Consider the following 63,919-nt stretch of genomic DNA (forward strand, 5'->3'; position numbering starts at 1 on the left):
CCTTAACTCCCAAACTTCAATTGAAAAAGGAGGATAAGATAGGAGATATTGGGGATATAAGAACTGGGATGTGTGTACCTGCATATGAGATACACCTAGAGAAAAAGACTTGCAGATAACTCCCAGTTTTGATTTGGAAAAAAAATGTTACAAATTAGAAGTTAACTGGTGGGCATAAGCATACCTTTTGTCTACAAATCATTAACATTTGACGCTTTCATTGATGCGCTCTCACAAACATATGTGCATGTATATACTACACAAATGTAGGTATTTGGTATAGCATTTTAAATAAAATTGCTGCCATACCACTTCATAGCTAAATATTTCAGTATGCTTCTCCTAAGAACAAGTGCATTCTTTAAACCACTTGTAAAGTCCTAACACCATTATCACATATAATAAAACTAAAATTTTGACATTACAAAATACCATTAGCCAATCCTGAGGCCACATTAAATTTCTCATTAAATTGTCTACAAGGTATCCTAGTTATTTGTGTTGACAAGATTCAATCACGAATCATGGATTTCATTTGTCTTTTTGTGTCTCCTTTAATCTAGATTCTGGAACAGTGCCCTTGGCTTTTTTTCTCAATGCTACTAATATTTCCAAAGAGTCCAGATCTGTTGCTTTGTATACAATGTGGATTTTTTGGGTGATTTCTTCATGATTGCATTCAGATTATACAGAAGTAATGTTTTTGATGCTTCATTACATCACAACAGGAGGTCCATATGTCAGTACCCATTGCCCTGTTAATTATGATGCTAAATTTGATGATTTAGCTCAGGGAGATGCCTGCTGGAATTCTTCATTGTAAAGATACATTTTTTCATTGAAAAAAAAACATATTAGCAATGATATTTTGAGACTGTGTCCCATCAAACTGTCACCAATGGTTTTAAAATTTATTGGTTTAATTGCTGGCTTGACAAAGAACAGCCCCAAGAATCATGTACAAGAATACATGATTCTTGGGGCTGGGAAGGTGGCTCAGTGGTAGAGCGCTCACCTTGCATGCATGAGGCCCTGGGGTTCGATTCCTCAGCACCACATAAGCAAAAAGAAAAAAAGCCGAAAGTGGTGCTGTGACTCAAATGGTAGAGCGCTAGCCTTGAGCTGCCCAGGCGCAGAGTTCAGGCCCCACCACCGGACCCCCCCCAAAAAAAGAATACATGATTCTTGTACTAACAACATCCACATAAGATATAATAATAACAATATAATAATAATGATGATGATCTTTATTGAGTGAACTAGGCCAGGCACTTTATATAAATTAAATCTTTATACCTATTTAATAATTTTTCTGATGGAGAAACTGAGGCTTACACAGGTGAAGGTCACACAGCTATTAAGAGTGAGAACTAGCTGGGTATGGTGGTGTATTCCTATAACTGCAGTACTCAGGTGGAGGCAGGAAGATAGTTTGAGGCCAGGCTGGGCTACATAGCAATTTCAAGGCCAGCCAGAGATGCATAGTGACACCTAGTCTAATAAAATCAGTGGATGGAGATGTAGCTCAATGTCAGAGTGTTTGCCTAATATGGGCAATGCTTTGTGTTCAGTCCCAAGGACCACCAAGTTTTTTAAAAAATTCTAAAAGGAATGAGATGTGGATTAAAATCCGGTTCCAATTATCCGGTTCCAATTTACTGAGTCCATGCTTTTAAAGACTGTAGTATTCTCCTTAACAAGCAGTAATCCAACCTGACTTCAGAATTTTCTTCCCATTTGCTTCCTAAGAATTGTAAGTCCACAACATTCCTGAGAGTAAATAAGCAGCAAGGGTGGACTTCCAAAGGCATAGGGAAAATGATGCAACAGAGAAATCAATTGATATTCTTGTCGCCTTGCAGCAAATGAGTAACTGAACTGGGCTGCTGATGGAGAGACCTTTAACTCTTGCTCATGAATCTGATTTAAAAGGCAGGTGAGAGCTAGTGTGATTTCTGATGAGTGCTTGCTGAATCCAGAGTGGGTTCAGATTGGATTAATATCAACTCTCTTTGGCAGGGAAAATACAGTTTTTGGTAATAAACAGCTTTGCCGAGTTTGGTGGAAAAATACCAAAGTCACCTAATAGCCCCTTCTGTGCTTTGCATACTTGATTGATGGCCCTTTGATTCATAGCTCACTGTCCAGCCCATCACAGGAAAAAAAAAATCTTCTCTCTAACAATCTAACTAGCTCAAGAAGACCTCTCACCTTCATCCTACATTTCCATTCCCACTAAATGGGGGGGAGGGAAAACCTTTAAATGTGTTCCAATTTTGTGTAGCCCACAGTTTTCAGCATAGCGTGCATATTCTCCGATAATAATGCTCAGTGAAATGCTGCAAATGTTGCAGTGAGGTGAAAATTTAAAACAACAACAACAAAACCACAAAACCTAAATACCCCAATATACTCCTCTGCCCAAAGTCATTTGTAATTTGGGGTTGTATTTAACGTTTAGTTTCAGGTTTCTCATTTCTTAGTGACTGAGGTGTCAGGAAAACATCTGCATCTGTGCAATGTTTCATTTATGGCTGAAAACAGACACACACACACACACACACACACACACACACACATATAGAGTATCATCTCAATTTTACCATATGTGCTGTTGAATGCAGTACATGTACATATAAAGTATCATCCAAATTTAGTTTAAATCCTGATTTAAATAAAACAGCATCCAGATAAGTTGATGTTAGGCGAAATGAACCCCAAGATAAGGACTCAAGTGGTTTTTCTTTCTTGCTATTGTTTCTAGCATATTTATAAGGTAATTTTTTGTTGCTTTGTATGTCCCTCCCCCATGGTATAACCCCTGTTTTCACTGTATAATTTGGGAAGGGGAAGGGAAAAAAACAAATTGTTTAAAAAGGGATATAGCTGGACCCATTGCAACAATGAAATGTACAAGATGCTATGTCGAAAAACGAACTTTACAACTTTGGCGGGAAGGGGAGGCGGGGGAGGACAGGAGGGATGGGAGGGCAGGGATGGTAAGGGGAAACAAAGGAGGAGGCAACAATGCTTAATAAGAAATGTACTCATTACCTTGCTCATGTAATTGTAACCCTTCTGTACGGTATTTTCACAATAAAAAATCTATTAATACAAAAAACAGCATCATAGACACACAAGATTTCAAGATTGGAAGAGTACTAAGAGGTCATCTAGAAGAGTCCTCCACTTACTTCTCACCCTTGGCAGTGGATTCTTAGAGCATCCTTGTATTGTGATACCAAAATTGGAGCAGCTCCAGGGACATTTTACTTATTAACTTTCAGTGGCAGCTGATCTCTCTGACCAGCTCTGCTTAACAAGATTTACATAAAATAAAAAATAAAATCCATCTCCCCTACACCTTCTTGCTTTCCTCTAGAGTCACTCAGAACAAGGATTATTCTTTTCTGCATACTTCCATTATCCTAAGAAAAATGAAAACTTCTAGCATCTCAGTTCCTAGGACTCTGCAATGGCTCATCTCCTTTTGTGACTGCTCCATTTTGATAGCATTTGTTTTTAAGGTTTATTCTCCCAGTGGGTGCTACCTCTTCTATATTGTACTATTATTCCCTGCCTACCAAGCAAGCAAAGGCTTCTAGAAGGCTAAACCCCTAGGAGCCCATTGCAGTACCATCACTCTGCTTTCCAAAAGCCATTTGAAGCATCAGGTAAGTAAACAGCTTGAAAGGTGCATTGGGTTTCTGAGAGGCATCAGTCTAGGTAAGCGACAAATATGCTCTAACTTAATAATCTGTTCATCACACACAGTAAGAGACACCTGGACTTATTCAAAGACACTGTGGGTGGTGCAGAGGATGAATAAGCATGATTCACTGCCACTCTGGCACCCGGGGCACGAAGAATAATAAAATCCAAAGAATTGTAGCCGCCTGAGTAGTAAATTAAGAGATCCTGAGCTCAGCTAGGCTCTAGACATCAATGTTACCATGGCAATAAAGGGCCCCAGCGTTCAGTAGCTATTACAGAGAAGGTATCTAATAGGCTAGTCTATGTCACAGCCAAAGCCCAAGGGGCTAGCAAAGAAGACCAATTAGCATATCCATTCATTATGGTCCTCTGCACACTTCTTCTCTTAATTCCAATTAGTTGTTTGTTTGAACCAATGTCTCTTGCCTGCATTATACTCATTAGTGCCTTTTAGCCACTGAAAATAGGCTTGAATTTCCACAAGGACCTCACAATTTCCCAGACCTTCATTTTTCTCCTTGGGGGCCTAGGCTTACATAGTCACAAGCCCATGGCCTGCCATCCCTCGAAATGAAAGCATCTCTTACGGTACAACTGTACTCCACAGATGGAAACTCTGCTCAGGAATGTGATGTGCTAAGGGATTTTCCTGGAACCCAGTGAAATAGGGATCTGGGGCCATAATCTGGACCATTCAGGTCAAGGAAACCCTCTGGCCGTAGCCAGTGAGCTTGCTGGCTACGCCTGCTGGCCATTATTCAGAGGCTAGCTGTTCGGGAGGGGGAACTTTGGGCACTGGGGACCAGACTGGTATCATAAAAGTCAGGCAGTAGCAGTTCCAGCTTGAAGGACTGCCCTTCCAGGTCTAGCCTATTCTGGGAAACTGTCTCTGATCCTTGTAATTTCAAATGAGTTCTCCTTCCTCTATGCACTTTAAAATGGACATACATTATGGGCAACCTCAAGACTAGCATGGCCTAGAACTTCCTTACCCAATGACTTCAGAGTCCACAAGTTCTAAAGGAGTGCTCAACAATTTCTGTGTGATCCCAGAGACAACTCTTAAGCTTCATTGCACTGACCTCCCAGAGTCTCCCTGTGGATCTAGCCAATCCCTGAGTAGAGAACGCTCACAACTGCTCTGTGATGGTTCTGGGACTTCTGACCCCTCACCTCGCCCCACATTTGTAGAAACTACTCACAAGAATAGATATCATGAACTAAACAACCGCATAATGAAGTTTCTCTGAAAGGTGCTAACAGCTTTCTTCCACTGGGAACAGAAGAACAGGAACAGTCCATAAGATTGTTTGTGTTCCCAGTTGCCATTGTCAATTTGGATATAAAGTTGTATTAGAGCAGGCAACCAGGACAAAGAACTTATAAAACAGCTACTAATACTTGTATCCAAGGAATGAGCATGTCATTTTAGACACCTGGATACTTTTTCAAAAATCTGTTGTCATATTTAATGTCTTTTTTCCCCTCCTTCTCTTGCCTTTGTGGGTAAAGTTCCATTTGCGGCCCTACTGGCTAATTCTGGTTCCATTCTGCTGTATTACAAAGCATTTTTCTTTTTTCAAAATCACAAGGAATGGTCTCTCTATAACCCCTGCTTTCACTGTATTTGATGTCGGTATAATTTGTGGAGGGGAAGGGGAAAAACAAATCGTTTAAATAGGGATACAGGTGGACCCATTGCAACAATGAGATGTACAAGTCGTTATGTCAAAAACGAACTTTACAACTTTGGGGGGGCAGGGGAAGGATGGGAAGGGGAAACAAAGGAGGAGCCTAGAATGCTTGATAAGAAATGTACTCATTATCTTGCCCATGTAATTGTAACCCCTCTGTACAGTATTTTCACACACAAAAAAAGTTGAGTGTCAACTCATAGAGATTTTGATTTGTTACATTCTATAGGATTTGGTTATTTTACCTCATCTAAAAGCTGACGTTACAGAAGGCAGTCTGGATTTAAATAGGGATTCAGGTGGACCCATTGCAACAATGAGATGTACAAGTCATTATGTTGAAAAACGAACTTTACAACTTTGGATTGTAATTGAAATGCATTACAAATATATTACGTATATATCAAATCACCAATTACCCAGAATACCAGAGAATAAGAGAGTCTGAAGAATGGGTTATTTTGTCACCTGAGCTTATATCACACCAAATCGTCTTTTGTCCTCTAACTCTTGATTTTGAAATTTCAATGAAATCACTGTACTCTCTTTGCCTTCACAAGACCAGTTAATTTATACTTTGGTTCTAAGGTTCCCATGGGCTTCAGAATTCTCACATCAGCATTAGTAATAAGAAAAAGTACTGGGGTGGTCCTGGACATATAACTGAAGGAAAGTAAATCAGTAACTATAGATAGAGGCACTTGCATGGCTATGTTCATTGTGGCATTATTCATAATAAGCAAGCTATGGAAATAGCTCAGATATGATACAACTGATGAATGGATAAACGAAATGTAGCATATATACATAATGGAGTATTTATTCAGTAATAAACAAGAATGAAATTATATTATTTACAGAAAATGAGACAGAAGATCAAATAAGCCAAACTTAGAAACACAAATATTATTTTTTCTCATACGTGGAATACATATACATATGTATGTATGTATGAAAATACCATAAAAAATTCATGAAAAATTTTGAAAAAGTGGACAGGGGATAAGAAAAAGTAATAGAGGGGTGAATATGATCAAAATATATTGTATGCATACATAGAAATATCAAAATTAACCATCATTGTAAAGCAATAGTCACTAATAAAAATACTGGAGTGGAGAAGGTATAAGATATAGAATTCAACATCTGCCCAGACCTGATTATCCCCCAGAATATATATTGCTTTTATTAAAATCCAAAGTAAGCCAAGTTTTCTGTCCTCTTGGTCTGCCTGTCTGTCTGTCTGTCTGTCTCTCTCTCTCTCTCTCTCTGTGTTTCTTTTCAAAGGAGGGTTGAAGGAGAGGCTCTGTTTAGTAACAATATAGCAAATGACATCCTTATTTAAAATGAACCCAATTGAAAGCATTTTCATCAGAATAGCCCAGAATTGGAGTTATGATTAAATCAATTTAAGTGATTATGCTGGTTTTCTTAGTTATTAATGTGCTCAGAATGTGAGTTTGTACAATTTAGCCACCTGAGTCCATTGGGAGAGCAATTTGTAAAGGAGAGATTACAAAGACCATCTAGGCCTTTTAGCCACCCTGGCTGCAGTGATGTGGGCAAAAAGAGACCAAAAATGCTATACAATGTTCTTAGCTGTTTCTATTAATTTTTCTTTTGCTTGTTCCCACTTTGGCTTCAGAAGTTATATATGTCTGGGAAACTGACACTGCAAAGTTCTGGCATGTTCCCTGCCCTGATGCTAAGGGATAAATATAGAGCTCAACCACTACAGAAATTTGGCCAGGATTCCAAGGGGTGTGTATGAGGGGCAGTGACTGATGGGGCCACTCTGATGTGTAGGCTATAAAAATGCTTCTTTATGCCCAGGACCCTCTTTGAAGCAGGGGGCGTTAAAATAGGAGTCTTGCCTGTAAAATCACAAGGTATAATCCACATTTTGAAGGAGCTCATGGGTTGACACAATAAGGAATATTGTAGGTGGCTTAGAGTGTGTGGAGGGGAAGGGGGTGGAGAGAGCAAAGGGAATCTTCCCTGACACCCTAGATCCTTTTGCATGAGATCAGCCTTATGAAAAAAGCAAGTTATTCTTGGACATCTCCCCTCACCCCAACTCCCACCCACGCCCCACCCCCTGCACACACTGATATCCAACTCTCAATTGAGAAGAATATGACTTAAGATTTCCATTGGGCCCATCATATCTCTGGTGCTGGAGAAGGGCAAGGGGTGGAAAGACTCATGAAGTGAGGGGGGGGGGGGTGAGTCGCTCATCCTCGTGACCCAGAATATCTCCCCCTCCCTGTAATGATGATCTTGCTTTTCCATAAGGGCTTTCCTTTGATTCAGGGAAAGAGCCAACCAATGAGAGAGGGGCATGTTAGATTATTTTGGGGAAGGGCTTGTGCCAACAAAATTCACTTTTACCAGGCGCCAAGTGTCCCCAGCAACCAGTGTCTCCTGTACCAGCAGAAGCTCCAGAACTCTCACCCACTTGCCTGCCTCTGCGGCGTATCTGCCCACTGAACAGCCATGAGAAGGCAACTCCGATCCAGAAGGGCTCCAGTCTTTCCTTACGGTTATGGCTACAGACTTGTGAGTCCCAGGGAGCAGAATATTTTATTGTCCTCTTTTTCATGTGGTGGGTTGGGGGTTGTGTAGGCCTTGGATTATGGCCTCCTCTTCTCGAGAAGAGAAGAAACATAAAAGTTTGGAGACTCTCAGGGTTTCAAGGAAGAGTAGTGATTCCCAGAACCCTAGGGCACCCCAGAATGCTGGATGGAAGGAGGCATCCAGTTTTCCTATGGAACAAAGATAAGGGAAAGGAAAGAGATCAGAGAATAAGGGTCTTCGGAAGTTTTTTCTTGGGAATCTGAAATTTGAACACACATTTTGGAGTCTGGAAGTAGATGTTTCATTGTAAGAATTTTAACCAAAAAAAGAAGGGAAAGGGAAGAGGAAATGAAAGGCACTGCCTACCCAGCTGTCTCAGTCCCTTTGGGTGGTAGCTTCTTAGAACCCAGCTGCTCTTTTTCTAAAGCAGAAATGCCAACTGTAGCTAAAATCATAGACTCCTTGATGGAAACTAGGAAGGTGCTTAGATATCATCTTACCAGAACTCCTCATTATCAAAGGAAATATTGGGGCTCAAGGCCTCAGAGTGACTTGCAACTTAGTGGTGGCACCAATTTGAGAATGCATCTCTCCTCATTAATAACCTTGTGTTCTTTCCGCTGTATTCAAAATATACAACTCGCTAGGCCCCTATACACCACTCATTTACCTCCTTGCCTGACTCCTCATCTGGCCTAATACACACACAGATGCACACACATATTCACATACACAGACATGAGCATGCGTGTGCACACACACACAATCACCTTTGGTATCACAATTTATCTCAAGGATGCATTACAAACTTATTTGACCCAAAAGTTTCTTCACATATATTTTGCTATAAATCACTAATATATAATATAACAATACATTGGAGGGGAGTATTCTGACATGTTCCACAGAAATCATTATAATCTGAATGCTAGGAACAAGTAAAGAAGAATCCATTTTTCTTTGGATGTGACCACTTATATATCCAGGGAATTAAGTGAAGACTACCAAAGAGCCAGCAGAAGAAAACACAAATTTGTTAAACCCCATGTCAATAGAGGGCTTCCCTTGGCATTCTTGCAACAATTTGTAAGGTCTTGATCTCTCCCAAATCGCTTATAGCTGTGTAGTCAAAGCCTGCGGGGACGGCGTAACTATTCCTTATTTGACTGAGTATATATGCAGTGTCACTGAAAGTGTTGTGTCTAATATGCTATTTGTCACGAAGTTTGGAGTTTAGGTATACTGAAGGATCTGGATTGTATAATACTTGAGATTTAAAAAGAAATTAATGAAATTGTATACTTAATATTTTCCTATGAAATTAAGCAGCCATTCAGATGTTTACAAAGTGTTTTTCAATTCAGGGTGAAAATTTATCCTTTCGGCATACTGTTTGTTTATATATTTATATATTTACACTGCTCAAAATGGAGCCACCTTCTGTCCTTCAGACTTCCCTTTTAGGGAAACATAATGGCCTTAACACACACCGACCACTATATCCCAGCATAGTCTCAACACACTATCAAATAAGGCTAATACTAGATTAGGAAATGGACATTCTCATCACTAAATTGGTTTCCTACTGGATTTTTTAAAAAAAATAGTCACATGAAAATACATTTTACAGATAATTTAATTAATAAGAAACTTTTGAAGAAGGCATCTCTTGAACGATGTGACAATCCCTGGAAGCAGAAAAGAGAGGGGAGAAAAAGATATTTGAGGTTCCTGAAGTAAAACTCAGGTGGTAGGAGTCTGTGGAAGGATATTAGCTGTGAAAAGATTAATTCTCCCTGGGAAGGTAAGGCTTTAATGACAAGTCACTTTTAATAGGATTATCATGAGAGCTCATTTCTACAAATAAGATCAGACTGAGGCTATGGGCCTCTGCTTCCTCCATAGAACAGAGGTACAAGGCAGGAAGAGGCAATAAGGAGAGAAAAAAGTTGCTCAGAAAATACACAGAATATGAATTCTTCCAGTACAAAATAGTACATTTTAAGTTCTCTGATACTCTGGTAAAAATAGGGGCCATAATGACTTCCCAATCTGGTGCACATGACTACTGAGGTCAGAGTATTTACTCAGAGTTCCTGTATCCTGATTTTTAAGTCAGGCAGGTATCATTGACATTTCCTTAGTACTGACTGAGTATTTAGCTGTGGGCTTCAACCTGTGGTTGGCCAACAAGAGGTTAGAAAATATAGACTCTCCCACTGGGTGTTCAAAATCTAAATTAAGAGATCTAATTTGTATATAGCTTCACCTGTAAGTGAAAGATATCTAAGAACATGTACTGATACATTCAACATTGGCTGACATACAAGGTTTATTTTTCCTAAGCTTATACTATGCACTTATATCAGAGTCAGAAATTCTTGATTTTAAGTACCCACACTCTCTCAGGAACCCAGAATCCAAGACATTATTATGCTTCATATGTCTTCTGAGCTACCTCTAGGCACTTGTGCTCAATGTGATGGAAAAGGAACATAATTGTCCAGAGTATCAAGAGACATATGTTCTGAGGACTGTCTGCTTTGTCTTGAATTTTCTGCATAGCTTTGGTCTGATCTTGTCTTTTCTCTCAGACTCAGAAAATCAAGTCTTAGAACTCCCTGTAAGTTCTGACATGGCATATGATATAGAGCTGCACATTTGAACAACTTAGATAGCAATTTAAAAATACCTATACTCAAGAGCTAGATAGTTCTGAGTAGACCAAATGCTGAGATTAGAGCCTTGTCATTCTGTAACACTTACACTGAATCTGAACAATGCAATGTGTTGAGCTCCACGAAAAGCAACATTTTAATCTGGGTGTCCTCTAAGTGGCCTTTGAAGAACCAGGCAGGAAGGGGGCAGTACAGAGCCCCTGACCTCTAGCATTCGACATACCCAACCCCAACAGGTGCACAGGTTCTAACACTCTTCAGACTTGGACAGCAGAGGGAAGGGAGGGTGAACTCATTTTCTGTTGCTGCAGTGAACCTTGGCAGGCTCCCAAAGAATTTGTGCCTGATAGACATTTCAAACATCACTTGGTGAAGTCATTAGGTCTTTTTCCTTCCCTCCCTTCCTTCCTTCCTTCCTTCCTTCCTTCCTTCCTTCCTTCCTTCCTTCCTTCCTTCCTTCCTTCCTTCCTTCCTTCCTTCCTTCCTACCTCCTCTCTCTGTCCCTCCTCCCTCTGTCTCTCTCTGTCTTTCTGTCTTTGTCTCTCTCTTTCCTTTATTTTTGCTTCTTATAACCAACCATCATTCATTGACAGCATCAGGTACTGGTCTCAGACTAAAATAAAGAAAAGAAAAGAAAAAAAATCAATCAACCAACCAACTAGTATAGCTGAGTTTTACTATGTGCCCAGAGTTTTGTTTATTTGTTGGTTTGACTAGAAATCAGAGGAGACTAACAAAGTATCAGTTGAGGTTCCAGCTCTCAAGTGGTCCATCTATCTAGCTTAAGGCAGCAAGTGGCAAATAAACCTCCATTTCGTGATTCTGTTGAGATGGCAATCATACGTTTTGAAGAGAAGTACAGCAGTTCGCTTCTCCTGTTAATGTCTGTCCCAGTCTATTTTTAGGCACAACTTGGGATGGTAAGGTTGAACAGCTGAAAGTGTTAGTATAAAGATGACTTGGACTAGGAATATGCCATCATAGATATAAGTGTCTAAGACTAGTCCATCGTCCACGATGAGCTCAGCTCTACCCTGACAGGTCAAAGTTAAGCGGGAGGTCAAGGCCCTGGGACAGCATATCAATATGAGATGTCCTAGGGGAAGAGCTCAAAAGCCTGATGCTGAAAATAAAACATGCACCTCTGTGCAAAGAATATGGATTCAATATCGGTCATAGAAAGGATTTTTTTTTCACAAGAACAGAAAGAGAATCTACTCTTGTCACAGTGAGTATGTTTATGGGGAAGTGGAAATTTGAAGTGTCTCCAAATATTGAGTTGTTTCCACTTACTTTTGACTGGTTGGATGTGCCATTGGAAATTTTTTTTTTCAGAAAGACTGTGTTTTGTCACTGTTCCAGAATGATCAGGATGAAGTGAATCAGAACTACTTAGCAGATGAAGAGGAGGAAGCAGAAGAAGAGGCTCGGGTGGTGATGGCACTTGAATTGGAGGAAGAAGAAGATGAGGAGGAGAAAGAAGAGGAGGAAGAGGAAGAAAAGGAGCAAAAAGAGGAAGAAGGGGGTCAGGGTCAGACAACAGGCAATACCTGGTGGCAGAAAGTGCAGATCTTGAATGAATACTTATGGGATCCAGAGAGAAGGATGTCTCTGTCCCAAACAGGTCAGAGTTGGAGTAAGTCCCATTAACCCCAATGCCTCAGTCTGGTGTCCTTTGCATTTGGGCTGGTATCCAAGTCTCCTTTGCTATATACTGGATGGGTCTGTTTATAAACTTCTCTAAATATTTAACACAAGGACACTGATGCCTAGGAAAATGCCTGGGTTGTAGACAGTTCCATCAGAACAAATTCTAACTATATTAACAAATTCAGTTGTATAATTAAAATCAACTGGGCTCAGTACAAAATACAGCGAGGCAGTGAAAATGAACTGAAAAAAATGATTTTTTAAAAGTCCCAGTTCTGTCATTTTCTACCCATATAATGATGCCCTCATCATTTACCCTCACTTAGCCTCAGTTTCCCCACCTGTCCAATGAATATCCCTGCCTTGCCTCTCTCACAGGGTTAGCATGGGCCTCCCATAAAGCATTAAAAATGTAAGATAGGACATACCCTGCTGAACACTATTTCCAGCGTTTGTGACTGAAACTCTTGCGAAGTGTTTAAAGTCAGAAAGCATGATATATACAGGGCAACTGGGTTTAAAGAGATGATTATTGAGTTTAAGCTTCCTTAATGCTCAGTTGATGGGAATGGGGGAGGGAGAAAGTATACACACATGCGCACTCACACTGCACTGGTCTTGGGGTTTGAACTCAGTGTTTGGCTTCTGTCCATGAGCTTTTTTTACTTGAGGCTAGCACTCTACCACTTTGAGCCACAGCATGACCTCTGGTTTTCTGGTGGTTAATTGAAGATAAGAGTCTCATGGACTTTTCTTGTTTGGGCTGGCTTTAAACTGCACTCATAAGATCTCAGCCTCCTGAGTAGCTAGAATTACAGGCCTGAGCCACCAGTACCTAAATTGATGGTGAAATTATATGCCTTTACTTCATTTTCTTTGGACCACATCCTTTACCATTTTCACTTCATAAGTTTCTATTCCGTTCCCAGTTTCCTACGTACTTTTTAAATGATTCCTGCTAAGTCTCAGGAGGTTTTACTTGAAGCAAAATTCCCACTTGGCACATTCTACACAGCCCCCAAAAATGAGCAGCTGCTGATTTGTAACTCAGTTAATCCACCGAAGAAAATATTAGAGATACAATGGATGAAGTAAGTTTCCTAGTGCCAAAATCTAGGTTGCTGAATTTGGTGGCCATGGCTGAGAATTCTCTCCTTCACAGTTAATGTTGCTAGTTTACCTCAGTTAGAGTCAAACAGCCAGACTTACTTCCTAGAATCAGGAATAGCAGGTGTACGGCTTTAAACAACCGGTCACCCATCACCCTCCTCAGCTCCCAGCCTCACCCTAGCCCATCCCTCAAACCCTTAACTGGAACAAATGTACCATTTAAGGGACATTCTGACATTCTCAAAGCTGTAGACAAATGCTGGACATTCACTGGAGCTCCAAAAAGGGCACAGCTGTTTGTTGCTTGCCTAAAGAGGACTGGAAAATTATACCTTGTGAAAAGAGAGAGAGATTCTGAGAAGAAAAACCATGCATTAACCCCTAAACTGCTACCCTTAGAAACTTTCCCAGATATACTCATATAAATTGCTCTAGTGGATGGCAATCCATAAGCCAATAGAAGGGGACAAGAAAAGAAGTTTCAATACCTGACGAATATATGTCAGGAGAGAGGCCATATGACTATGGTAGGGTGTGGCCAGACTACTTGTTAGCAGGTCTAAAAGCCCAGAAATTCAGGCTTCTTCTGTTGGACTATCATTAGGAAAAGAGCAAGTGATAGTATGAATGCTTAGGCCATTAAAACAATAGCTTATTGCCCTGCTTCCTCACAGTAAGATGACCATTTGAACATTTAATCACCCTGTTCCAACCTGGACATCAACAAGTCCAACCTATCTACTCAGCCTATTAATATGCACTTGGATTTTAATTTGGTTCCCAGGCAACCCCTTATTCTTAGGAACTATATGTTATTTTATTAGATATTGACAAGAACTATATAAGGTAGTAATTTTTATTATCCCCATTTTGCAGATGCAGAAACTGAGGCTTAGAGAGCATAATAAATTTATCTAAAGTCACAAAGTAACTAAGTGACAGTACTAGGTTTCAAATACCAGAGTTCTTTCTCTTGCTATAAAACTTCATCTCAGTAACTGGATGAGCAGTTTTGATAGAGTGAAGAGTTGGTAGCCATGAGTACTTAGTGGTCTACCAAGACTGGGTGTGGGGGGGTGTTCAGGGAGAACCCTAGATGAACTACACAAGGACTCCTAGTAAAATTTGAACATCTGGAGCAGGAAGGATTGAAAGGATTAATGAGTCCAGATAGTGACCATTCTTGGTTTTGCTGAGGGGGGCCGGGAAGGTGAAAGTAGTTAAGCTAACCCACACTCCAGGGCATCACTTCCTAGGTGAGCCTTAGTGACATTCTCCAATGTAGAGCATCCTGGCCATCCATCCTAAAGGAAAAAAATATTGCCAAGGGAAAATATCTGTGTTCCATTGCTTTCCCTCCATGTATGAAACTAAGTCTTTAGGTTCACTGGGATGTCTCCAACAGTTAATCTGTTTCCAGGATGCGGGTGGTATTATAGAAATGGAGGAGGCCCAGGGACATATCCCATTAGGATAGTCATTGGGCAATAGCTAAAAATCACAGATTCTTCTGTAGAGACTCCAACTGAGTCAACATGTTTATGTTCCAGTTCAACTTTGGTTCATCTTATAAAGGTTCAGTTCCATTTCCAATTGGATAGTAAGAGTTCTCTGTCTCTGTCTCTCTCTGTCTTCCTTTCTCTGTCTCTGTCTCTCTCTCAATTTAACTTGGTTCATGGTCCAATTTAAGAATTTATACTTGAATTCAGTTTGGAGTACAGCAAAGTTATGTGGCTTGTTCCAGTTTCTAGCATGATTCAGTTCAAATGTGTACTTCCAACACCATGTCACTGCTATGAGCAAAGCCAAATATTGTTGCCTGAGAGGTCCCCAAGGAGAACTTGGAAAGAACTTTTAGGCAACAATGTCATGCTCATTCACCTTACTCTCTGCTGTTTAGTCTCAAGGCAAGCCTAGTCCTAGTACATCCCACAGAAGAGCATTTCAAACTATGGTTCTGATCCTATAATAATAATAATAATAATGTTAATAAAAACAATAATGACCAGTATCATTTACAGATCACTTAATGTCTGCATGACTCTATGCTATGGTGTTCATATGCATTATTTAATGTAATAAATAAATACTATCATTGTCCTCCTTTCCTTAATGAAAACATTGAGGCCAGAGTGGGGCATAGTATGTCCAAGATTCAACAGCTAGGAAGTGGTATTGTAAGTGTTAAGCTTATTCTCATTTATCTGCAAGGAATCCAGGATGCAGAGAGATTCTTTAAATTGCCCAAGGTCACAGACAGCAAGTGTCAGTGATTAAGTACCATTTCCTCTTCTCTTCTTTGAGCCTGCACCAGTGTTCTCTTTGAAAAGCTGAGCCACTTAAACCTTGCTAAAGATGAATACAATTTGAAATGAGTAGAGTAAAACCTCACTATACTTTGATTGGAGGCAAGTACAGTGGAAATTAATCAAAAGCTTGAATTACAGACTATATGAAAAGAAATGCTGTTTTCATCACTTGTAAATACATATAATCATTAGAACCAAGCTGCTATAACACTTTAGGGCACCTGCCTTAATAAATGGTGAAGAATGATTTGAACTTAGAACATCAACTGTTGCCCAGAAGACTTATCAAGCAATGTGTTCTATGTAATGCTCTAATCTACACTCCCCTGCAATCTTGCTCCTGGTTATCATGTAGTTAAGTAAGCCCTTCTATTGGAGAAGCTACAAAAGTAAACTGAAATCAGACCATAACATGATCCTCACCAATACCAGATTGGTGACATTTCAATAATCAAAGATATGCTGAATTTGTGGAAAGTTTTAAAAAGCTAGCAGGATGTTGGTGGTTTATATCTACAATCCTAGCCATTCTCGAGGCTGAGATCAGAGAATCATGGTTCCAAGCCAGTCCGGGAAAAAAAAGTCTGTGAGACTCTACTCTCCAATTAATGACCCCCAAAAAAGCCTGAAGTGGAGGTACAATTCAAGTGACAGAGCACTAGCTTTGAGCAAAAAAGCTCAGAGACAGCACTCTGGACCAAAATTCAAACCCCAGGACAGGCACACATGCACACCCATCCACCCAAACAAATCCATCTCATATCTGACTTGGTTCTAGGTCATGAGTTCAGTGGAGAGCCAAAACATGTTGGCAAGCACTGACCACTGTCATCTTTGGTTGCTCTGCAGGAATGATTTTAGTCATTTACTTCTTCTTCTATGCCTCCCTGGCTGCTGTGATCACTGTCTGCATGTACATGCTCTTTCTGACCATCAGTCCTTACATGCCGACCTTCACGGAGAGGATGAAGCCTGGTGAGTGTGCCCAAATGCCCTGTGTTGTCAGAACTCTCTGGACAGAAATCTGCTTGCACAGCATGTTCAGCTTCAATTAAATTTGGTTCTTCCCGGTAATGACTTGAGAAATTCAATTATTAAGAGTAAAAGTAAAATGGTACTTGGCAAATTATGGTCCTTTTCATTTTGATTGCCTGGGGGGAAATGGTTTCATAGGAATCAATACAAAAAAATGATCCAAGAATGGGTTAATATATCCAAGACTTGTTTTCATTGCCAGGAGTTATGATCAGACCCTTCGCTCATAGCCTTAATTTCAACTTCAACGTTTCTGAACCTGACACTTGGCAGCATTATGTGATTAGCCTAAATGGCTTTCTCCAGGGTAAGTAAGTTCCTCTGAATGGTGGAAAGCTCTTTTGAAAGGTGATGGGTGGCAGATCAAAATTTTAAAATTCACCTGGCCCAGAAATTTCAGTCTCAGCAATGCCAGCCCACTGTGGTCTTTTCTTGCTTTGAAACCTCCTCAGCATCCTTCATGTAATAAAAAAAAAAGTACTCTAGTGTGTGATTGTATGAGATGCATTGAAAGCATACCAGTTGACTCTACACAAGAAGCACTTTGAGGCACAAAGGTTGTTTTCTGTTCGCAAACACCTTTACAGCATCAAGTTAAATCCTGAGAACATCTGAGTGGCCACTATTACAAGTGATCACTTGTAAAATAATAATAATAATTCTGGAGGGATATAATGGTGAGAAAAAGAGAATGTTCTCCAAAACTGAAAAGTTTCTGCCTCTTGTATTTTATCAAGGTAAGATCATTTATTTTTTCTGGATAGGCTATCTTTAAGAGAGAAGCAAGCATCTTCATTTAATAGCTTTCTAGAAAGGAGTCAGAGGAATCATCTCTGCATAGCTTAACTTCAACAGTTTTTCTCAAGTATTTTAGATTGCTGTCCCCTTTAGTGTTACAGACATTTTCAGGGACTAAGACTTTGTGGGAAGCCTTTCCATGTGGCAAAAGCTGAGGCATTGGGTGCAGGCACTGGTGGCTCACACTTATACTCCTAGCTACTCAGGAAGTTGAGACCTGAGGATTATGGTTTTGAAGCTAGCCCAGGCTAGAAAGTCCATGAGACTTCTATCTCCAATTAACCACTAAAGTGGACCTGTGGCTCAAGTGGTGGAGCATTAGCCTTGAGGGAAAAAAAAAAAAACCAAGAACAGTGTCCAGGCCAAGTCCAAGTCCCAGAACTGGCACAAAAATAAAATAAGATAAAAAGCTGAGGCATTAGCAGCTTGGTTAAAGTTAAACCCAGAGTATACAGATTCTGTATCTTCCAGCTGTCAGAGATTCCCCTTGCTTGCTTTGGTGGCATATGCCAGTCACGTCAGCACTTGGGAGGCAGAGGTGGGAGGATCAGTTGAGTGGAAGAGTTGGAGACCAGTGTTGGAAATATAGTTAGACCTTGTATCAAAATGAAGAGGCCCCGAGCGTACACTGAATTGGGAAGAGAGTGATTGCTTATCATGTGGTAGGAAGTGTTACTCAATTAACTTTAAATGCTTTCTCATTTAACTTTAACCAAGCCTAACAGAACCCATTCTCCTCAAAAATAAGGAAACTGAGTCACAAAGAAGACACAATTTGGTCTAAATCTCCTAGCAGTGGAACCAGTGTTTGAGCTCACATATTTTGACACTCATTCATTTATTCAGGGAGCTGTAACACCAAGGCATCACCTGGGAGTTAGAAAGGTAGAATGCCAGGTCCTACCTCAGAGCTATTGAATCAGAACCTGCATTTTAGCAAAATCTGCAGGTGTTAAGTTTGAACTTTAGAGTTTGAGAAGTTCTCTTTCATCTCTGGGCAGTAGCCATCTAACCAGGAGTTTAAAACTCATTTTTAAATCAGCAATGTTCAGTGTTATTTTGAGGAAAATTGAGCTTCAGATTCCTCACCTACAGTATGAGAGAGCAAAGTTCTTCCTGTTCCATGTAGTTCCATTTTTGGCCACAGAAATATTTTAGTTTTTAGAAATATTTAGTTTTTAGTTCTTAAAAGTAGATAATAGGTTCGGCTAAATAGGAACACATAACTGAAATAGACATCCTAGAATATCAATTTCATTCCCATGAGGACTGCAATTTTGCAGTAAGGGTCATGCTCATGTCACATTATTTTTAATGGACCTACCTCAAGGGAAACAATAAGCATGTGATTGCAGCTTCTGTTTAGAAAGTTATAAAAAGAGCTGGTGCTTATTCTTTTAAAAAGATTAAAACAAAGCCTTGAATATAGCTTTGTCAAAGGAAAAATAGAGACCTAGCTATAACTGGTATTGAACTTAAAATCCAAGTTGCCTCTTAAGAATAGTAAACCCAAGTCACAATCATCCAGATGTGGCTCTAGCATTACAATTTGCGTTTTACCTCTGTTGAGTCATAGGCTCACAATCTTCCCTGAAAAACTCAACTACATCAACCATGAATACCTGTCTGGATCTATCATGAATAATTGGACTCCATCCCATGTTTTATTATTTCCAAATTGCTTGAAAAAATATTACTATATAATATATTATACTATATCATATATTAATATATTAAAATCCATTATATCTGAATAATATATTAGGATACTGTTAATATTAATTACATATTAGTGTATATTATAACATATAATACATATAATGCATTATTATTACAGTATTTTCAAGCAGTTTGGAAATAATAATTTCCAAAACTCAGTTTGATGGATCTCACAGCTCAAATATTGAAAATACAAATAGCCCCTTTCAGCTCTCTGATATAGGTTCTTTGGATACCTATTACATGCCATCCAAAATAAAATGACACTAACCCTAAGTATCTTTGGACTCAATACACAAGATCTCACCTTCTCAATGGAGACCCTGTGATTATCACTGGATTCTATATTTTCACTGAAGGTCTTACTTGCCGTACTAATATTCTGTAAAGGATGAGGATCTGGCTTATTTCCTCCTCTACTTTCTCCCCCCCTCTCCAGCCCTGCCACTTTGTTTTCTTCTTTCTCCTCATGCCTTTTTTCTTCTTTCATGTTCCTTCAGTTCCACAACGCTTCTCACTTTCTTACATCAGCTGCCTCTCATTGACCTCCAAAGTACACATTTCTAAACTAAAAAAAATTGTCAGTTGTGGGGCTTGAACTCTGGGCTTGGGTGCTGTCCTTGCATTCTTCAGCTCAAGGCGAGCACTCTACCACTTGAGCCACAGCATCATTTCTGGTTTTCTAGTGGTTTATTGTAGATAAGAGTCTCACTAACTTTCCTGCCCAGGCTGGCTTTGAATCAGGATCCTCAGATCTCAGCCTCCTGAGTAGCTAGGATTACAGGTGCGAGCCACTGGCACCCGGCCTAAATTTAAAGAGATTTAACTTAGGAACTTAGATTCCTTGTATATGTCATACCTTAAGATGATTCAATCTTCTTCCAAAATCTACCAGCCACATGCCCATTCTTCATTAAGAAGGCGAAAAGATAGCTCCTCTAAATTTATAGCTCAACGTATTTGGAAAGATGTAATGGAAAAAATAGGAAAAAAATTATAAGATGAACAAACTAACACATGGCCCAGATATAGATGTCCATAAGTTCTAAGGGAATGAGGAATAGAGTATAGGTAATCAGGTGGGCTGAGGTGACTAGCTTGGAGGCTTCCTAGAAGGCAATTGTCAATGAAACCCTTGAGCATCTGAGGCAGATGCTCTTGTTTCAGAGTGGCAAATGCATGCTGGAGCAAAGGATATTAGGATATAAGAACTACTGAAAATATGCTCTTCCCTTGTAGCACCTCCTAACATAACCTTTGTCACCTACACATGCTTTAGGCTATAATGACAGTCTTCAAGAGGAAATGAATGTAGATTGCCCACCAGGACAGTACTTTATCCAAGATGGAGATGAAGATGAGGACAAGAAGGCCTGTCAGTTTAAGCGTTCCTTCCTGAAGAACTGCTCTGGTCTGGAGGACCCCACTTTTGGATACTCTACTGGACAGCCTTGCATTCTTCTAAAGATGAACAGGGTATATTAGCTTTTATTATCCAATGATGATAAGTGGATGGGCTGGGTTAGGAGCACTGCGAACTCTGCATTTCTTTTGGGCTCTGGTCTTCACACACTACAAGTTTAGCTATTTTAACCAACAGCATCAGAAATGCAAATAATGAGGCAAAGCTCTCAATTCCTTTTTCTCCTTCAATGCTTCCTATTGCCATTCTTCTTCCCCATTCCCAAACCTGCCCCTGATGACTCTTACTAAAAATGGGATCCTGGCTGGGCATGTCTGCAACTCCAGCACCAAGGAGGAATCTTGTGCTATTTGAAACAGAGGATTGACATGGGGGAATGTGATGGGGGACAGTTCTATCATTGTCTCCTGTCATGCCTTACTCATGCTTTATCAGACACACTCCTCTTGAAACAAGAAACTCTTTACATCATTAAGGTTATCTTCATGAAATTTCCCCAATGTGTCAGTATCAGACAGAAATATAGCAGGACTGCAGGACTTGGAAGCTGTTTTGCATTTTCTGATGTGTGTAACCATTTCTGAGAGGGCAAAATAGATGAAGTTAATGCCTGAACAGGGATGACTCAAGGAGGGAAGGTTAGAAAAACCTGTTTTTTACTGTCAAATTTGTGAAGAAAAAGAAAGAAAAAAAAAAAACACACTGGTTTTCTTTTGCTAGATTGTAGGCTTTCGTCCTGAGTTTGGAGATCCAGTGAAGGTTTCCTGCAAAGTTCAGGTAAATTGCTTTTGAATAAGCACTGTTGGTATTTCTGTTTCATGTGGGAAGATTCTTTCCAAAAACTTACACATGAAAGAAATCATCCCTTTTGAAACTATACTGACTTGTAATGTCTTCAGACCTTCCTCTTTCCAGAAAGCATTCAACCCATGCATGTTTTTGTGTGTGTAGTGGAGGTGGGGTGGGGTCAGTGTGTCACAATTTATACCTATGAAAGCCAAACACTGAACTTCAGCTAGGGGGCCACAGCAGGGAACAGAGATGTGCCAAATCTTTAATTGGGATTCTGTTTACGCTTTTGCTTTTAGCTCTAATTACTTGTTTCTTTGAACTAAACAAACAGTTTTCATTAGAGTCATTAGTCCCTTATTTTCAAACTGAATTTCACATTTTGTAGCAATGACCAGTGGCATTGGGTGTTGCAATAACAAATGACTACAAGGGAAGTATAAACAGAACTGCATTAATATGCTAATTAACTGTCCTTGGAGGGGCCATTAACTCCTATCTCATCTGCACCAATTAGCAACTTGTAGCAACAAGCCCTAGATCTTGCATTTGTTTCTTAAACAAGCAGTAGTTTCTTCTTGTTCAATAACATCAACTGAACCCCCTAGCCCTGGACAGTTATCTTACCAATGTAAGAGGCAAGATAATTCCATTGCCAGTGCTAGAAATAAAGTTCAAAACTCTCATCCTCTTGTTGACAGATCATAAAGCAGTATAAAGCAACAATTATTCAAGCAATTGCCCATGTTTAGAAAGTATTTGTTGATCTTATGAGATACTAGTTACTTTGCTAGATATTAGAGAAATATGCCTGTCTCTGAAATCAGGGCAAAGAAGTACTGCAGGCACAATGAAAGGTACAACAGGATCACTGAAGAGAGGTAGATCAGTTCCATATGAGGGGTGATGATGTTGAAGATGAGCTTTGAAATGTCAATCAATATTTGCCAGGTATACAAAGTATATGTGTAAACAGTCAAACAGGTGAGGTGTGACAAACCAAAAGAATTGATTTCACAGGCCATTTGTAAAAGGTAACTTTCATTAGATACTTTTTTTAGAACAGACAAATATAAATCATAAAAGTCAACTTGATCTTTTTCTTTTTTTATGATATTGAGATTTAAACTCAAGGTCTCATACTTCCAAAATGGGCACCCTGACCACTGAGCCACATCTCCAGACATGATTTCTGCTGTTTATTTTTGGAATAGAATATGGCATCCTTCCCTGGGCTTGCGTCTGGGCTGTTCCACTTATATAACGCTAGGACAATAGGCATTGCCCATCACATCCAGCTCTTTTTTGAGAAGGGGTCTCTTGGACTTTAAAAAAAAATCCCAGACTGGGATTACAGATATGTGTCACTGATGCCCCACTCTCAACCCAATCTTAAAAATAGCATATATTTTTTCTTTTTCAGTGTTAGGATGTGACTGAGGGCCTCCCATATTAGGCAAATACTCTACCACTGAGTTTCTTCCCAACCTTGTCAATTAGACAGGTCCTGCTAATGTAAGCTATTCATTTTTCAACATACATTGAGCCTTGGGGAAAGTGAATATAAGAATCTCTGTATATTCTGTAATAATCAGTACCAGTCAAACCCACACCCACTTGTGGAAATCAAACAGATAATAGCTAGTATAAATTATTGGAAGCTTAGTCTATAACCAAAGCAACTATAGTAACAAAAGTAATCACATGACCCCAGGGAGTAACTGGCTAGCAATAATACACCATTTGTCCACATTAGCCCCTTGACCTCTGTTATTCAGAGCATGTCTAGTATACCAGCAGAATAAGCAGCCCCTTACCTGTCATGATGAGATGAGAGTAACCCTGTTGAACCAATCATCTCCATTACCTGTGTCTCTTGTGATTCTTCTCCTGACACTATCTACTGTAATTGAGAACTATAATGTTGCCAGAGACATAGGCTGTGTGTCTGTGCATCAGGACCCTGTGTATTGAATCCAAATTCTAATAGAACTGAGCCTGCAGTATCCATGTTGTAAAGCAGGATTTAATAAATATGTTGTAATTCATGCATGCCTCAGGTCCAATAAGTCCAGGTGCCAGGCCCACTGTAATTCTTTGGAGAAAGGCTAGAGTATATGAAAAGCCCTTTACAACCTTTCTGCTTGGGTTCACTGGCAGCAAGAAGAGAGCAATACTGAGCACCTTTGACCTTCTCAGCTGAGGCCTTCCATTCAATGTTCTTTGAACTGCAAAACTAAGGCAAAGTCATTCTTTGATCGTTTTTCTTTGGGCACAGGTTATGGTTTATTTCTGCTCCATTCTGCTTTTTTGGTCTTCCTGGGACAGTTGTTTGTGCGCCACAGTGTGATTTCATCTGAGGTCCAAGTTATTTTTGCTCAAAATTCAACTCACTCTGTGACTCAACATACCACATATACCTTTTGCTTACAGAGAGGTGATGAAAACGACATTCGAGCCATCAATTACTACCCAGAGTCGGCTTCTTTTGACCTCCGTTACTATCCTTACTATGGTAAACTGACTCATGTAAGTTTTATCCCTTCCTTTTTTCCTGTCACTTTAGGACCTGGGATGCCTTGGATTTATGGAAATTAGGGAGCAGCAGGCAATAAAGGATAGATTAAAGGGCTCCCTCTACAAATTTCTATCACAACTAGATACCTTTCCATATCATAAAGAACTTCATATACCTGGGCACCCATGGCTCATGCCTGTAATTCTAGCTATTCAGGAAGCTGAGATCTGAGGATCACAGTTCAAAGCCACCTCAAGCAGTAAAGACTAGGAGACCCTTATCTCCAATTAACCACCAAGTAGATTGAAGTGGAGCTGTGGGTAAAGTGATAGAGTGCTAGCCTTGAGCACTAGTGCTCAGGAACAAGGCCCAGGCCTTGAATTCAAGCCCCAAGACTGGTACATACACAGTTTGCTCTAACCTCTATAGTTTTCAAGTGGGAAAATGATGGCTCAGTAAGAGGAAGTGACTTTTCCAAGCTCATGTATCTAATTAGTGGCAAAGCTAGGAGCAGACAAATCAGTACTATTGTGCTTAATCATGCTCAAATAATCACACTTCCTTGTTTCTCCTATTTGAAGCCTTTGAGTCAAGAAGACTAATCTCCACTATAGAGACTTTACAGATACTAGTTCTGGTTTGATTCATGTCTGATATCCAGAAAATTAATCACTTTGAGTCAGAATTGGTTTTCCTCAGAGGACAATCAGACATCTGACAGTGACTTATGAGAGAAATGGTTAATTTCTCCACAGTTTCCCAAGGCAGGAAGAACTTATCAGCTGCTATGGTCATTTGTGACTTGGCAGGATAAGATTTACTCGGTTTCCTTTGTGGAGGTAATGGTATTTTGTTCATTTATAATTCATTATTCTTTCACCTACAGGTTAACTACACCTCGCCCCTGGTTGCAATGCACTTTACTGATGTAGTGAAGAACCAAGTGGTGCCTGTGCAGTGCCAGCTGAAGGGCAAAGGCATCATAAATGATGTCATCAATGATCGTTTTGTGGGTAGAGTAATCTTTACCCTGAACATAGAAACTTAACCACTTCAGAAGTCCACTCCTACCAGTTCTGTTTCTTGTTTTGTTTCTTATCCCTAGTAGCATCTGCATTCTTTTACTTCAATTAGGACACAGTCAGATGGATGTCTAAGGTAGCAGATTATCTTTCCTTGCCTTTGACATGTGTGTGAAGTGATATTGGGACCTGTTTGATTTTCTTTTTAGGTAGTCTTTCTTGATGAAAAATAGATTATATCAATTTCCTTTCCCTTCAGTTGAAACTAAGACCCATTCTTGCTGCTAAAAGTGTCTCTGCAGTATACATATAATACCGGATAAAGTCCTTGATAGCCATGGTTGGGAGACAGTCTATGATGCTTATAAATTCATCATGTTTTCTGAATTTTTTTGGTTTTGACAATGAGATTCCTTCCAACCAGAATGATAATCTCAACTTCTCTTTTTCCTTTTAAAAATTACCTGGCAAGGTCCTTCTTTAGTGATACCCATTCAGACTAATTCAGACTACATCTAAGATCACTTTACTTACAAAACTTTATATTCAGGGGACGTGAGAAACTGGCTGCTTCCCATAGAAAACTAAATATGTTTCAAACCGTAGGTTATTTTCAACTGAGACAGAAGCAGTGCTAAGTGGCTATTGTTTTGGGATAGAAATGAAGAACTTCCATGTAAGTTTTTTTTGTTCTACAATTGAGGCTCGAATTCATGGCATAGGCACATCCCGTTAGCTTTTTTGCCCAAGACTGTTACTCTACCACTTGAGCCACAGCTCCACTTCCAGCTTTTTGCTGGTTAATTGGAGATAAGAGCCTCATGGACTTTTCTGCCTGGCTTGGCTTTGAAATGTAATCCTCAGATCTCAACCTCCTGAGTAGCTACAATTGTAGGCATGAGCCATCAGTGCCCTGTTTATACAAGTTCTGACAGAGGTGTGTCCCAGTGCAAATGTGGAAAATAATTACATGTGGATGGGATTGGTGGTTGGTTCCTTGCTCCATGGTATTATGGTACCAACTAAAAAATACTCCTGCAAACAAGTTTGCCTCAGCTTCAGGCAGAGGAGAAAATATGACTGAGTTCCATTGGCCAATTCTTGAGCTATTTGCTTGACAATATGATTTATGACAGTATAATTTTTTTGAGACTCTCACAGATGGCTATGTTGACCCCCAGCTGTAGCCTTGACAATTGAAATTAGGGTTTGTCATCTAATACATGGCAAGACAGAAAACTCCTGCCAGGTCACCCTGATGCCAAGGCTCATCGGCCAGTTTTGTTTTTACTTAAAAAACAAGTGACACGAGGCAGATGTTTATTCAGGTTGTAGATCAGCCAAGTTGCTTTATCTTATCTCTGGCCATGTGACCGTTGAATTACTTCTTAGCACCTCCACCAGGGGGAAGTCTGGGACAAAGAGAAAAGGCACACATCCGTGAAAAGCGTGTCAGGGTTCAAAGCAAGCTTAAATGCCACATAGATGTTCACAGAGTCGATATCCTCTACAGTGTTTACTTTCTCCCTGACAGGGTCCTGGCAGTCTGGTGAAGAAACAAGTGGAAAAATAACTATGGTATAGTGTGATGAGAGTTATAAACCCAGTATGTGGAAAAGATATGAGAAACAAGAAAGAAAATAGCTATCTCCAACTGAGAATGAAGCCACAATCATGAAACAATCATCTTGTGTTTTGTTATAGGGGATCAGTACATGGAACAAGTATAAAGAACTCAGAAGAATGTCAGGGAGTGATAGGACACTGTGCTAGACAGGTATTCCAGGGACTGAGTTTTATTCAGTAGGTGAAGGGAAGTCTTTGAAGCATTTTAATCAGGGAAGCTCTGCAATTACATTTTCATTTTAGAAAGAGCACTTTGGCAATCATAATGTGAAGGGTGGGTTGGAGACAGAAAAGACTATGGAATGACAAAAAACCACAAGGTTTTTAGCTTGGCTAAAACCAGGGAGATGGTGGATTGTTGATGAAGATGATATAAAAAAAAGTAAGTTTGGAAAGGAAGTTGTTGAGATTAGTTTGGACAATTTCAGGGCTTGTGGTTTTTCTGGTCAGACACTGATGTGCAGAATGTAAACATGTAGAGTTGGACAGAAGAAAAGCTGAGAACAAAAGCAACATTTGGTTAAATGGACTCACTTAAGACATTCTAAGATAGTTAATGTTAGGCATTTGATCCAGTTATGTAAATTCACTATACCAATCTAGTCCCTAACATTCTATTTTTCTTTTGACTTTGTGGCAAAATCGACTGCTACTGCTCTTTGGAATCTTCCCAGATACCTTCTAAGTTTTTATCAACAGAGTAAGGGAAGGGTGATCACTTTTAATAAGTGGTAGAAGATATATAGGACAGCAGCTCTATGGAAAACATAAGAAGCAAAGAAACTATTTCTTCTCAACCCATTTCCTTAATGAGTTCAATTTTCAAAACTGTTAAAAAGAAAAAAGTATAAAATGGAAACAACAATTTAAAATCATTTTTAAATGGCCTAAAACAATACAACTCTTAAGATTTAATAGAAAAAGACAATAGAACACTAGCTCTGGAAAAGATATTAGAGAACAGTTAGAGGAAACAACCTGCATTGCATCTGACTCCAGGTCCAGGGCTCTTTCTATTCTGAGCTGCTGTTTACCAGGAAGTACCATCGTTTTAAAAATCAATGGATGATACCCTCAAACACTTTGAACATATGTCAAATGTGAGTTAAAACAGTTGACATTTCACAGGAATTCAACTATTGGTGCTATATTTTGTATATAATACATGATCTTGTTAATTACATTTACTGTTAAGCAAGGAATTATGACTCTTTCATCAGGTAGTATTTCATATTCAATGGAATCTATCATATCCATAGTTTCCAGAAAGTATTGAAGAATACTAACAAAGTTTGGGTTGTTTCTAGGACATGAAAAAGTAACTTCATTATACAGAACTGGATATTATATAGAACTGGATTCACAAATATCTTCATACTAGATTCGGATTTAGCTGTTCAATAAACTTGTAGTTGATTAATTTTGAAAGTCTTCTATACTGTGCTGTACTAGGATTTGATTTGTATACCATCTGCTGCAATTTACTTGGTTTTACTTGATTGTAAATGAGAAATATTACTTCCAAATGCTTTCATGGTTTTGTTCATGCTAGACTTTGGTTATGATTTCTCATCTTCTATACCTCTAAAATCATTATCTTAAAGTTATCTTTTTTGCACCCATTTACTGGGGGAGGTATTCATGTAGAAAATATATGTTGTCTTAGAGGCTTATTGAACATAATAAATTAAAATAAGTTTAAATTTATGGTTTCCTCTCTTTGGATCATCTCACTTATTTTTCCACAGGAATACTGGGAAGACGTGGGTAAAAAACTTATCAATTGATAACTAATTGGTTGAAGAGCTTCATTTTCTTCTCACCTCAACTTATTTTTTACTCTTGAAGGTTTCATCCACAAGAGGGTAAAACTAAAAGTTGTTTCATGTCTGGGGATTTTCTTTTTGAGTCACTATGTTCCAGTTTCTCGGAAGAGTGCTCCATCAGAGCAGTTTTGCTTTCTTCATCAAGGTTGAGTCCTAGTATAAATTGTTCTGTTTGTTTGTGCAGGAAATGGACACTTAGAGAGAAGCTTTGAGGTAGGGAATGGAGCAAAGATCTAAAGAAAAACTCTAAATATGCTTGATGAAAGCCTGCCTAAGTGACTTCAGGGCATATCTGACCACAATCTATCTCTCAGGGTAAATCTCTTGTGGCAACTGCAATTAAAGACAAACATTTCCAGTCCTTTCTTCAACTGAGATGCTAGGCTGCAGCAAAAACCATTTTTCCCTTGGAAGCTGCTCTGGCCTAGGATCTACTAGGAGGGTATAGTTTGATTTGAGAGTCTCATAATCTCAATATTTCCCTCTATTACTCACTTTTTTCTGTACTGAATTTCCCTTAAATATGTATATGTAATACAGTAATTTAATTAAATCACACAGAAGAACAATGTACACTGTTTTTATCTATGCAGAAAATAGAAGTTTTAGTATTTGTGTGTGTGTGTGTGTGTGTGTGTGCATGCACATGTGTGTTTGTGTTTGGAGCAGTGGATTGGGATATAATAAACAGAAATAAACGGTAAGGAAAAGGTATTGAAAGACTCCTTTGCATAGTTTTTTAAGTTGTAGGCTCAAAGGGAAAAAGAAAGATAAAAAATATTCAAGGATATAATAAGCTACCTGTCTTGCAGCTTTCTCTCAAGAATGTACTTCATTACAAGCTTCTGGATAATGACAGTATTAGTCAAGGATACAAAAAAAAAGAAATAAACAAGCACTAGATAATAATTGGAAGAGTGTTTATTTACAAAGTGATTACTTGTAAGAGAATGTGTGTAGGGAACCACAAATCTCACAGTTAATACCCATAGTCAATATTGAATTCTTGCTATCACTAAACTCTAAGGTTCTAGGGTCAAAAAGTACTTGACAGGACCCAGGAATGAGTTATGTATAGTTGGTTGCCTTGAGAGAAGTGGTGTTCTTCTGGAACTGTTTACTTCATCAGGTGATCTTGTAGGGAGAGAAAGAAGGGGAACGTAAGTTTTCCTCCTAGTAATTCTCCTCAGTCAAACCAAGACCAAAAGTCAGAGGACAAAGAACCCTGTTGATGTGGTTCATAAAGCTCAGAATGAACATGATATGCAGAAGGGTGCACCAGGAGGTACCTCGTTTGGCAATCAAGTAGAGGATCTGTGAGCAGACTCCTTGGAGATTTTATAACCATTCGCTGAGCTTACTTGAGTCATGGGGTCAATTTTACCTTTGAACATATTCTGCTCTGTACCTATGGGGTCAAAAGCATTAAGTTTTATCATTAGAAATTTTTTCTCTACTCATTAGCATTTCAGCATTTTGTTTTCTTTAAAATTTTCTCCCTTAAAACCTTACTGCATTGTTGGTGGGAGTGTAAACTTGTTCAACCACTTTGGAAAGCAGTATGGAGGTTCCTCAAAAGACTCCACATAGAGTTCCCCTATGACCCAGCAATCCCACTTTTGGGCATTTACCCAAATGATCACAAACAAGGTCACACTAAAGCTACCAGCACGACTATGTTTATTGCAGCATTATTTACCATAACTGAGATATGGAACCAACCCAGATGCCCCTCAGTAGATGAATGGATCAAGAAAATGTGGTATATATACACAATGGAATTCTATGCCTCCATCAGAAAGAATGACGTTGCCCCACTTGTTAGGAAATGGAAAGACTTGGAAAAAATTATATTAAGTGAAGTAAGCCAGGCCCAAAGAAACATAGGTCCCATGCTTCCCCTTATTTGCAATAACTAGTATATGTATGAGTCAAGCAGAAAAGGTCAGATAAGTTGATGTGAGTGGAATGAACCCCAAGATAAGTATTCAAATGTTTTTTTGGTTTTTTTTCCTTTCATGCAATTGTTTCTATCATATTTATAAGATGATTTCTATGTTGCTTTGTATGTCCTTCCCCCACAGTATAACCCATACTTTCACTGTATTTGATGTTGGTATAATTTGTGGAGGGAAAGGGAAAAAACAAATCATTTAACTAGGGATACATCTCATTGCAACAATGAGATGTACAAGTTGTTATGTCGAAAAACGAACTTAACAACTTTGGTGGAGGTGAGGGGAGGATCAGGTCAGGGGAGGGGAGGAGTATAAGAAGGGGAAACAACAAGGAGGCAACAATGCTTGAAGAAATGTACTCATTATCTTGCCCATGTAATTGTAACTCCTCTGTACGGTATTCTCACAATAAAAAAAAAAAGAAAAGAAAAAGAATGAGGAGAGTAGCTGAGTGCTGGTGGGCCATGCCAGTAATCCTCGATACTCAGGAGACTGAGACCTGAGGATCACAGTTCAAAGCCAGCCCAGGAAGGAAAGTCTGTGAAATTCTTTTTTTTTTTTTGGATCCGGTCGTGGGGCCTGAACTCTGGGCCTGGGCGCTGTCCCTCAGCTCTTCAACTCAAGGCTAGCGCTCTACCACTTGAGCCACAGCGCCACTTCCAGCTTTTTTCTTTTTGCTTATGAGGTGCTGAGGAATCGAACCCAGGGCCTCAGGCATGCAAAGCAAGTGCTCTACCACTGAGCCACCTTCCCAGCCCAAGTCTGTGAGATTCTTATTTACAATAAACTACTTAGAAAAAGTCAGAAGTGATGCTGTGGCTCATGGGGTAGAGCTCTAGACTTGAGCACAGGAAGACTCAGGGACAATACTCAGGCCCTGAGTTCAAGCCCCAGGACAGCCCCCCCCCCCAAATTAAACATTACTGTCAGACATGTTGGGTCACAGCTTTAATCCCAGCATTTGGGTGGCTGAGGCAGGAGGATTGAGAATTTGAGGCAAGTCTGAGCTACACAGCAAGTTCCTGATCAGCCTGGACTACATGCACAGACCTTGTCTCAAAATTAATTAATTATCAATGAAAAATAAATAAAATAACCATTAAAAGTACAGTTCATCTAGGTGCTGGCAGCTCATGCCTGTAATCCTAACTCTTCAGGAGGAAGAAATATGAGGATCATGGTTTGAAGCCAGCCCATGTAGGAAAGCCTGGGAGACTATTTTGTCCAATTAACCACTAAGAAACCCAGAAGTGTTAGAACACCAGCCTTGAGAAAAAAAGCTCAGGGGTGGTGATGAACCCTGAGTTCAAGATCCAGCACTAACACACACAAAAAAGAACAATTCATCCAATAACTAAATTGGCAAATGAACTGAACCAGCAGTTCTCAAAAGTAGTACAAATGGCCACAAATGCTGAGCATCTTTAGCCATCAGGGAAATATGAACCCACACTACATTGACATCATCTTACCTAGACAGAATGGCTATCACCAACAAAACAAAAAAACACTTGCTGCCAAGGATGTGGGGGAAAATAATCCTGATACAAGACTGGTGCGAATGTATTAGTGCAACTATTATGACAATCAGTATGGAAGTTCTACAAAAAACTATAAATAAAACTATCATTTGAGTCATCTATACTACTCGTAAGTATATACCTAGAGGAATTAAATTCAGCACACAGTAGATATATTTCCATATACATATATATTGCCATTCTATCTACCATAGGCAAGTTATAGAATCAGCCTAGATGCTCATCAACAGATGAGTAAAGAAAATATGATGTAGGGGCTGGGAAGGTGGCTCAGTGGTAGAGCGCTAGCCTTGCATGCCTGAGGCCCTGGGTTCGATTCCTCAGCACCACATAAGCAAAAAGAAAAAAGCCGGAAGTGGTGCTGTGGCTCAAGTGGTAGAGCGCTAGCCTTGAGCTGAAGAGCTGAGGGACAGCGCCCAGGCTGAGAGTTCAGGCCCCAAGACCGGATCCCAAAAAAAAAAAAGAAAAGAAAAGAAAAAGAAAATATGATGTATATAAACAAAGGAGTTTTAATATGTAAAACCCAGATTTAAAAACTGACAAGGGTGGCTGGGAAGGTAGCTCAGTAGTAGAGCACTTGCCTTGCATGCATGAGGCCCTGGGTTCGATTCCCCAGCACCACATAAGCAAAAAGGAAAAAAGCCAGAAGTGGTGCTGTGACTCAAGTGGTAGAGCGCTAGCCTTGAGCTGAAGAGCTGAGGGACAGCGCCCAGGCCCAGAGTTCAGGCCCACGACCGGACTCCCCAAAAAAAATACATAAAAAAATGGCAAGGGTTAAACAAATGCAGCAGTGGTACTCATTAGATATTATGCTGAAAATGAACTATACAACTTGTGAGTGGGGATGGGAGGGAAACTAGGAGAAAGTGAGAGAAGGGGTAACATTATCAAAAATAAATGTACTCAGAACTAGGCTCTGGTGGCATATGCCTATAATTCTAGCTACTCGGGAGGCTGAGACTTGACTGTGATTCAAAGCCAGCTGGTGAAAGAAAGTCCTTGAGATTCTCATCTCCAATTAACCAGCAGAAAACCAGAAGTAGTGCTATGGCCCTAAGTCGTAGAGTGCTAGCTTTGAACAGAAAAGCTCAGGCACAGTGCCCAGTGACTTAAACGTAAGTAAAAAAGAAAAGAAAAAAAATTTACTCAGTACTTGACTTATGTAACTGTAACCCCTGTGTACATCACCTTTATATTAACAATAAAAATCTGAAACAAATATGAAAATTATAAAAAATAAAAATAAAATAACATGAGAGTAGACTATTTGGAAAGAGGAAGGTGACAGGGAGGTATAGGTTGTATACAAGAGTAATGAGGGCATACAATTAAAGTACATATTTGTTGGTTGGTTGTGGGTTTTTTTTTTTTGCCAGTCCTGCACTCTGGGTCTGCGTGCTGTCCTTAAGCTCTCTTTGTTCAAGGATAGCACTCTCCCACTTTTGCCTTTTTCTGTGATTGATTGAAAGTAAGAGTATCATAAATTTCCTTGCCTGGAGTGGGTTTGAACCTCAATCCTAAGATCTCAGCCTCCTGAGTACCTAGGATTACAGGCGTGAGCCACCAGTGCCTGGCTTAAAGTACATGTTTTTAATCAGTGTGCATTATATGTGTATATGGCAAGATCACAGTGCAACCTCATTATTCTGTACAATTTATATATGCTGATTTAAAAGTAAAATAAAAGAAACTAAGACAGGATAAAATGTCAAGACAGAATGCAAGAACAATATATACAACATATCACATATTACTGAAAGGCTATATGAAGACTAATTTTCACTAGCTTTTTAATGAGAATGAGACTGCTGGCAACCTTTGTAATTTACACTAGAGGTTTGGAGTTGCAAACCAGAGTGCAGCAGATTGAATGACGAAAGGAGCACAATGATGTGGACATAACTTAGACTATTCTCTAATGAGAAGAGAGAAAGGATGGTGTGAACAAGGACATGGCATAGAGTAAAGGAATTTCAAGTATGAAAGGAACTTGTATGGGAAAAAAATATCTAGGAGTATATGAGATGGGGGAGATGCAGGAAAGATAGGGTTAATAAGATGTACTAAAACTGCTGAGGAGATTCAGGGGTAGTGTTCTATACCTCTAATCCCAGCACTGGCAAGGCTGAGGGAAAAGGATCAAGAGTTCAAGACCAATTTGGGCTATATAGAAATTTCTAGGCCAGCCTGAGCTACATTGGCAGATCTTGTATTAATTAATTAATTAAATGGCAGCTAGAAGATATTGGCGTCTAGAGTGTGGACAGAGAGGAAGCCGAGGGACTTCATATCTCAATAACTTGAGTTTTCCTGAGTATCAGGGCTGCAAGATCATTTGCTTAATACCAGGAAGGAACTGTGCAGAAAGCTTTTGACTGTACAGAAGAAGGTTGATATAGCAAATGAAAGTTATAGAAAAAGGAACTGAGCCCAAAAGGGTTGCCCCATGCATTTGTCTATTGATTAGAAATTAATCTGAAATGCTGGATGCTAGTGGCTCATGACTGTAATCCTACTGACTCAGAAGGCTGAGATTGGATAATCATGGTTGGAATCCAACCCCAGACAGAAAAGTCATTAAGATTCCATTTCCAATCAACCAGCAAAAAAGCTGGACTGGAGTGAGGCTCAAGTGGTAAGGAACCAGCCATGAGCTAGGAAGCCCATTGAGAATACAAGGTCCTGAGTTCAAGCCCTGATACTGGTAAATGGGAAGGAAGGAAGAAAGGAAGAAAAGAAATGAAAAATAAAAGAATAAGAAATTTTATGTGAAAGCTGGATATGATGGTATATGCCTGTAATCCTAGCAGTATGGAGGCTGAGATAGGAATATCTTGGGTTCAAAGTGAGTGTGGGATAGATAAGGAGTTCAGGTCAGCCTTGGACATGTATTTGTAATAGACTGTGTCAAAACACTACCATCTGGGTACAGTGGCTCATGACTATGCTCATATCTACTCAGGAGGCTGAGATCCAGAGGATCTTTGTTTGAAGTCGGTCTGGGCAAAATAAATAAATAAATAAATAAATACCACAAAAACAATAACCATGAGATTTAATCTCTAAAACACCAGCAAAAAGCTGGGCTGGAGCCATTACTCAAATGTTACAGTGCCAGTTGAGTAAACCAGGTTCCAGTGGCTCATGTTTATAATCATAGCTACTCAAGGTGTTGAGATCTAAGGTTCACAGTTCAAAGCTAGCCTGGGCAGAAAAGTCAGTGAGAGTCTTATCTCTAACCAGCAAAAATTCAGAAGCGGAGAAGTGGCTCAAGTGATAGAAAGCCAATCTTAAGAGGAAAAAGCTATCTGGGCAATGGTGGTTCATGCCTGTAATCCTGGCTACTCAGGAGGCTGGGTTCTGAGGACAGAGGTTCAAAGCCAGCCCTGGCAGCAAAGTCTGTGAGATTCTTGTCTCCAATTAACCACCACAACACTGGAAATGGCCCTGTGGCTCAAAGTGGTAGATCGCTAACCTTGAGCAAAAGAGCTCAGGGGCAGCAACCAGGCCCTGAATTCAAGCCCCATGACCAAAAAAAAAAAAAGCTAACCAAAACTGAGAAGCCCTGAATTAAAGCCCCAGCATCAGCACCAAAATAAAAATAAAACATGGAAACGAAAAAAGGGGAGAATGCATGTCTTGTCTCTTAAAAGCTCTTACAAGAGTGTCTATACAATGTGTTAAATGTATGATCATGTCTTTTGCAAATATGGATCATGTCACTTCTTCCCTCCATATATGAATCCCTATTATTTCTTTCTCCTGCTTTATTCGTCTGTCTAGGAATTCTAGTACCATACAACTAAAAGTGAAAATGAAGACCGTTTATTAACAACAGAAAAAAATAAAGGATTATTCTGATCAAAATAGAATATGTGTGGGCTGGGAAGGTGGCTCAGTGGTAAAGTGCTTGCCTTGCATGCCTGAGGCCCTGGGTTCGATTCCTCAGCACCACATAAGCAGAATAAAAAAAAAAGCCGGAAGTGGCGCTGGAAGTGGTAGAATGTTAGCCTTGAGTTGAAGAGCTGAGGGACAGCACCCAGGCCCAAAGTTCGGGCCCCACAACCGGACCCCCCCCCCCAAAAATAGAATATGTGTACATCTGAATTTCCATAGTAAAACCCCATGGCACAACATGCACTAAAAAAACAAAAAGTGATAGGAAAGTGAATCCGGCTCTGTTGGAACTAGTGGGTACCAGCAGGAAGAAAGTGAAAAAGTGAGTGAAGAAGCAGAAAGAGTGAGGATGAAGACGCTCAAGGTGTTTTGTATGAAAATATAAAAATGAGGGGTTGGAGGTGTGGCTTAGGTGGTAGAGCACCAGCCAATGAGAGAAAGCATCAGATACTGGGTTTGAGTACTGGTCTTGGGGAAAAAATGTAACCAGTTGAAATTGCTCTGGAAGGTGTGAGGTGGAAGTTTGCTGTGGGTGCAGGGTATACAAGAGGAGCCATAGGAGCTCTTTGGGGATATTTTGATCCCAGCATATTTTAAGGCAGTACTTACATATTCAGCCCACATCTGTGACGTGCCAATTGGTAACCAATTGGTTACCGTTGCCAAGGTAAGACTTGTCACGTGGACCTGCTGGCTTGTGATCTTCAGCCTTAACCAGGATTTGAGAGGTAGCCATTTGGCAGCTCAGCTAACTAGGCTGTGGCAGTCATGGCGATCGATTTTGGAGACCCCAAGAGTGGCTTCCGCCATAGTGAGGTGATCACTTTCATTAATGAGGAGGTTCTGGGTAATGGGGGCGGGCCAGACTTCTATCTTACTTTCCGCTCGCGATCCTGGAATGACATTGAAGACGGCCTGAAGTCTGTGGTGGCGGACTCGCAGGTCCCTCGAACCATTAAGAGGGCTTGTGCCTGGAGCGCGCTGGCCCTGGGGGTTCGAATGGCAGCCAAGCAGCGAGAGCGGCTGGCGCGCCGCATTCGGAGGCTGCAGGAGCAGGTGGACCAGCGTGAGGAGAACACCTGGGCTCTGGCCTCTGAGCTGGAGCTCCTGCGCCAGGAGCGAGAGGAAGTGGTCTCTCGCTTGCGGAATGCCAGAGACAACCTGCAGCAAACACTCCGGGAGCAAAAACACCTGCGTCAGAGGCTTTTTCACTTCGATCTGTCCCAGCAAGCTGTCGCTGGATTGCAAGATGAGAGGCGTCAGACCGAGGCGTGGGTGCAGACTCCACAGAAGGGAACATCACAAGTGTCCCGCATGGCATCCAAAACAGGTGTAGTAAGACACGTTCCCTTCTCTCCCCCCTACCCCAAGTTCCTGGATCCAGGGTTTTCAGTACCATTCCCCACACTATTCCCAATATCAATAGCATGCCCATCCAACCCACCTCCCTCACGGTCATCTTAGTATGGGCAGTGAAGCTTCTTCCCATCCTAGATACTGCAGTCAACTGCAGTAAGGACTGGGGAGGATAGCCCAGTGGTGGGACTAGAGGAGCCTTGGGAGAAGACCCAGTAAGGCCTTAGGGCATAGGCCCCCTAACTGACAACAACACAAAAGAAGAAGGGAAGTCATATGATGCCCCACATCAGAATGACGCCGTTTGAAATATCCCCTATGTATACCATACTTTCTTAAGACATTTGTTTATGCATGCATATGACCCGTATGTGTTTACTTATACATTTAGAGTCTAGTTCCAGCTATCACAAATGAGAGAAAACATGTTCCAATTGTCTCTCTGAGCCTGACTTCACATAATTTTTCCCTAGGTCCATCCATTTGCCTCAAACGAAACATTATTCTTCCTGATACATGCTCAGAATTCCATTGTATATATGTACCACATTTTCTTGATCCACTCATCTGGTATAGGACCTCTGGGCTGTTTCCATAACTTGGTTATCATAATTAGTGGAACGGTAAACATGGATGTGCAATATCTTTACTGTATCCTACCTTATAAAGTTCTAGGGAGATGTTCAGGGGTGGTATTGCTGGATCATAGGGTACGTCTATGTTTAATGTTATGAGGAATTGTTAAATCGCCTTCCAGAGTGATTGCACTGGTTAATATTCTCACCAACAGGGTAATAGGGCTCCTTTACTCCTCCTCGCAACACACATCCGCTCGAGCATTGGTTATCGCTAGTGTTTTTGATGATGGCCAGTCTTACTGGGGTGAGATGGACTCTCAGTATTGCTTTGATTTGCATTTGCTACGGATGTTGAACATTTCTTCATGTGTTTGTTGGCTATTCTTACTTCTGAGAAGTCTTAGTTCCTTTGCCTATTTAGTAATGTGGTTATTGACTTGCCAGGGACAGGAGGGAGTTTCTTGAGCTCCTGACTATTAGGTTTTTATCAGATGCATAGCTGGCAAAGAGCTCCCCAATCTGTAGGCTTTCTTTTATCTTACTAAGCATATGCTCTTAGCTGTGCAGAAACTTTTTAGTTTGATGTAATCCCATTCGTCAATTCTCCAATTTGCTGAACCCCTGGAACTCTACTCAGCAAGTTCCTGCCTATGCCAAGAAATTCTAATGTTTCTCTTACTCTTTCCTGTAGTACTTCCCAGGTTTCATGTCTGTTGTTAAGGTTTTGGATCCATTTTTAGTTGCTGTTAGTGCAAGGAGATTGACAAGAATCCAATTTCAGTCTTCTATCTACGGATATCTAGTCTTCCCAACATTTGTTGAAAAACCTATCTTTTTTCCAATATATATTTCTGACTCTATCAAATATCAGCTGGCGGTAAGTATATAATATTTCTAGGTCTTTCAGTCCATTCCATTGGTCTTCAGGTCTGTTTTTATCTCAGTACCAACCTGTTCTTTATTAGTACAGCATTTAGGTCCAACATTGCATTTTTTTTTTGCCCAGACTTACTTCACCTATTTGGGGTCTTTGGTGGTTCCATAGGGGATTTTGGATTGTTTTCTCTATCTTGGTGAGGAATGACATTGGGATTTAGATGGATATTGCATTGAATTTGTAGATCACCTTTCCAAGTATAGCCATTTTTACATGATTAATTTCACTAATCCATGAACATGGGAGGTCTTTCAACTTCTTTGTTTCTTTCTTTACAGTTTAATAGTTTTTATTTTATAGATCCTTCACTTCCTTGGTTAAGTTTATTCCTAGATTTTTAAGGCTATTGCAAATGGACTTGTTTCTGATTTCCTTTTCTATCTGTACATTGTTGGTATATGGAAAAGCTACTAGTTTTCATGGGTTAATTTTGTATATTGCTACTTTGCCAAAATCATTGATTAGCTCTAGAAGTTTGGGAGTGGAGTCTCTAGGGTCTTTTAGACAAAGGATCATGTCATCTGCAAATAGGAACAGTTTGACTTCTTTCACTGTCCCCTTTATGCTTTTCTCTTGCCTGATTATTCTGGCTACAAATTCTAGTACTATACTGAAATGTGTTCAGAAAACGGACATCCTTGTCTTGTTCCTCATTTTTGAGGAAATAGTTTTAGTTTTCCACCATTAAATATAAGGTTGGCTCTAGATTTGTCATAAACAGCCTACATTATGTTGAGGAATGTTCTGTGTATTCAGAAGTTTCTCCAGAGCTTTTATCATAAAAAGATGTTGGATCATATCAAAGGGTGTTTCTGCATCTTTGTTTCTGTTAATGCATTGCATTTATTGATTTACATGTATTAAACCAACCTTGCATCCCTGGGATGACTCTCACTTGATCATAATGTATGAGTTTTTTTATTAGTTGTTGAATTTGTTTGGCCAGAATTTTATTAAGAAGTTCCACATCTGCACTCATAAGAAATAGTGGTCTATAGTTCTTTTGTTTTTGGTGGAGTCTCTGTCTGGTTTCAGATAAGTGTAACACTGGCTTCATAGAATTAATTTGGTAGTGATCTCTCCCTTTCTATTTCATGGGAGAGTTGGAAGAGTGTTGGTGTTAGTTTTGCTTTAAAGGTCTTATAGAATTTAGCTTTGAAACCATCATGATCTGGACTTTTCTTTGTTGAGAGGTCTTTTATTGCCATTTCATTACTCATTATGGATTTGTTTAAATGGTTTATGTCCTCTTGGCTCAGTTTTGGTATGATGATGTTATCTAAGAATGCATCTATTTATGCCAGATCTTCCACAGTTTGTTGGTGTAAAGGTTTAAAAAGTATTTCCTTATAATATTTCAAAGTTTTATTCAAATCTGTTTTGATATCCTCTTTCATATCTGATTTTTTTTAATAACAGCAAAAATGCATAGCCTTGAATGTCCTACTGCTGTTGTTTCCATATCTCCAGCTAGGCTTTTGGATCGTTATTTTTGAGATTAATTGTCTTGAACTTTTCTGTCCATGCTGGCGTCAAAATTACATCTTCTTCATCATAACCATTTTTGGGAGGAGAGGAGTGCTGGTCCTGTGGCTCGAACTCAGGGCCTGGGCATTGTCCCTGAGCTTTTTTAAAGCTCAAGGCTAACACTCTACCCCTTGAGCCACAACTCCACTTCTGGCTTTTATTGGAGATAAGAGTCTCACAGACTTTCCCATCTGAGCTGGCTTTTAACTGCAATCATCAGATCTCAGCCTCCTGTGTAACTGGGATTACAAGCAGGAACCACCAACACCTGGTTCCAGAGAACCCTTTCTAGTTTTTTTTTAAACACTTTGATTTGCATAATAGAATATTTTAAAACCCATCTATCAAAATTTTTTACCTCACCATCAAACAATAACATTATTTTGTTGTTTTGTTTTATAGTGATAGGGATTGAGTCCAGGACCTTGTGCATGGTAGGTAGGCAAGTACTCTATCATTGAGCTACCTCCTCAGTGCACAATAATTATTCTAATACATTAATATATTTCCACATATGAGGCTGGAGGTTTGGCTCAAGTGGTAGAACACTTACCTGGAGAGTACAATACCCACGTTCAAACCCTAATACCACTAAAAAAGAAAAAAGAAAAATTGAAAATGTACTTTAGATTATACTGAATTTTAATTTAGCAAAAGCTGATCAAGAGCATGATGTATGAACAAGAACATGAGTTAAAAATATGTATTTCAGTACAAGACACTATGTTGAAAATGAACTTTATAACTTTGGGGGCGGGGAGGAGTTGGGGAAGTGGGAAGGAAAGGGATGGTAGAGGAATAACAAATGAGGAGCTAACAATGCTCAATAGGAAATGTACTCATTACCTTACTCATGTAACTTTAACCCCTCTGTACAGTATTTTTACAATAAAAACATTAAAAATAAGTATTTCATATTTGGAGGTTTTTTTTAATGTTTCATGTGTATATATGTATGTAATTTGCATTCATTTAAAAAGAGGAGTCTGTTGACTATACCAAAGGGAAAATTTCTCTAACTGAACTTACAGTTGGTCAACTTTCTGATTAAGCTGATATTTAAAAATTTTGTTCTCCTTTGTGCACTGTTCTTCATCTTTCACAACACTAGGTTTCTGCCTGGGAATAATTATACTTTTATGTTTTGGCAATACTAAGATTTGATTAAAAATATTTTTTCTTGAGCCATGTACCAGTGGCTCATGCCTGTAATTCTAGCTGCTCAGGAGACTGACATCTGAGAATCATAATTCAGAAATAACTTGGGCAGGAAAGTTTATGAACTCTTATCCAATTAATCATCAGAAGAAATACCAAAAGTGGAGCTGTGGCTCAATTGATAAAGCACGAACCTAGAAAATGTGAAGACCTCCCTCAATTCATAATCTTTTTATTATAGTACTGGGAATTGAACTCAAGGCCTTGAGCTTCTAAGCAAATGGTGTACCACTTGAGCCACACCCTAGTCTGGTACTGGAGTTATAACTCAGGGACTCACAGCTGCTAAGCTGGTATTCTCCACTTGAGCCATGCCCCCAGCCTAGTTATGCTTTTAGAACATAAGATGCATTATATTCTAGGTACACTGCTTTTTCCTTGAAAATGCTGGTATTATACTGTAAACTATAATAGCATTCATATTTGTCTTTTGATTTATGTTTATAACTATATTCATAGAGTCTCCTACTCTTTATGTCTCTAAACTCCAGGAACTTCACGTAAAGCCGAAGAAGTTCCAGCCCCCACCAGATGAATCTTCATGAGATGCCCCTCTGGCTCTTAGCAGTTCAAGAAAACCTCAACTGCTATAGCTACAGAGTTCAAAGGAATCAGGCAGATGTTTTGTCACATTATGTTGCAACAAGGGAGAACATACACATTTTGTTAGAATTTAATCCTGTTAGAGAGAAGGGAATGACATCAAAGAGTTCAAAGGGGCTGGGAAAACAGCATTAAATTTTGGAGATCATATCAAATATGTTGGATTTTATTCATTTGTTTATTGACTAGATGGTATTATCTGATGTACATATTATGATCCATTTGGGTGAGATTGGTTAAATGACAGGAGAGACAAAGGACAGGAGAGAATCTCTTTTGAGTTAATATGCGCAAAGACTGTTCACTTTGCCTTGCATACAGTGAAACCTTGGGAAAAATCAATTGAAATCATATTCAGATCTCTTTTTATAGTTCTGGGAGTGACACAAAAGAGACTTTCAAGAAAGGTCTTCAGTGTCCAGACTGTTCCTCTTCTTAGCATGGATCATGAAAATGCATACAAGGCAATATTCCTGACTTATCCACCAGCCTGCCTCAGAGACCATTGGGTTGCCTTTTATTGTTTGTCTTTAGTTTCATGGTGGGTAGTCAGGAAGATAGCTGAGTCTCAAGAGAGGAAATTGGCAAAAATTTGGAGAAGTTCCCCCCAAATCTCTACCAGCAGCCTTCTGCTGTGCCTCAAACACCAAAACACCTAAGGCAAAATGAGAACAACAGCACATTTTCATCCTTACTTTCAACATTTTGTCTAATTCTTAGCTTACGCTAACCTCTTTGTTTTCCCTGAAATGGGACAATCCTGCTGTCCACTGTGTTGTTGTCTTGAAGAAAGATTGTGCCTAGATAAAGTCGTCTATGCATACTCCTGCCCTCAACCGGGGCTATCCCCATCCTATATGTCTTCCACTGTTATTTGCAGGCTCTTTGCTATCCCAAGGCAACTGATGCAAGGCAAGGAGGAACCAGAGAGTGTGAGGGGTGTGAGTTAGATGATATCAAAGAATTTCAACTGGAATTGAAATTGACTTTGAGTTCCCTTTTGGGATTCTGCCCAGTTCACCAAGATGTACTTATGGTTGTTCTGATGTTTACTAGTAATAAAGAATGTAAACTTGTCCTTATGTGCCTTTTGTGTATTGTATATCTTGGGACAGGTTTGCTCAGAGGTGCCAGCTCATATTCTCATCTTCCCTCTACACCTTTAAGGCAAGGGACAATTCAATCTAACTTACTGTTAACAGGCCTCTCCACTTCCTGTGCATTACTGAAAAATTGGAAGTACCTCTATTGGATATTTGATCCATCACATTCTCCCCTGCTACCCTTATACAAATCCACATGGTCCCTTGCAGGTGGGCATGGCTGCTGCTCCAGCGCTACTGAGGCAGAGGGGTTGAGGATAGAGCACAGTTGGGAAGATGGGAAAGGAGTGGAAAAATGGAGTGGGTGTTTTTGCTGAGGCTTGAGCTCTGATTCCTGGGGTCGAGCCTCCCTTTATATGCCAAAAAATCATTTCCCTGAAATCTTCCTGAGATTCCCCGATTAGTAATTAACTTCTTAGTTGCCCTCTGAAGGCACTTTCTGGTCACAAGACAAATATTCCATGGTAGAGCACCAACTATGAGCAAATACTCCGTGGAGTGAAATGAATAAAGCCTGCTGGATAAGGGACAGGAATGAGGCCAAAGAACAAAAGAGACCCTGTGCCACCAGCCTTCTCATATCCCATAGATATATAATTATTGGGATGGCCCTGGATATTTGAGAGGGAAGCATTGGAGAGGAAATGTCTGTCAAGGTCATTATACCCAAAGATAAGTTATCTGTTTGGGAGCAGATTTTGTGCTATTGTTGTACATACTGATAACCCTTAGAATTTGGGAAGATGGGATATATAAAATCTGGCATATTGTAGTACATTTTAATGGGATTTTCAAATTGTAGTTTCTGGACCAACAGCATCAGAAATACCTTTATGAATGCAAATTCTCAGCCTTCACTTCAGAACTCTCTACAAATTCTGAAAACGGGAACTTGTAGATGTTTCTGACACATGCTGAAATTTGAGAACCTTTCTTTTAATAGTGCAATGTCAACAAATCACTCTAGGTCTATCTCCTCAGGTTGTGTTCATTTGGGGGTTCACAATTGCACTCTGGTGTCCATTGAAATATCTGAAGGTCTAGGTGTAGTTTTTATGTAGCTAAATGTGATAACCCAATTATTTCAAGGCTGAGGGTTTTTCTTTCCAAACAAACAGCCTGAAATTTATGGTTAAAATCCTTTTAAGTTGGCCCTCAATTCTCCATTCTGGGCTGTTCACATACAGTTAAAGACAGTTGGAGAAGCCTGACTTTTGAAGCTAGAAAACAGATCTGCTGCTCACTAGCTTTGTGAAGTCAAACAAGCTACTGACTTTTTCCAAGCCTACAAAAGTGTTTACTCCTTTCCCTACCTCATCTGAAATGATGGGGTAATGGTATAAGAGAGAGCCAACTGAGAACCTATGTAGAGTACACTCTATATGAAACTTTTCAGCAACTATCCTATTATTGACCGCTAAGGTTGCAGGTTGTTGTACCCCAACATTTCACATACTGGAGGCTTGTTCCCCGAGATGGCAGTGTTGGGTGACAGTGTGACCTTTAAAGAGATGATGCGTAGCCTGGTGCCAGTGGCTCTTGCCTGTGATCCGAGCTATTTGGGAGGTTGAGACCTGGAGGATCTTGGTTCAAAGCTAGCCGAGGCAAAAAGAGACTCCGTCTCTTGAGTAAAAAGCAAGAATGAAGTTGTGGTTCAAGTGGTGGAGCAGCAGTCATGAGCAAGAACCCACACCTCTGTGTTCAAGCCCTAGTATATGAGAGAGAGAGAAAAAAATATTGGGTCCTAGAGGAAAGGGAGGCTTTAGGCCTTTGGGGGTCATGCCAATTGCAAAAGGGAATACTGATCTGGTGTAAGTTCTTAGAAGTTACAAAAGCCTGAGTCTTACTTCTGAGTCACACTTTGCCTTTCTGTTTTAAGATGTGATTTCTTCACTACACACATACCCTTCCATGTGATGAAATCTAACAGACTTGAGCAGATGACATTGCCATACAATGGAACATCTAAAATGGATATCTAAATAAATGTTTCTTTATGAAGCTATACTGCCTCAGTGATTGCCACAGCTATATAACAGGAGTATGAAAAATAGTTAGCTGGGTGCTGGTGGCTCATACTTGTAATCCTAGCTATTCAGGGGGCTGAGCTCTGAGGGCCATGGTTCAAAGCCAGCCTGGGCAGGAAAGTCCAGAAACTTTTTTTTGTTGATTGTGGGGCTTGAACTCAGGGCCTGGGTGCTGTCCCTGGGCCTCTTTGTGCTCAAGGCTAGCACTCTACCACTTGAGCCACAGTGCCACTTCCAGTTTGTGAGTGGTTTATTGGAGATAAGAGTCTCATTGGGGACTTTTCTCCCTGGGCTGGCTTCGAATCAAGATCTTCAAATCACAGCCTTCTGAGTAGCTAGGATTACAGGTAAGAGCCACCAGCGCCCAGCCTAGTTCAGAGACATCTTCAATTAACCACCAAAAAGCTGCAAATGGAGCTGTTGCTGAAGTGGTAGAGCCCTAGCTTGAGCACAAACCTCAGGGACAGTACCCAGGCTCTGAGTTCAAGCCATAGCACATAAAAATACACCTATTAATAGTTCTTTATGGAAGAGATTTTATTCTACTGTGCAGATGTGCATCTCATTCACCCGAAGACATTCAATTGGGAGTTGGTGAAACCTAGGTTCAAAACCCAACTTGTGTGGCACCAAACTCCACCTTCTTTCTCCTTATCCTTTCACACTTACCAATTAATAGCAGCTAGCAGGGTCTACCAATAATTTGACCCATAGCATTGATAACGGAGGACTTTGAGTCATAGAAGTAGGCTGGTGGAGAAGGAAGTATGTGGAGGTGGTAAAAGTCAGGGTTAGTTGTAGGTGTTGGTGCTTGAAAAGGAGGTGGGTAGCAGGAGCAGACTGGGGATGAGTCTCCTAGGAATGTTACCTGATGAACCTTCAGAGACAGAGATGCAGCATAAAGTAGCATGTGGTGGTTGACATGTTCTGTATCTCTACCTCCATGGAAGCGTTGACCATCAGCAACGCTTTCACACCCATTCATCTCATTCATCGCATTTACTGACTCTGATCTGCCCCCTTCCTGAGAGAACCTATAGAACATTTTAGTGATAAGAATCACTTCTTCCACATCACCAGACGAAACAATGGATAAGAGTCAAGTATGCCCCTGCATCCTTTATGGGAAGGGGAGTATGCAAGCTAAGGACCAAGGGGCTGGACTAATGTAAAATAAAGGAAATTCTATTGATAAGACCATGTTTCAAAATTGAAGCCAGCCTGGGCAGGAAAGTCTGTAAAACTTATCCAGTTTGAAAGATGTCTTGTTTTAAATGTCTTTATTAAGAAGAAACATTTCTTACTTTTTTAAAATACTTTTTTATTGTAAAAGTAGCGTACAGAGGTGTTCCAGTTTCATGAGTAAAGTAATGAGTACATTTTCTTTGGAGCATTGTTACCTACTCCTTTGTTTTTCCCCTACCATCCCTCCCTCCCCACTTCCCCAACTCCTCCGTCCCTCCTACTCAAAAGTTGTAAAGTTTATTTTCAATGTAGTATCTTGTACATTTCATTGTTACAATGGGTCATTTCTTTCAAGTTGCTTATCCACTTGCATTTCTTGTCTTGACTCACCTATTCATGTCTTTGATCCAGTCTCTCATGGAATATTCATATCTTTTGTTGACACTTGATAGTAAGTTTATGTTCCTAACATTTTGTCATTGTGAACAAATACATTTCCACTTACCTTTAAATTTGTATCTAATAGCATTTTAATGGTCAGAATATTGAAAATTATTTTCCACTATCATTTAAAAAAGCACTTTTATTCAATCATTCATAATTTATTTATTTACTTATTGTCTGAGGATCAAATCCAAGGACATGTATAAGCTAGGCATGTACTCTGCAATGAGTTACATCACCAGCCCCCTAATATTCTTTTTTTATTGTGAAAATACTGTACAGAGGGGTTACAATTACATGGGCAAGATAATGAGTACATTTCTGATCAAGCATTGTAGCCTCCTCCTTTGTTTCCCTTTCCCATCTCTTCCCATCCGCCCCCCCCACCCCCCACCGAATCCACCCCCAGCGCCCCCCCCCACCAAAGTTGTAAAGTTCGTTTTCGACATAACGACTTGTACATCTCACTGTTGCAATGGGTCCACCTGTATCCCTATTTAAACGACTTGTTTTTCCCCTTCCCCTCCACAAATTATACCGACATCAAATTCAGTGAAAGCAGGGGTTATACTATGGGGGAGGGACATACAAAGCAACAAAGAAATAATCTTACAAATCTGTTAGAAACAATCACATGAAAGAAAAAAAAACATTTGAATACATATCTTAGGGTTCATTTCCCTAACATCACCTTATCTGACCATTTCTGCTTGACTCAGACATATACTAGATATTGCAAATAAGGGAAACCATGGGACCTATGTTTCTTTGGACCTGGCTTACTTAATATAATTTTTTCCAAACCTTTCCATTTCCTAACAAATGGGGCAATGTCATTCTTTCTGATGGAGGCATAGAATTCCATTGTGTATATATACCACATTTTTTTGATTAGTTCATGTACTGAGGGGCATCTGGGTTTGTTCCATATCTTAGCTATAGTAAATAATGCTGCAATAAACATAGTCCTGCTGGTAGCTTTAGTGTGGTCTTGTTTGTAAACATTTGGGTAAATGCCCAAAAGTGGGATTGCTGGGTTACAGGGGAGCTCTATGTGGAGTCTTTTGAGGAACCCCCATACTGCTTTCCAAAGTTGTTGAACAAGTTTACACTCCCACCAACAATGCAGTAAGGTTCCCTTCTGTCCACATCCCCTCCAGCATCTGTTGTTATTAGGGTTCTTGATTATAGCCATTCTAACTGGGGTGAGGTGGTATCTCAATGTTTTGATTTACATTTCTTTTATGGCTAGGGAGGTTGAGCATTTCTTCATGTGTCTATTGGTCATCCTTCTTTCCTCTTCAGAGAAGTTTCTCTTTAAGTCTTTCGCCCACTTATTTATTGGGCAGTTGTTTCTTTGAGGATTTGTTGTTGGGGGATTTAATTTTTTGAGTTCAAGGTATATTTTAGATATGAGACCCTTGTCCATTGTATGGCTAATGAAGATCTTCTCCAAATCCGTGGGCTTTCTATTTATCTTGCTAGCTATGTCCTTTGCCATGCAGAAGCTCTGCAATTTCATGCAATCCCGTATGTCCAACCTTTCTTTGATTTGTTGTATTTCTGGGTCTCTATTAAGAAAATTTCAGCCTGTGCCAAGGAGAACTAGGGTTTCTCCTATTCCATCCTGTAATGTTTTCAGAATGTCTGCTTTGACCTCGAGGTCTTTGATCTATTTGGAGTTGATTCTGGTGCAGGGTGATATATAAGGATCTAGCTTTAGTTTTCTACAAGTTATTAACCAGTTTTGCCAGCACCATTTACTGAAGAGGCTGTCTTTCTTCCATTTTATTTTTTTTAGCTCCCTTATTGAAGATTAGATGGCTATATGTCTGTAGGTTCATGTCTGGGTTTTCAATCCTATTCCATTGGTCCTGAGGTCTGTTCTTGTGCCAGTACCAAGCTGTTTTGATGACTATGGCTTTATAGTAGACTTTGAAAATTGGTATTGATATTCCTCCAGCAATGTTCTTTCTGTTGAGGATCGTTTTTGCTATTTGGGGTCTTTTATTGTTCCATATGAATTTTTGGATTGCCTCTTCTATTTCCTTGAAGAATGAGGTTGGAATTTTGATAGGTATTGCATTGAATTTGTAGATAGCCTTGGGAAGTATTGCCATTTTCACGATGTTGATCTTTCCAATCCAGGAGCATGGGAGTTTTTTTTTGCCACTTTCTAAGTTCTGTTTTGATTTCCTTTTTCAAGCTTTTAAAGTTTTCATCATAGAAGTCCTTCACTTTTTTGGTTAACTCCTAGGTATTTTATTTTTTGTGGGGCTATTACGAATGGAGTTGCTTTCCTAATTTCAGCCACACTTTTCTCATCGTTGGCATACAGAAAAGCCATTGCATTTTGAGGGTTAATTTTATACCCTGCTACTTTGCCAAAATTTTGAATCAGCTTGAGTAATTTGGGAGTGGAGTCTATGAGACTCTTTAAATACAAGATCATGTCATCTGCAAAGAGGGAGAGTTTTACTTCTTCTTTCCCTATTTGGATCCCCTTTATGTTTGCATCTTGTCTTATTGCTGTAGCTAGGCATTCTAATATTAGATTGAAGAGAAGTGGAGACAGTAGACATCCTTGTCTTGTTCCTGAGTTAAGAGGAAATGGCTTTAGTTTTTCACCATTAAGTATAATGCTGGCTGTAGCCTTGTCATATACAGCCTTTATTGTATTGAGGAATGTTCCATGGATTCTTAATTTTTCCAGAACCTTCATCATAAAGGGGTGTTGGATCTTGTCAAATGCTTTTTCTGCATCTATTGAGATAACCATGTGGTTCTTATCCTTGCTCCTGTTGATGTGATGAATTATATTGATTTGCATATATTGAACCAGCTTTGCATTCCTGAAATGAATCCTGTTTGATCGTGGTGTATGATTTTTTGGATATATTGTTGAAGTTGATTGGCCAAAATTTTGTTGAGAAGTTATGCATCAATGTTCATCAAAGAAATGGGTCTATAGTTCTCTTTCTTTGATGAGTCCCTGCCTGGTTTGGGGATGAGGGTTATGGTGGCTTCATAGAATGTGTTCGGTAATGAACTTTCTCTTTCAATTTCATTGAAGAGTTGGAGGAGTATTGGTATGAGTTCTGCTTTGAAGGCCTTGTAGAATTCTGCTGTAAAACCATCTGGTCCTGGACTTTTCTTAGATGGGAGGTCTCTTATTGCTGTTTCTATTTCTATGCTTGATATGGGACTGTTAAGATGGTTTAACTGATCCTGGTTTAGTTTCAGCATGTCAATATTTGCTAGGAAAAGTTCCATTTCTGCCAAGTTCTCAAACTTATTAGCCTAAAGTTTTGAGAAGTATTCCCTTATAATGTTCTGAATCTTGGTTTTTTTCTGTGGTGATGTTACCATTCTCATCTCTGAGTTTATTTATTTGGGTGTGTTCTCTTCTTTTTCTGATAAGATTTGCTAAGCGTCTGTCAATTTTGTTAAGTTTTTTGAAGAACCAAATTTTTATTTTGTTGATTCTTTCTATGGTTTTTTTGGATTTTAATTCATTTAATTCTGATTTAATTTTAATTATTTCTTTCTGTCTACTGGATTGGGGTTTATCTTGTTGCTCTTTTTCAAGGAGGTTCAGATGTCTCATTAAATTGTTGGTTTCAGATCTCTCCAGTTTGTTGATGTAGGAACTCAGAGCTATAAACTTGCCCGAGTACTCCCTTTGCTGTGTCCCAGAGGAGCTGGTAATTTGTGTGCTCATTTTTGTTGAATATCATGAACATTTGAATTTACTTTCTAATCTCTTCCATGACCCACTGGTGATTCAACAGTGTGTTGTTCAGCCTCCATGTGTTATAGGACATTCTTGGGTGGCTTTTGGTGTTGAGTTCTAATTTTATTCCCTTGTGGTCTGAGAGAATGCAAGGTATAACTTCAATGTTTCTGAATTTGGACAAGTTTGCTTTGTGGCCTAAAATGTGGTATATATTGGAAAATGTTCTATGTGCTGCTGAGAAAAACTTGTATTCTGATGCTGCTGGGTGAAATATTCGATAGATGTCTGTTAAATCTAGTTGATCTATGCAGTTGTTTAGATCTGTAGTTTCTCTGTTGAGTTTTTGGCAAGTTGATCTATCTAGTGGGGAAGTGGTGTGTGAAAATCCCCAACAATTAATGTCTTTGGACCTATGTGGGATTTGAGGGAAAGTAGTGTTTCTTGGATAAATTTGGGTGCTCTGTTGTTTGGCGAATAGATATTTAGAATTGTAATATCCTCCTGAAGGAGAGATCCCTTAATTAGTATGTAGCGACCTTCTTTATCTCTTCTCACGAATTTTAATTTGAAGTCTATTTTATCTGATATTAGGATTGCAACTCCTGCCTGTTTATGCGCCCTTTGCATGGTAGATTTTGTTCCAGCCTTTAACATTGAAAATGTGTTTGTTTTTATGGGCAAGATGTGACTCCTGAAGGCAGCAGATAGAAGGATCTTGCTTTTTAGTCCAACTAGCCAGTCTATGTCGCTTAATGGTAAAGTCCATTAATGTTGAGAGATAGGACTGAGAGGTATTTGGGAGTTCCTGCCATTTAATCCACCTTCTTGGGCAGCCTCCTAATATTCTTAAGACATGAAGAACAGCTATAGTCAATCTATGTATTTCATAGTTTTAAAACATTTAACTTTTTTGTTCCTTTGAAATTATCTTAATGCTGTAAAGTGGGCATCTAAATTAACCTAGTATCATATGTCAGCACTAATTTTCCAAATTTCATTTTTTCCCTACAGATCTGAAAAGAACATCATTTTAAACATTTTCAATTTAAAAAAATTACCTTTAAGAATTTGTTAAAAAGCCGGGCACCGGTGTCTCACTCCTGTAATCTTAGCTACTCAGGAGGCTGAGATCTGAGGATCACAGTTCAAAGCCAACTCGGGCAGGAAAGTCCATGAGACTCTTATCTCCAATAAACCACTAGAAAACTGGAAGTGGCTCTGTGGCTCAAGCGGTAGAGCACTCGCCTTGAGCTGAACAGTGCAGGAACAGCGCCCAAGCCCAGAGTTTAAGCCCCATGACCAAACCAAAAAAAAAAAAAAAAAAAGCGTTTGTGTAAAGGAGTTGCCATTTAACAAAGCAGCTTATGAATATATATATTGATCAATGCCAACCCTCTCAACATTCTCATCCATCCCTCCCCTACGTACTCTTCCTTCCCTCTTCTTAATTTTGTAGGATACACATGAAATAGCAAATGCATGCCCATATGTACACTTATATGTGTATGTAATGCATTCTCTTCTTTGAATTGTTGGTCTCTTCTTTTTTTTTTTTTGTTGATCGTGGGGCTTGAACTCTTGGCCTGGGCGCTGTCCCTGAACTGTTCAGCTCAAGGCAAGAACTCTACCACTTGAGCCAGAGCACCTCTTCCGGTTTTCTGGTGGTTAATTGGAGATAAGAGTTTCATGGAGTTTCCTGCCTGGGCTGGCTTCTGTTGGTCTATTTTTTTTTTTTTTTTTTTTTTTGTCAGTCGTGGGGCTTGAACTCTGGGCTTGATCGCTGTCCCTGCGCTCTTCAGCTCAAGGTGAGTTCTCTATTGCTTGAGCCACAGCTCCACTTCCAGTTTTCTAGTGATTTATTGGAGATAAGATTCTCACGGAATTTCTTGCCCAGGCTGGCTTTGAACCGTGATCCTAAGATCTCAGCCTCCTGAGTAGCTAGGATTATATGCATGAGCCACTGGCACTTGGCTGTTGGTCTATTCTTATATACACTGATATTTGATCTTAACTATATAACGTATTTTAATAAATTCAGTATAAGTTATCAGTACTGATCTTTTCCTTTTATTAATTCAAAGTTTGTCTTTTATTTTTATTTTAAAAATTTTGACATAATAATTTTAAATATTTATAGAGTATATTGTGAGATCTCAATGCATTTTACTATATAACCAGTAGTCATAAAATCAAGCTAATTGGTATGGACAGATCACCTCACATATCATTTCTCTGAGTTGAGAGTATTCAAAGTTTTCTCTAGGGCTGGGAATGGGGCTAAGTGGTAGAGTGCTTGCCTAGCATGCATGAAGCCCTGGGTTTGAGTCCTCAGTACCACATAAACAGGAAAGGCCAGAAGTGCCACTATGGCTCAAGTGGTAGAGTGCTAGCTTTGAGAAAAAACAAAAGCTCAGGGACAGTGCTCAGTCCATGATTTCAAGCCCCAGGACTGGAAAAAAAGTCTTCTCTACTAGCTGTTGTTTCGAACCAGTTACCTTACCATGCTATGAATGTTAGAGGTTATTCCTTCTATTCACCTGCTCCTCTGAGTCTATTAAGAATTCTTTCTCCACTCCTCTTTTCCCCATACCCAGGGTCTGGTAACCACTATGCTATTCCTTACTTCCATGAACACAGTCTTTTAGCTTCCACTTATCAGTGAGAACACAAGGCATTTGTATCTCTATGCCTGACTTAGGCTTAACATAATATCCTCCAGTTCCACTTATATTGCTGCAATGATAGAACTTCATTTTTGAGGTTAAATTATATTCTATTGTCTACATGAGCCATTTTCCATTCATCTGTCAATGGACATATATATTGATTCTGTATCTTAGTTCTTGCAAATAGTGCTGCAATAAACATACAAATGTAAAAGTCTGATGTCATTTCCTTTGGTCATATGCCCAGAAGTGGAATGGCTAGCTAAATGGTGAGTCTACTTTTAGCTTTTTGAGGAACCTCTATACTGTTTTATACTGGAGATAGTAATTTTTATTTCCACCAAAAATGTATGAAAATTTTCCTTGCTTCAGATCCATGTTAGTATTTGTTAGTTTCTGACTTTGGGATAAGAGCCATTCTAGTTGGAGTAAGGTGGTATCTCATTGTGGAAGATGTGATTAAAGTGGTAGAGCATTCCTAGCTAGTGCAAGGTTGAATTCAAACCCAGTGCCACCATATTTTTTTTAAAAGAGCATTTCTTTATTCAAGTTCCAGATCTACTTCCTTCAACTGTATTCTGAGACTTATTTTGTAACTTCAGTCCATCGATCTTTTTTTCAAATCTATTATTCTCTTAGAGGTGATATACAGTGGGGTTACCTTTACATACATCAGGTAGTAAGTACATTTCTTTTTGCATAGTATCATCTGTTCTCTCATTCTCTCCCATTCCCTCCTCCCATCTCCACCCACAAGTTACATCATTCACTTTCATCAATGCCCAGTGCACTACACTGTTGCACTTTTTCACCTTTTGGCTTCTGATTCTGTGTCCTTCCCCCACCCCCGCACTGATGTGCACATGTGAGTACACTGTATATAAGGTAAAGAATACAGTCCTCAGAAAAAGAAGAAAACAATTTAAGAAAAAAGTCCTTTCTTTCCATATCTTTGAAGTACATTTCAGTATTATAATTTTATATCCATATGAAGAGGTGCTTGGTTATTACACCTTTGTGATTTTCTCCTAAGACTATCCTCTTTTGGTTTCACTGTATGTGCATATCTAGAATTTTGTGTAATTTGTCATGTCCCATTTCATTTTAGATCTAATTTGCACATATCAGGGAGAACATGTACTGTTTGTCTCTCTGATATTGGCTTACTTAATATGATTTGTTCTAGTTCCACCTATTTCCCTGCAAATGACATTATTGTATTCTGTGTGTAGAATTCCATTGTATATAGGCACCACATTTTTTTGGATCCACTCATCTATTGTGGGGCATCTGGGTTGTTTCCATATCTTGGCTATTGTGAATAGTGCAGCAATGAGCAAGGATGTGCAGGTGTCCTTAAATGTCTAGGGGTGGTATGGTTGGGTCATAGGGAAAGTCTATGTTTAGTTTTGGGGAGAACCTCCAGGCTGCTTTCCAGAGTGGTTGTACTAGTTTACATTCCCACCAGTAGTGCAGCAGGATTCCTTTTTCCCACATCCCTGCCAGCATTTGTTGTCAGAATTAAAAATGTTGGCTAATCTAACTGGGGTAAGATGGTATCTCATGGTTGTTTTGATTTGCATTTCCTTTATGGCCAGCCATTCTTCTTTTTAAAAAAATGTTTTAGTAGATATCTGTTCCTTAAGACTTGATCTTAGCCCTATTCTTTGTCTGCACTTCTTCCTTCTTAGCTAAACATCTGACACTACTTCTTTTAGAAAGATTCAGATAGATCTTTAAGAGGTTAAGGTTTATTGCTTACTAGGAAATGGTGAAATTTTAAATTCTCTTAAAAAAAAAAAACTACAAGAGTCGAGTGCAATGGCTAAAGCCTGTAATCCCAGCTACTTGAGAGGGGAGACTAGAGGATGATGGGCCAGCCCAGGCATTAAAAGTTTGTGAGACTCAACCTCAACCAATGGGTGAGTTCAGTGGCATGTGCATGTTATCCTAGCTATAGGGGGGGGGCAGTGGCTGGGAGCAGTGGTGCATGCCTGTCATCTTCAGTAACCCAGGGAAGCATAAGTAGGAGGATCACCCCCCAGACTAGCCCCTGCATCAAGCGAGATCCTTTCGTGGAAATAACATGTACAAAGGGGCTAGAAGTGTGGCTCAAGTGATAGAATGCATGCCTAGTTCAATCCCCAATACTAAAAATCAAAACCCTATATGATATAAAGTAGTGTTATCTCATTTTTAGAGATGGGAGACCTTAACAAGGTCAAATAAAGGTCACACAGCTATTTGGTAGTTAAAGTTCTATTCTGACATAACTGCTATACTATACTATATAGCACTTAAAAGAAGGAAAGTGAATACTGAACAGTCTACCTGTTTTCAAATTGACATTATATGAACCACATATAGACTTGCTTTGGGAACTGAAAATGGCACAAGCAGTATGTTGTACTAATGGAAGGCTGTCATGAGAGTACAAAAGGGCATGATTTGAATTGCTTAGATTATATAACTAGATGATATATTATTCACTATTAATTAATAATTAATGATTAATGGAAGATGATATAATCCACATACAGTACCTTTCACAATGCCTAGCACATATCAGTTCCAAAGTATACATTACTTTTTGTTTACATTTTAACATCTTTAAAATCAGTAGGCCTCTTATAGCCAAAGTTTAATTGGCAGTATTTACCTTATGACTGACAGCATCTTAGAAATGATAGAGGACATTAAGTGTTTAATAAATGTTTAGCTATTATATATAGGACAACCATTCATTCATCCAGCAAATATTTTGCTCTGTGTAAACCCTATGCCAGGCATTGTTCTCAGAAGAAGAGTATATGCAGCAACAACCCATTCTCATGTAGGTTACCTTCCAGTAGGAGACACACATGAAACCAATTAGTAAGGATATAACATGTTAGACAGTGATGATATGGGAAATATAGGAAGGGAAATGAAAGTAGATGGAGTGCTGTTTTACACAGGGAGGTCAGGGAATGGTTCATTGGCAGGGTGACAAAGAGATTGACTAGGGTAAGAATATGAGCTACGAAGAAGCCATGGGAAAACCTCTCTAGGAGGAAGGCAGAGTGGGTGACTTGAGCTAACAGCACCTTTGGGGGTCTTTGTAGCAGGAGGGCCAGCATAGCTGGAGTGGGGAGAATGAAAGTAGGTGATGAGGTGGGGATGGGGTGATTATACCTGGAAGCTTCCTGCAGGTAAAAATTTCTTGAAATCCTGTCAAAAAGGCTATAGATTTGGGAGTGGGGACTACACTAGAGTTCAGATTGCCAAATGTCTTGGCTACATTGCACTTAAAGCCAAGGGATGACTCAGGGAAGGATAGGGATGGCATTCATTTAAGGAAAGTGATGAGAGTTCCATTTAGTCTCTTAAACACACTAATGCATAGTCAAAATGATTCATGGTGCAGAAGAGTTTGAGGGCAAAATGATAATAATATATGATCAGAATAACTAGATGAAGCTACTCAGAAATAGGTGGTATTCAGGGCTTAACACTACTAATAAGGTACACCACAAACTGACCTTGGATTTGATCTTTCAAGAACATGTGGCACAACCCTCAATACTCAAGTGGGCTGGACAAAACTGAAGTTGCTTTAGGAATATTGAAGAACATTTATAAAGTGACTACATACACGCTAATAAAGCATAGAAATCAGAATTCTTTAACTATTTAATACAGAATGGGGAACAACTGGCCCATAGGCTATATAAAGCTCTGAAAAATCATTTGGCATGTGAGGGACATACATGCTTCTCTTTGGTTACCCTCGGCCATCTGCCTATATTGATAATTTTATATGGCCCACAAACTATAAGTATCCAAATGACAGTTGGCATTTAATGTAAGGCACATACTTTACATTTACAAAGCAGTTTCTTAGAAGAGCAGGATGTATAGTAAAGAGCATTGACTTTGAAAGCAGATTAAGCTGGGCTCAAATGTCAGTTTTGCCACTTACTTCCACATAATTTTGGTTAATTATCCAATTCAAGCTTATGTTTGCTCATATGTTGTGAATTAGGAATGATATCCCTAAACTTGAGTTGCTGTGAGGACTATATAAAATAATGTGTGGGAAGTGGCGCTGTGGCTCAAGTGGTAGAGCGCTCACCTGGAATTGAAGAGCTGAGAGACAATGCCCAAGCCCAGAGTTCAAGCCCCACGACTGACAAAAAAGAAAGTGTGTACAAAGTGCATAGCACCAGAACAGTTCAATGAAACTATAGCTGTTTATCCTAGTAAAAATGCATTGCATCCTGTGATTTCTGGTTTTTTGTTGCTTTTTTTGGGGGGGGTGGGGGGGGGGCCGGTCGTGGGGCTTGAACTCTGGGCCTGGGTGCTCTCCCTCAGCTCTTCAGCTCAAGGCAAATGCTTTACCACTTGAGCCACAGCACCATTTCCAGTTTTCTGGTGATTAATTGGAGATAAGAATCTCATGGACTTTCCTGCCAAGGCTGGCTTTGAGCGGTGACCATCAGATCTCAGCCTCCTGAATAGCTAGGTGTGAGCCACGAGCTCCCAGTGCGTCCTGTAATTTCTGTAAGCATGCATTCTTCTTGACACAAAACAATCTAAGTTTACATAGACAGTAAAAGCAAAGGTGCAGAAAAACATGAGTTTAGAGTTCTAAAGAGAGTATTAGAACTTGGGGGCCTGGTTCAAATGATAAAACACCTATCTTGTAAGTACGAAATCCTATGTTCAAACCTCAGTACCATCACAAAGAATGTAAAGACAGTACTAGCATTAGAAAATTATTTTCATTGAACTTAGGTGGATGAACCTTCAAGTTGACTTTTAGATATTTGGCAACTCTCACATCAACATATATAAACTCACTCTTCTTTCTAGCAACAACCTTAAAATAAGGTGCAGAATTGTGAAATATATTCAGTGAAGGAGCTGAGACAGGGAAAGTTGGATTCTAGTACCAAAATTGCAAGGTAAAACCATTTTTAAATTAATTAAAGAACTAGTAAATGCCTAACAATTAGAAAATAAAAATCCTATTATTCCCGAACTATAGAGAAAGTTAACAATCCCGAACTATAGAGAAAGTTAACAATAAGTTCCTTCTCCCAACAAAAATATTTTAAAAGGAGTGGTTTTATGTATATGTTGTGATGTCTGTCATTCAGTCATATAACACATGAGGGCCTTTTCAGAAAAGGCACAGTTCCTCTCTTACCCCTGCACGTCTTGCTCAGAATAGAATGTGAATGTGAATATATTACATCAGTGCAGATAGACATGTGTGTAATAAAAAATGTATTTGGTAAATAGCTTTTCTATTCATTACACTTCCATAGTTTGCTTTCATTGTGTTTTTATGACCAGAAAGGCCCCCATATTTGGAGTTTCTATTTAAAAAAGTTCTAATGTCTTTCTAATGATAGGACTTCAACAAGTTGTAGACCAAAGAGATCATGATTCCCATTAACAATTCAAAAGAATAGAACTTAAAAAACATAGGTTAGACAAATTAAGCTGTTAAGGCTGATCATACAGAATAAAAGTTAAGTTTTACCCATAGTAGCATAGACTGTATCATCTTTATTGGTTTTACTATATTAATCTAAAATAACACATATCAGATCAAACAGAAGTATCACAGTATGCTTTATTTTGCAGGTATTCATTACTTCTCTAAGTTGATAAATCTAAAACTTTATAAGTAGCAGCAAGCATTAGCTTAGGTAAAAAAAATTCATTCCATTCATGAGTTCAAAGTCCCATGGTCTGGTATTAACAAAGCTAACACTCAGTTCAGACTTTGAGCTTCCTGTATTTTATTAAGGTGAAGCAACTTTTGTTTTAACCCTCTGTTAACATTTATATTTTATTCTCAATGAATTAAACATGTTAGCTAATTTATCTAGAATAAAGCCATGATACCTAAATAAGAATTAATGTCTCTAATCTCCTACCCAAAATGTATTTTAAAAAGAACCTGTAATATTCAATTCATATACTTACCAAGGTCACAGGCTGCTTTAACTAATCTGACTTTTAGACAATCATTCAAAAATATGCATTAAATGAGACCCTGTTCCTCATGGTACTATCATTTTGTTACTTGTTTTTTTATCAAATAACAAATAAGTAGATGTTATTATAGGAAGACATTTTACATGAAAGCATTCTTTATATATTAGGGTAAATAGAGAACTTGGGTCAGTAAGGCAGAGCTACATAGTACTAAAGATGGAAGACATGTTGTCATGATGTATATACAGCTCAGATAGTAAGTATATTGATGAACTTTTTAAAACAAAATTTTATTATACCAGTTATTGGCAAAGACTTCTAGCATCATTGACAATACAGAGGTGAGCACCTGCATTGTGCTGAGAGGTAGATTGGAACTTAAATCTTTGATTGAAAAACTAGGGTTATTTAAGCTTTACTACACTCGTTTGTTCTGGTTTTAGCTTAAAATTTTAATTCAAAGAAAATTTCTGAAGTGAAAAAAGATCTTCAGGAGCTTGTTTTTGGTTGAATGGAGAGATAAAACAACTTCATAAAATAAATTCCTACCTAATGCTCATGAGAGGTGTGCAAACTTGCCATTTGGGTCTTGACAACCACAGCACTGTGCTACCAAATAAAAGGGCAAGTCAGCAGCTGAACAATCAAGCAAACATAAGGATGAAGGGTTTCTAATACCTTATTCCAGAAAATGGAAATTTTAGAGGTCCCTATAGAGATCTAAGTCTTTGTAAAGATCAAAAACTTTACAGAATAAACCTGGGGCAGCTTTGGTTAAACAACCACCTGACTGATGACATGGCATGGCCCACTAGTCTCTAGAGTTAGTACTTGCTGCCATAAGAAAAAAATCAATGCATTAGGAATATTAATGTGAACTCACTCAAATAAGGAAGCAGAGTTCAGGAGGCACACAACATATATAGATTTGGTTAGTGCAGGATGAATTGACTTTCGAAACAAGTTAAAGCTCTACAGGGAAAGCCTCTAAATCATAACCTTGAACAACCATAAGTGAAATCCCCTTGTACTACTAATGTATGCTGATAAGTCTTTTAAAAAAATAACCCACATTCAATCAACACCTTTAAAAAAGGTGATGGACTTACTTTTTCCTTCAGCATAAATACCAAGTCTGAGATAATATTTTACAAACTCTAGAAGACAAAAATATGATAAAAGAAAAAAAGCTGGGCATTTGTGGCTCATGTCTCTAATCCTAGCTCCTCAGGAGGCTGAGTATTGTGAGGATTGTGGTTTGAAGCCAGCACACAGGAAACTTTGTGAGACTCTTATCTACCAATTAACTACCAAACAGCCCAAAGTAGACCTGTGGCTCAAGTGTTTGAGTGCTAGCCTAGAGAAAAAAGCTCAGGGACAGTGCTTAGACCCTGAGTTCAAGCCCCAGGACCATCTCTCTGTCTCTGTCTCTGTCTCTGTCTCTCTCTCACACACACACACACAAATACTGCTAAAATATAATAGCCATTAATAGTAATGGAGAAATCTACTAGATTTTTTTGCTACTAGATACATTATTATTGTGACTGTTTTTGGCAGTACTGGGGATAGGACCCAGGGTCTTGCAAGTGATCACTGAGCTACACTCTCAACCCTCTGTCTTTTTTAACTAACAGAAAGACACATATTTAAATAATGTTCATGAAAAGGTAGGGAAAGGAAGTCTTATTAAGAATCAAAGTTTGTGTTTGCCACCAATGAAAATGAATTCATTATGTTCTTGAATTTATTTCCAGAAGCAACAGTTCTCTCGAAACTTTGATTTTTGCAAATAACAAAGTAGCAAAATACAAGTAACTGCAACATATAAAATTATACTTCAGTAAAAATGCTTTTATAATTGGATCCAGAGGCTTGAAATCACTATTTACTTTCAAAAGACATATGCTAAGCCATAATTTTTCTTTCAATTACATTTTAACAAATGAAGAAAGTGAAGATGGAAAAATGGTCCTAATACATTTTCTTGTTAAGTAAGTGTTACTCATGCCCAAGTTAGCTAGCAACTCTGAGGTTAGTTTGTATATCTTAAACAATCTATTGCACAGTATTTCCTGGCTTTAAGCCAATGGAAACATAACTTCTGATTGCAAGATAAGCACTAGATTTCATTGTTTATACAGACTGATAACCAGTACGACTTTTTCGTCTTCCAATCATATAAGATATAAATACAACAATTATAAGGGAGCCCAACGCCACACCCACTGCAACAGGAATAAGAAAGTTGAGGTCAGAGTCAGCAGAACATTCTTCAGCTGTTAGAAAAGAACAGACAGAAAGCAAGGAAAGGAAATTAGTAAAGGATGCAATTAAGTAGAAACAAACAAGAAATAAACATTTGAGTGTGCATTGGATTAGTCTTTTCTTGGATTAACCTTATTTTTTTTTTTTCAAATTGCACCTGAACAATTCACAGCATCTGGATCATCCCATATCTTACTATCACTTCATTTAAAATCACATCCAATTCCTCAGCACCAAAAGTAGACATTAAGTGGAGAATAAAAGAGTCCAAATAGAGAATTATGCTTGCCCAGTATGGCATGATTTTAAATTTAATTTTCTAATAACACTGGAGAAAAGAGCAATCATCTACATGTAAAACAATTGCCTGTGCATTTTCTTGCTGTTTCTCCCTTGCCACATCTGCCATTAAAGTATAAATAAGAATGCTGAAGTAAATGGGGCTGGAAGTGTGGTTCAATGGTAGAGGGCTTGAGGCCCTAGCATGCTTGAGGCCCCGAGTTCCATCCCCAGCACCACATAAAAAATTGTATGGCTGGGAATGTGGCTTAGTGTTAAAGCGCTTGCCTAGCATGCATGAAGCCCTGGGTTCGATTCCTCAGTACCACATAAACAGAAAAAGATGGAAGTGGTGCTGTGGATCAAGTGGTAGAGTGCTAGCCTTGAGCAAAAGAAGCTCAGGGACAGTGCCCAGGCCCTGAGTTCAAGCCCCAGGACTGGCAAAAAAAAAAAAAAAAGAATTGTCCATACAATTCAGTTAGGTTAAAAATACTTAGGATAAAGAAATACAGTACAGCCAGGTGTTTGTGGCTCACACCTATAATCCTAGCTACTCAGGAGGCTGGGATCTGAGGATTGCAGTTCAAAACCAGCCAGGGCAGGAAAGTCTGTGAAACTCTTTATCTGTAATTAACCACCAGGTAACCTCAAGTGGAGCTGTGACACAGTGACAGAATACTAGCTTTGGGCAGAAAAGCTCAGGGACAATGCCCAGGCCCTGAGTTCAAGCCCCATGAATTAAAAAAAAAAGAAATAGTCTAATATTTTGATATAGATATTAGGTAGCTATGAGGTCATATAATTAATTTCTGCTGTTTGGTGGCCTGGAAAAAATGACAGAATCAAATACACAGAAGTCCATTCCATTGCACTACCAGAAGGCACTATACAATATAGGTTTTGAGCTCAGAATTCAACTAAATTTGAATCTTGACTCACTCAAGACTTAGCTAAAGGACCTTGTCCAAGTATTTAAACTAGGCCTCACTTTCCTCACATATAAAAGGGGGATGATGCTATATCCCCATTTTATAAAGTATTTGAGGATTAAATACATCTGAAAGCATTTGATAAAAACCAGGTAGTCCACAATTTGTTCCCTTCTTTCTCTCAATCTCTGTAATCTCATCTAAAAACATCAAAAAGTTTGACTTACTAAACAGAGGCCATAATGGAAGTGTTCTATATATTATTAACGGAAAGGCCAATATTCACTACTTAAAAGTACTTAAGGAAGCCAGGTATCAGTGGCTCACGTCTGTAATCCTAGCTACTCAGAAGGCTGAGATCTGAGGTTTCGGGTTTGAAGCCAGCCTGGACAAGAAAGTCCATGAGACTCTCATCTCCAACTAACCAGCAAAAAAAAGCTAAAAATGGAGCTATGGCTCAAATGGTAGAGACAGTGCCTAGGTCCTGAGTTCAAACTCTAGGAGTGGCACACAACCATATTTAAGCAAAACAGTACAGCAACTCCAAGTGTCTAACTTTGATCTCACCGTCTCCTGCATAAACTAGCAGCTAGCAGTTGTTTCCCTATTTAGATTTCATTTTTGGCAAAATACTAACAGTGGACATGGAATCTCAGTGGAGTTACTCCCTTGTCTGCAAAATTATGGCATTTGAGTAAATAATCCTGAAATTCCTTTCCAGCATAAGACTAATTACCCTAATGTAATATTTGGTGTATTTTGTGATATAAGTGTGTATACTTTCTTTAATTTTTACTTTTTATCCTCTTATACTTTTGCTATTCACACAAAATTTGTTATGGTTCTAGAAACATAATGTGGATTTCATTAACCCCATTAGCTTCTTTGGAAGAACTTACTGTATTTTACTGAAAGCCCTCAAACACATCAAGAGCTGAGTAACAAGATACAGTACGCTGTTAATCAGCAAATTCCAGAAACCTGAATGAGCCAACATATACATGCAAATTGATAACCTCTTCAATATGAAACTCTTCTCGTCTATTAAGCTTCCTTCTTATTTATCTATACATTCAATACCTGTGCTTCAATACGATGGCCCATGTTTCAGTAAGGGCTGATTGTCTAGCTCATTTTAATGCCAGCAGCCTCTGTCTATGTCCCCACAATGGCCGTCTGGAAGAAGGA

At 39.2% G+C, this 63,919-nt stretch overlaps 2 protein-coding genes across 3 annotated transcripts; both read left to right on the top strand.

The window, feature by feature from the left end:
• The first annotated feature begins 7,904 nt into the window (after positions 1-7,904).
• Atp1b4 (ATPase Na+/K+ transporting family member beta 4) lies at positions 7,905-25,062 on the top strand. 2 transcript variants are annotated; one of them, XM_042665811.1, is made up of 8 exons: positions 7,905-7,967; positions 12,026-12,299; positions 16,582-16,707; positions 16,952-17,074; positions 20,564-20,760; positions 21,428-21,484; positions 23,930-24,025; positions 24,901-25,062. In XM_042665811.1, the coding sequence occupies exons 1-8, from the start codon at positions 7,905-7,907 to the stop codon at positions 25,060-25,062; spliced, it is 1,098 nt and encodes a 365-aa protein (XP_042521745.1). The 2 variants fall into 2 exon arrangements, with proteins under 2 accessions (XP_042521745.1, XP_042521746.1); XM_042665812.1 differs by having other exon boundaries at positions 12,026-12,287.
• An 11,584-nt stretch (positions 25,063-36,646) lies between these two features.
• Positions 36,647-42,045, top strand: LOC122095399 (testis-expressed protein 13C-1-like). The gene is made up of 3 exons (XM_042665810.1): positions 36,647-37,219; positions 38,510-38,695; positions 41,992-42,045. Exons 1-3 carry the CDS (start codon positions 36,653-36,655, stop codon positions 42,043-42,045), a joined length of 807 nt encoding a protein of 268 aa, XP_042521744.1. The 5' UTR covers positions 36,647-36,652.
• Positions 42,046-63,919: the final 21,874 nt, after the last annotated feature.

Source organism: Dipodomys spectabilis, unplaced genomic scaffold, assembly GCF_019054845.1.
Source record: "Dipodomys spectabilis isolate Male_0828 unplaced genomic scaffold, ASM1905484v1 ptg000348l, whole genome shotgun sequence".
Taxonomy (NCBI): Eukaryota; Metazoa; Chordata; class Mammalia; order Rodentia; family Heteromyidae; genus Dipodomys; species Dipodomys spectabilis.

Excerpts from the sequence above, each read along its gene's own strand:
- Atp1b4 (XM_042665811.1), top strand. The coding sequence starts at position 7,905 with ATGAGAAGGCAACTCCGATCCAGAAGGGCTCCAGTCTTTCCTTACGGT. Across the intron at positions 21,485-23,929 it reads AGGTTTCCTGCAAAGTTCAG|AGAGGTGATGAAAACGACAT; the intron begins GTAAATTGCTTT and ends TTTTGCTTACAG. Across the intron at positions 24,026-24,900 it reads ACTATGGTAAACTGACTCAT|GTTAACTACACCTCGCCCCT; the intron begins GTAAGTTTTATC and ends TTTCACCTACAG.
- LOC122095399 (XM_042665810.1), top strand. The coding sequence starts at position 36,653 with ATGGCGATCGATTTTGGAGACCCCAAGAGTGGCTTCCGCCATAGTGAG. Across the intron at positions 37,220-38,509 it reads TGGCATCCAAAACAGGTGTA|TACTTCCCAGGTTTCATGTC; the intron begins GTAAGACACGTT and ends TCTTTCCTGTAG. Across the intron at positions 38,696-41,991 it reads CTATCAAATATCAGCTGGCG|GAACTTCACGTAAAGCCGAA; the intron begins GTAAGTATATAA and ends TCTAAACTCCAG.